Source organism: Salmo salar, chromosome ssa20, assembly GCF_905237065.1.
Source record: "Salmo salar chromosome ssa20, Ssal_v3.1, whole genome shotgun sequence".
NCBI lineage: Eukaryota > Metazoa > Chordata > Actinopteri > Salmoniformes > Salmonidae > Salmo > Salmo salar.
Genome location: NC_059461.1, coordinates 75,920,163 through 75,984,569, shown reverse-complemented (window position 1 = coordinate 75,984,569; position 64,407 = coordinate 75,920,163). Strand labels below are relative to the sequence as shown.

The following is a 64,407-nucleotide window of genomic DNA, read 5'->3' as shown; positions in this document are numbered from 1 at the left end:
AAGCCTATTCCCCCTCTAGAGACTGAAAAGATTTGGCATGTGTCCTCAGATCCTCAAAAGGTTCTACAGCTGCACCATCGAGAGCATCCTGACTGGTTGCATCACTGCATGGTATGGCAACTATTCGGCCTCCGGCCACAAGGCACTACAGAGGGTAGTGCGTACGGCCCAGTACATCACTGGGGCCAAGCTTCCTGCCATCCAGGACCTCTATACCAGGCGGTGTCAGAGAAAGGCCCTAAAAATTGTCAAAGACTCCAGCCACCCTAGTCATAGACTGTTCTCTCTGCTACCGCACGGCAAGCGGTACCGGAGTGCCAAGTCTAGGTCCAAAAGGCTTCTTAACAGCTTCTACCCCCAAGCCATAAGACTCCTGAACAGCTAATCAAAGGGCTACCCAGACCCCTCTTTTATGCTTCTTCTACTCTCTGTTTATAATCTATGCATAGTCACTTTAACTCTACCTGCATGTACATATTACCTCCATTACCTCGACTAACCGGTGCCCCCGCACATTGACTCTGTACCGGTACCCCCTGTATATAGCCTCGCTTGTTATTTTACTGCTGCTGTTTAATTATTTGTTACTTTTATTTTAAATGTTAAATGTTTTACTTATCTATTTTTTACTTAACACTTTTTTCTTATCTTCTTAAAGCATTGGTGGTTAAGGGCTTGTAAGTAAGCATTTCACTCTAAGGTCTACACCTGTTGTGTTTGGCGCATGTGACAGATAAAATTTGATTTGATTTGATCATGACCTGGTGCTGTGGTTAGAGTGTTGGGCCAGTAACCGAAAGGTTGCTGGATCGAATTCCCGAGCTGACAAGGTAACAATCTGTCGCTCTGCCCCTGAGCAAGGCAGTTAACCCACTGTTCCCCGGGCGCCGAAGACGTGGATGTAGATTAAGGCAGCCCCCTGCACCTCTCTGATTCAGAGGGGTTGGGTTAAATGCGGAAGACACATTTAGGATGAAGGCATTCTGTTGTAGAACTGACTAGGTATTCCCTCTTTCCCCCTATGTCCACAGCCTATTAAGGCTGAACGCATCTCATGTATGGTTAAAAACAGCATCCAAAGAAGAGTCAGCAGTATCCCTTTTCTTATACACATTAAAATGAGCATTTAAAATCTCACACCTGCGTTGCTTTATATACTTCATGCAAAGTTACCCCACTATGTACCCTAGCAAATGTCTTCCCCAACAAGTCAGCTTTTTCTTCATCAGTTACGGCCATTTGTTGACCCACAACCAAAACTGGAATTTCAGTGGACTTGCTTCTTCCAGTCATCTTTATCAACATAGAAATACATCCCCCAGCTCAGTACCCCTGCCTATTGAATAGCAGAACTGTCTCCATCATTTCTCTTGACAGACTTAATGACCCTACGTACTAAATCTCTCTTCTCTGGGAAATCAACTAGATTCTCAGGAGTCATATTCCTACGCAAGCACTCTGTAAGCCCTATTTCTTTCTCGAATAGCCGCAGTGCACTCTTCAGTCCACCAAGGAACCACCTTCCTTTTCTCACCCACTTCACTCATTGGTAGATATAAATTCGCAGCACTCAAAATCAGAGAGGTCACAAGATTTCTGAACAGGTCTCGTATCCGTGTCTGGACCAACATAAGCAACATTTCCTACAGTAGGTCCACTTATTCCAGGAGTACTGTAATTTCCGGACTATTAAGCGCACCTGAATATAAGCCGCACCCACTGAATTAAAAAATATATATTCTTTTGAACATAAATATGCCGCACATGTCTATAAGCCGCAGGTGCCTACCGGTACATTGAAACAAATGAACTTTACACAGGCTTTAACGAAACACGGTTTGTAACAAAAATAAATAGGCTTTAACGAAACACAGCTTGTAACAAAAATAAATAGGCTTTAACGAAACACGGCTTGTAACAAAAATAAATAGGCTTTAACGAAACACGGCTTGTAACAAAAATAAATAGGCTTTAACGAAATACAGCTTGTAACAAAAATAAATAGGCTTTAACGAAACACGGCTTGTAACAAAAATAAATAGGCTTTAACGAAACACGGTTTGTAACAAAAATAAATAGGCTTCAACGAAATACGGCTTGTAACAAAAATAAATAGGCTTTAACGAAACACGGCTTGTAACAAAAAATAAAAAATTAGCAGTAAGCTTTAGTTGTCTTTTTGTACTGAGTCAATTCCTCACGCTGCTGTTTCCAACGTCTTATCATCGACTCATTAAGACCAAGCTCCCGTGCAGCAGCTCTATTTCCTTTTCCAACAGCCAGATCAATCGCCTTCAACTTGAAAGCTGCATCATATGCATTTCTCCGTGTCTTTGCCATGATGAGGGTGACAAAATGACTACCGTAATCAGAATGATGGGAAGTTTGAGAGCGCTCGATTTAATCTAAACAGTAAACAAAAATGTTGTTTGACCTTAACCCGTTCGGCAATTTCATTGGTCTAATGAAAGCTTCATGCCGCCAAAAAACTGAGCACGTCACAGAATGTCACAGAAAGCGGGAAAAATCCATATATTAGCCGACTCATTGTTTAAGCAGCGAGGTTCAAAGCCTGGGAAAAAAGTTGCGGCTTATAGTCCGGAATTTACGGTAACCCTGTTATCTCCATCATCCTGCCTAATAGTTCCACCAATCTGCCTTGCAGCCTCTGCATAAGAGACATTATGAGTGATTTTATATCTTTCCAGCCTCTTTCTGCACCTGGCATCCAGCAAATGCGGCGTTGTGTCCCCTCACACAATTACATTTAACCTTGACATTGTTCCCACATTCACCATAATCATGTTCCCCTCCACACTTGGCACATTTTCTTTCCTTTGCACAGAGCCTCATTCTTTGTCATTTAAATCACCTTAATGGAGGTGGGACAAACTCTAACAGTAAAAGCCAGGAAGCTCATCTGTTCTTTCTTAGGTACAACCTTCTCAAACATTAATACTGACAGGCTTTCACTTCTCTGCCCCTCTTTCTTACTGAACAGCCTTTTGGCTTTAACCACTATAAACCCCTCTACATTTTATATCATATATGGACATAGATAGTGGAACCCCAGAAATGACCCCCCTCAGCCTAGCCGAAGCTCCAGGGACATGACTTGTGATTTTCTTCCCATTGACTTTTCATTTTCAGAATCTTCCTATGCTGGACATGGTCAGCACAGAATATAAACAGTCTATCGGGCTAATGTTACTTTCCCTATCTCTTTAACGACATTGGTTAATCAAATAGGGTGTAGATGAGACCTTGTGGTCGCATCAAACATGATAAAATTTTTCATTACTTTTGTTTTCCACTACCTTCACGGTCTCAACACTAGAAGTTCCACTGCTGTCAGCAGCACTTATACCAGGGACATTCTTTTTCACCATAAACCATCCAGGTCCATGACTTTCATCATCCCCACCTGTACCGTCAGAACTATTATCCATGTCGACCACAGTCCAGCACAGCTGTTGCTAAAAACTGCCTACCCCAATATAGAACGATAGATTCCATTTCACTTCCTTGTTTGAAGTCGAACATTGCGCGTCCAAATTCAAGCGGATTCTGATCCCAATCCCCACAAGCACCGATGTCTCAACGCATCATTAACACGTGTTTTATTTTACTCTTCCAGACATTCAGCACAAAGACAGATACAGGAAAGGACAATGAGACTAATAACACTGACCACAGGTTCAATTTATTCCAAATGTTTATCCTTTATTTCTGTTGTTTAGATTGTAGAGCCTTTGACACTTCTGAAAGCACCCATACACAATGTGCTGGGACTGGAGTCAAAGGTTAGGAGGTCAGACAAAGCATGAGATTATTTGGCTATTCTCAAATGTAAAAAAAAAAATTTGGAAGAAAATTCCAGCACAACATTGTATGTAGAGTACCATGCAGCCAGTAGAGGAACATGCAATTTAAATATGCATTGAGGAATACTGGTCTTTAGCGTACTGTTCTCTGTTGGTTTGCACAATGAAATGGCTGATCAGTCGTCTATTGGGATATATGGATGAGCGTTCAGTCAAAAGCACTCGGCTCAACATCACTCTGACCATATCCTTCACTGCAATTAAACATGTCTGTTGAGTGATATATATGCAAGATATTCATATCATCCAATCAACTCCATCCCTCAAATAAATACTGTGCTTCAAATGGCAGATTGTTTACTTTACACTGACTCAGCCAATCTCCAAATAATACACAATGCTCCGGGATTGTACTGGAATTTTAACCCCAATGAAATGGGGGGGAAATCAGAATGTTGCAACACCCCGACACCACCAGAAAGCGGTGAAATTAGAACATAATAATAAACCAGAGTGGATGAGTGGGGGGGAGAATGTTCCGATTCCCTGAAATCCACACAAACACCCAGATCAGATTCCAGTTGGGAGATGAAGGGTGTGTTCCTCTGCCCAAGCGTTGCTGAAGCCTGCCAGATCTTAAACGCCTGGATAGATATTTTACATATCAGCTAACTCCATCATGTTATAGCAATCTGTCAGTCAATGACAGTTGATGACATAGCATGCAACCATTGGTTGATGCATGCAACATGACTATTACCTGGCTGCTCAGCACAAATGTCATGTTTCCGTTAGAACTCTTCCCCTCCCGGGCGGCCTCCCCTCCACCCCTCTGTCCTGGCCCCCGGGCGGGCTCCCCTCCACCCCTCTGTCCTGGCACCCAACACATTTTAACTGAGTTACTTAAATACAGACGGACAATGAGGATTAAGAGATCCAGGCTAATACCATGACATTCCTCAGCTGTACTAATTATTATTAATGGTTAACAATGTAAGAGCTGGCCCTGGCTGAAGTGATGTACAAATAAAAACCATTTCAATTCAGAAGTAAAATGAAACGCATAATGTCTGATTTTACCCGTCACTGTTTTCAAAATGTACTTGATTAGAATTAACAAAAAAAACTTGTTTCAAAGTCAAATATATATATATACACACAGTACAAGTCAAAAGTTGACACCTACTCATTCAAGGGGTTCTTTAGTTTTACTATTATTTTCTACATTGTAGAATAATAGTGAAGACATCAAAACTATGAAATAACACATGGAGTCATGTAGTAACCAAAAGTGTTGCACAAATCAATATATTATATATTTGAGATTCTTCAAAGTAGCCACCATTGGCCCTGACAGCTTTGCACTCTCTCAACCAGCTTCATGAGGTAGTCACCTGGAATGCACTGCAATTAACAGGTGTTCCTTTAAAAAAAAGTATAATATTTTGTGGAATTTCCTTCTTAATGCATTTTAGCCAATCAGTTCTGTTGTGACAAGGTAGGGGTGGTATACAGAATATACAGAACCCTAACCCTATTTGGTAAAAGACCATGTCCATATTATGGCAAGAACAGCTCAAATAAGCAGAGAGAAACGACAGTCCATCATTACTTTAAAGACATTTAGGTCAGACAATACGGAGAATAATATTTAAAAAAGTAGAACGTTTCTTGAAGTTCAGTAGCAAAACCCATCAAGCGCTAATGATGAAACTGGCTCTCACGAGGACCACCACAGGAAAGGAAGACCCAGTTACCTCTAAGATCATTAGAGTTACCAGCCTCAGAAATTTCAGCCCAAATAAATGTGTCAGAGTTCAAGTAACACTGACACAACATCAACTGTTCAGAGGAGACTGCATGAATCTGGTCTTCTTGGTTGAATTGCTGCAAAGAAACCACTAAAGGTCACCAATAAGAAAGAGACTTGCTTGGGCCAAGAAATACAAGCAATGGACATTAAACCGGTGGAAATCTTTCCTTTGGTCTGATGAGTACATATTAAAGATGTTTGGTTCCAATCGCCATGTCTTTGTGAGACGCAGAGTAGGTGAACGGATGATCTCCACGTGTGGTTCCCACTGTGAAGCATGGAGGTGGTGTGATGAGTTGGGGGTGCTTTGCTGGCGACACTGTCAGTGATTTATTTAGAATTCAAGGCACACTTAATCAGCATGGCTACCACAGCATTCTGCAGCGATATGCCTTCCCATCTGGTTCACACTTAGTGGGAGTATCATTTGTTTTTCAACAGGACAATGACCCAACACACCTCCAGGCTGTGTAAGGACTATTTGACCAAGGAGAGTGATGGAGTGCTGCATCAGATGACCTGGCCTCCACAATCACCCAACCTCAACCCAATTGAGATGGGTAGGAAGAGTTGGACCACAGAATGAAGGAAAAGCAGCCAACAACTGCTCAGCATGTGGGAACTCCTTCAAGACCGTTGGAAAAGCAATCCAGATGAAGCTGGTTGAGACAATGCCAAGAGTGTGTAAAGCTGTCAAGGCAAAGGGCGGCTACTTTGAAGAATCTAAAATAAACACTTTTTGGTTACTGCATGATTCCATATGTTATTTCATAATTTGTCTTAACTGTTATTCTACAATGTAGAAAATAGTACAAATAAAAGAAAAACCATTGAATGAGTAGGTGTCAATTTTTGACTAGTACTGTATATCCATGTGTCAATGTTTCAACAAAATCTACAAAGCAAAAAAAAACACTAATGGCATATGTACACGTTCACCCTTTCCCAGAACAAAAAAAGAAACCCAATTCAGGCATGTACCGAAATAATATCTAGCATTTTATCCATACCATCTGCTTTGTGCTGTTTCACAACACCAATAGCTGCATGGTTTAGTGAGGCCATTTGAGCACCCATTTTAAAATGCATCACTGTTGCTGCTGTACACAATGAAGGCATAGATAAGAGTTGTAGCTGGTACGTGCTTTTTGCCATCTGTGGCACTGTAAGTAGACAGGGCAAGACTGGAAATGTAATCTCTCAGCCAGCATTTAGCCCAAAGCACAGCCATGGATCTGTCACATTTGAACAAGGCATGCAACCAACACCCCAATGTTCACTTTGCTAGTACCTTGCCATCTCGAGGTTTATGCTGATATTATAGCATTATATGTGTGTGTGTCAGAAGTCTGCATAGCGCTCAAATGTAGATTTCATTGTTACTATTTGCTTGAATGACCTTTGTTGTGTTGTTGATGTTACCCTTCCACATGTCTTAATGTGCAGCATCTATTATGTTCAGCTCTTCTTTTTAAAGGAGAAAAAGAAATCAGAAGAAAAAAAAAATTGAATGTCCGTTGTGTTGAACAGCAGAATGAGCTGGAGAATTCCTGATGACTTGATGTGGGTGCGTTATTTTTTTGTTTCGTTTCCTCAAATGGTGGAAAAACTAGAACAGCAGCAGCTGCTGACAAGTCTGTTATCCAGATGTTGTCTGGACACCTTTAGCCCCTCCCTCAGGCCTCCTGGGGGGCCGGCCTCTTCAGATCTTTGATCTGTTTGACCAAATACGTCTTTTCATCATTGAACTGTTCGTCCTCCGTCCTGTCGTTCTGGAACTTGGAGAGGAACTCGATGAGTTTGGTCTGGTTCTTCAGAAGAATGTCCAAGATGGGCTGTGTTTTGTTGGGGTTGGCCACAAACACCTACAGGGGAAGGAAGAAGAGAAATTATTCTTACAATCCAACCCAGCTCAGTCAAATTGCACCGCCTACTATAGCCTTGTGCTAGTCTCGGTTTTTAAACATTTTTTACCTTGAAGACGTGGAAGGCCTCAAACTGGATGTTGCGGCTTTTGTCCCGAAGAAGGTTCATCATTAGCTTGAGGTTCTCTGGCTTGCTGATGTATTTCGTCATGATGGTGAAATTGTGTCGATCGAGAAGAAGCTCTCCCAGCAACTAAATTGTTTCAGAGTGACAAAAAACATTAAGTATTAATTGCAATTACAGTCTGGGGTAGGTGAAAAAGTCATGATTTATTTATTGCCATGTTTGAACCATAAGATTCCACTAAAACTATATCAAATAGATTTAATCATTATAGTTGGGTTTACACAAGGCAAAGTGAAGATACTGCTATGCATTGGCAAAAATTGGAGAGGACGTTACCAGGCAGATGAAATCTAAAACCTACTCCATCTACAGGGTGGCGCTACATCGGTCAGCTTGCTGCTATTTTCAGTAACCAAACACCATGTAAGAGACCACCACTATATTTAGCCATTAAAAACATATGCATAGAAATACTACATGAGAGCTGTTTACTACAACAGAAACAGAACCCACGCTCTTACCTTGAGGGACTGCCTTTTAGTCACGTAGTTCTCTGAGTGGAGTAACTTCTCATATTCACTGAAGAACTGGAGGGGAGAAAGACAATCATCTGAGTGAATGTCAAGCCGCTATTTCAGAGTGCATCTGCTTGTTTGAAAACTCGGTGACAAGCCAACTAGTGATCTTCCAGCACTGATAGACGGGGAGCTGCCTTGTATTCAGAACAGCCACATTGTGTCAAATGCTTGGCTTATATGTTAGGAGAAAAACAGTTCCTGAGTACTGTGCTGCCACTTGCAAGTTAATTTCCATATTCCCTGGTATACTTTTCATGGATCTCAGAGATGTCTCTGAAATACTCAGTCAGACTGGGGTTTAGCACAAATAAACTCAGCTTGTCCTGGCGTGACCTCAGACCGTCTTAAAAAGCTCTGTTAACCGTGACAGGTTGCTATTTGAAGAAACGCATCATGGAGATGTGTTCTTACCGGGTTACATTGCAACAATGTGGAGGACTTACCCTGTCGTAATGCTGCTCCAGGAACTCTGCACTCAGAATCTTGTGTCTCGTTAGCAAGTCCTGGAAGAAGAACACGGGTATTTTAACCAATGAGCTCAAAAATACAGGCCATCTATCTAAGTCCCAAGAAACTTACAGTCCTAGAGGGTCTGAGATACAGCTGTTCTAAGAAAAAAATATATATATATTTTTTTTTCTCTCCAAAAACTCACTTTAAAAGTTGCAAATGCGTCTGAAGCGATGTCGAACGTGGACATCTCCACGTATCTGAAGAAGTCGTAGAACTGCTCAGCCCCCAGGGTGATCTTGGCCAGTGGCTCGTGCCTGATACACTCCCTCAGCATGATGCCACAGTTCAGAGCGATCTCTGGAGACTCGTACCTGCCAGGAGGACATTGGAATAGGAAGGAGGTATCCAGTTAATACGATGCAAATAGGGTTGGGCGACGTCAACCTGTTGTATCGTGATTACGTACCCATAAAACATTGTGATATGATGATATCGCCCAAACCCACAAAAATATATATTACATATATAAATAAAAAAACTGCTAAAAACGACAGTTGGGCTACAACATGAAATCGAATGCAACTGGATGATTTATGATGAAAGAACGTTGAAAGCCTGGTTACAGGCCAAGAGCAGGCACATCTTCTCTAATATTCCTTTCTGGTGGAGGAGCTTTAGCATGGAGCAGGTGTGTGTGTGGTGCGCTGTGATGGAGCAGTGACTGATGAGGAACTGTAGTGAGTGGTTTTAGGACTACATCATGGCCTGGATAGCAGTCTACAGTCTTCACAACTGAATAATAATTGCCTCAAAGTAATAGAAAAATGCATAATATTGTTTGTTCTAACATAAAGCTGTGATTGACAATAGCCAATGCCTAGTCTTAGGCTATCGAGAGTTTCATTCATTTTTGAAAGCCACAACTTTAGAACAACACCATCGTAGGCTAGAATATTTGGTGATATAAGCGAACGTTCATAACTAACTTGTTGTAAAGCTTTTATAATATACCTCCTACTGGCCTAAGAAAAGGTTATTGGCCATTTGGTTTTCAACCTCGCTTGGAAGGATTTTCATGGTCCGCATTGATCATTTATTTCTTAATAAGCTTAAACTTGATTAAAACTGGTCATTAGATGTTCTTTAGGCTATTGATACGGTTTATGCTCCCTCATTATTAGTCCTCTGGCTACGTTATGTTTAGGCGCTAAAAATAACAGATTTATTAACTCCTTTACATTGATTGATTGATTGATTGAGAGAAAGCCATGCACAACACAATGAAGCATAGCCTTCAGTCATATTCATATAGCCTATCGAATGGAGAGAGAAGGGAATACAAGCCAAGTTTTAAAATAGCTAAACACAAAATGGTTAAGGAGTGTCGGGTATTTAAAATAAATAATGATCTGCTCTGTCTGGCCTACATTCCTCTCTTGCTTTCTGTACCACACATTTACTGAAATAGGTTATAGCAAACAGGAATAGGCAAATTACTCAGAATGTCACTTGTGTGCTGCCCTGCGAGAGTTTGTTCTTTGTGGCGGGTACCAGTCAAGTTCAAATAAGCTAAACCATTGTCTGTCACATCACGATGCTATGGTAATATCAGGCCAACCCTAGACACAAGACTGCACACTACAACCCACGACACAGTAAATGCCCACAAGGGGATTTTATTTGGGCCCCCAAATTTATTTATTTTTTTGGGGGGGGGGCATAAAACACTGGAAATCAGCTCCAAGTAATTATTTCCACGCATAATACAGGAACACGTGCTTGTATACAAATGTATACGAAGGTTTGAAATGTTTATGTTTCAGTCAAATATCTATTTGCAGTCTACACAGTATTTGTAATTATGTTCCCACCATCCACTCCAGAACAAAATGATCCCTGATAGAAGACACTGTCAATGTCTTCAGGTATTACTATCAATATCTGCTGTTTGTCCATTTCTGCATTATTTATCTTTCCATTTCCATTGATTTAATCCTTCTGTAACGTATATTGAGACAATGTGGTAATTCCCTTCAAATAAAACTTGACTGACTTAAAAGGTATCCACTTTTTACCAAACACAGAAGCACCACACCCCAACATTGTAAATAACAGGTTGTAGTGTAGGTTAGGGCGCCACAGACCTCACCCTTTGAGCAGCATGAAGAGGATGTTCTGCTGAGTGCAGAGGTACTCCACTGTGGGCGTCCGCGTCCCGATCTGACGTCTCAGAATGTTGTTGAAGATCTGAGCCACATCCTTCTTACCCTGATGGTGAACAGAAATGACAGAATGTTGGAAAGGATTTCAAACAGACATGGTTTCCAGCAGTAGTTACTAAACAAAGTTCTCTTATTTTGAACTTCTAATACTGAAGTTTTTCTGAATGCAATGTTCTTATACATGTTATGGTGATAAACAGATTCACCTATTAGCACCATTAGTGAATCGTCACATTTCAAAATAGTATCATTGAGTGGTTTTGCACCTATTATCAAATTCAGCCTCCCCACAGCAAGAATAGCCAAGACAGATGTCTCTTCTGATGGGTGAGAATGACACAGACCAACTGAAGGATGTGGAGGCTGAGTGTGTCAAAGAGGAGAATCACACCACACTGACACGCACAAAACAAAATAAATAAGTGAAAGCCTGTCCATGTGCCAGTAAAAGAGAACAGTCAGTCTTGTCTTTTTCTGTACATTGACATAAATGTCTCTCCGTCCCAAAGAAACCCACCGTTCTAGTCAGCATCTCAAAAGAAATCTCTCATATCCCTGCATTTGTCTCAAAGACAGACAAACAGAAAGAAACAAACAGTGTAAAAGTGTTTCACCTCAAAGTCGATGAGCTGCAGGTCAGCTACGAGGGTGCTGAGCAGGCCGCTGTTGTAGAGCTCCTGGGCCAGCTGGGCCACCGCCTCTGTCTGGGGCTCCTTCTCATTGGTGCCATACAGAATCTCCTTCATCGCCACCAGGCTCTTAGACACCTCCTCTGTGGCCTAGACACACACACACACAGACAGGAGAAATGAGCTCTACATTACATTAGCTAGCTCTCCATCAGTCACCATAGTGTTTCCTATGATCTAGCAAACACCCACCATCCTACGTTGTCCTGAAATGATCCCATCATACACTATTTTCAGTCTAGAGATGGCTTGTTATGAAAGGAAGGAAAGGAAACTAAACCCTCAACAGGTTTGAGACCGACGTCTCTAGTCGTTCTCACTCCAACCTTAATCTAGGGCATCTGATTCTAATAATTGGCTGGTTGATAAACTGAATCAGGTTAGTTACAGCTGGGGTTGGCACGGAAACATACAGAAGGGTGTGTCTCCAGGAACAGGGTTTTCGAGCCCTGCCTTACACTGTAGTCAATTCAAACGCAGAGGGACAGGTTTGAAATTCCCCACTCCATGGCTTCCATAGAATCTCTGAGGTCACTAGTCATGTTAGAGTAGTGGGAGAGGTTTACCTAGGAGGTACTCGTCTGTACCAGTGTGTGTGTGTGTATTGGTTGTTTACCTTCTCAGCCTTCTTGTCAGAGATGTCATGTTTCTCCAACACCGTCATGCTGTCCTTCAGGTTCTTGACGATGTCAGCCGGCGACTTGTGGGACTTGCCAAAGGGGAACGGCATCGTGGTGAGTTACCGTGGTCGACCAAGTAGCGAGTGTACAGTCCTACCTATCCACAGGGGAGAGAGAAAAGATAAACAACTGAAGGGGATAATGAAGGAAAGGGATCCGCAGAGAAAGACTACACCAAACAGAGTGACAGAAGTTGTTCAAACTGCATCGGTACTGACTCAGAGAGCTCAGTGAAGAGGAGCCAATCAGTACAAAGGTACTAATCAGACCTCTCCCATGAACCAACCCAGGGCCAGGAGTTTACCTGGGGACTATAATACCGGGCAGAGTACAACACACAAGGCAGGCAGCACTTATTACATGACTCACTATTCATCATACTGATACCAAGATACAACATAGCCTATTGACTCACAATTCATAAGTCATACTGACACTAAGACTCATATTGCTAAGAAACAACAGGTTGTAGAGGGGCAGGCTAAACAGATTGATCTGAAGACAGAAACAGCTGAAAGCAAAATGATTCTCACCCTCATACTGAGATTTGATATCAAGCATTTGAATCATTACTTTAATTGTGTGCGAGGTTGTTGAAAGGGCAGGCTAACTGCTGGAATTTTGTTTACTTTGTAACTATGGATTTTCTTGATTGGTTTACTGACCAGTTGCATCATAAGGGGAGGTGATGTTGAGACATGACTGATTGTAATCATTGACTAACACTGACCAGAGGTAGAATGTCCTCTGCCCTACCCTACTCCAAAGGGGCCTCTACATGACCTCACATGTTACCGGTACTTCTCCCCTTCTCCAGCCTCTCCCCACTAGTGTAGTTAACACACCACTGTTCAGCCACATATCCTTTCTCTCAACTCACACCCCTCCCCAGACAAACTAAGGTGCTTATAACCTTATGTAGTCAGGGCGTAGAGCAGTGAGAGCCAGGGGAATGCATGTGCCCCTCAGCGGAATGTGTCAGAACTTCTCTCACTGAGCTTTTATCTAGGACGGAGATGGGCAACTGGCAGACCTGGGATGAATTTCCAAATAAAAAAAATATAGAATAGCTAAATAGGGAACTCAGGGTCTCATCTTACTGTTGCGAGTTAGAATAGTAGAATACACAAGGTGACATTTCTGAATTTGGTTGTGCATCAGCAGTTTCTTTTGCTGTGTCAGTCATTGATAGTCAATTTTTAGATTGCCAAGTTAGTTTAGTGGCCTGCTATCTAAACTTGTTATCATGCTCAAATTACCAGCTTGGGGTTAGTTAGTCTCACTCATGTATGCCGTTAATGATATCCTTCTATCCACCCTATGTCAAAATGTTTAGAATTGCTAGAAATTAGCTGTAAAACAGCCAATTTTCCTCTCAGACCAATGGCAAAATGTAGTAGAGTTGCATGAAATTAGTTCAGAAATCTCTAAATCTTCTCTCCACCCCGTGGCAAAATGTGTAGAATTACACAGAGGGAGCAGACCCCTGAGCAACTGCAACCCCTCATGGTTAGTTCAGTTTTTTTTATGGCCTCCACCATCAAAATTGCCACATTCCATGACCTACCCATTCACTTTTTAATAATACAGGCCTTAGCTGGATCTACCTACTGATAATAGGGGACTGGGACATGGGTGGGGTTATATATGCTGTATCACAGCTGTTCAAGGTGTCAATGACATCCCTGGTGATAAATTTGGCTTCCTTGGTCTGGCAGAAGATCAGATAAGGAAGGGTTGAACTCACACCATGAAGGGATGGGTGTGCTGTTTGTATGGAAAGGGTGCAGAAAGGTAATCAACTTAAAATGTCCCCCATTTACAAACAGCCATGACAATACAGGTAGTCCAAAGACAACTGAGGAAGTCTCTGTTCTCATATCGAGGCAGAGTTGAGTATTAATAACTGGTCGTGTGATTTTTTAGCAAAAACATCGAGTCACCATCAGTCGATACTTGTAAAATTGTAATTCTTAAAATACCTAAGTTGGTACCTAACTGCGGTCCTTCCGCGGGGTACTGAAATTCATACTTTTAATAAAAACTTGAATACAACCAACTTTCCTCAATTGTGTCGCTTAACTGGAGACGTAGTGCCCTTGAAATACTACCTAAACTGAGATCCAATTGGCACAATCACATTTGCACTGAGCAACACAAATGAGGAAAGTAGGTGGTTGTAGTTGATAAAAGTATTGATTGATTGTCACTTAATATTGCTGCTAGCAAATCAAGCGACCCGTTATCAATGCGCAACTCTGCCTCGATATAAGAGAGCGGGGTTGAGCGTTCCTCAGCTATCAAAAGACTGCAAGGATTCCAATAGCAATGTTATGTGTACAGTCAAGACCAGTGAAATTACTCCCAGAATGCAGTGGTGAAAAAAGTACCTAATTGTCATACCTGAGTAAAAGTAAAGATATCCTAAGAAAATGACTCAAGTAAAAGTAACCCAGTAAAAGTATAAAAGTATTTGGCTTTAAATATACTTAACTATGAAAAGTAAATGTAATTGCTGAAATATACTTAAGTATTAAAAGTATAAATACTTTCAAATTCCTTATATTAAGCAAACCATATGGCACCATTTTTTTGTTAAAAAAAATAATATATACATTTATGAATAGCCAGGGGCACGCTCCAACACTCAGGCATAATTTACAAATGAAGCATGTGTGTTTAGTGAGCCCGCCTGATCAGAGGCAATAGGGATAATCAGGGAAATTCTCTTGATAAGTGTGTGAATTATACCATTTTCCTGTCCTGCTAAGCATTCAAAATGTAAGAAGTACTTGTGTGTCAGGGAAAATGTATGGAGTAAAAAGTTGATCTTTTCTTCAGAATTGTAGCGAAGTAAAAGTACGGTACAGATACCCAAAAAAACTACTTAAGTACTACTTTCAAGAATTTTTACTCAAGTACTTTACACCACTGCCAAAATGCAGTGGATACTAAATGAGACCGAGGGTGATGTCTTTCTGTCGATCTGCTTTGGCAACCTGTTTCCAGATGGGATCATCACCTGACCTGTGAACCCAAAGTCTGGTGCAGTCTGGCTCAGACTCTGACCTATGTCTTGGCACGGCATCTACATTTAGAATTAGAACCCAGCACTGGAGCCAAAAATATAACCAACCAGCACTAAAGCAAGACCTAGCCTGGTCACATATGTGATGTGTCACATGTTAACAGATTGAAATAGAAAACACTGACAAATACCCCACCCCCGGTTTGAGCTCTGGCTAATTCGATATTAATCTCAGCACACCTTTCAACTTCACAAGGTGGTCAATCCACCTTTCACTCACAGGCTAAAGTTTGTTAATGTAGGCACCATTTCTCTACTCCAGGGTGTCAACCCCTCCAATGGGTAAACGTTTTGTTCCCCCCCCCTCCCTAACACGACACAGCTGATTCAAATAGTCAAAGCTTGGGGAGTTGGCTATTTGAATCAACTGTGTAGTGCTAGGACAAAAAACAAAACGTGCACCCAGGGGAGGCCCCAAAATCAAGTTTGGGCAACTCTGCTCTACGCCAATGTGACCGCCTTTAGCTATTAGCATGACGTAGACCAGCAGATAACACATATATAAGGCTGTTAAGTATTAACTAACTAGATAGGGAATAACTCATTCACAATTGTATCTCTGCAGATTGCATGGTGTTTTTCCATTATGATTTTGGTACTCGTACATGCAACTCGTGTGAGACCGGTAGCCTGGTATTGGTCCCTAATTTAACTAGCACGGGCTAGCATTGGAGAGCTAAATTGGAAAATATAGTGTAGCTAACTAGTTAGAAGACAGTTGGCTAACTACCTATGCAGTTGCGAACTAACTGTGCACTACCACAAAACATTGCATCAACCGCTCATTGCCATGTTAGTTATCATCAGCAAGCGCACAGTGAACCGCACAATACAATAGTGTCTGGTGAAGATGTCAGCCAGCGTCTGCGCACAATATCATTTCGTGATGGCTAGCTAACAAACTACTAGTTCTAAAATGTTTGATAACTCGGTAGTTACCTTGCTAGCCAGTCAATTATTTGGCTAACGTACTATTTTAGTTTCATTATCAGATGATTTCAATCCATCAATAGTCGTGCAACCCCTTCAGCCTGCCTGCCAACCAACGTTAGCTCATATTGTGGTCCATACGGGAGGCCTAAATACACAACAGGCCTTTAAATATGACTAGCTTGCTAACTTAGCTAAGACAACGGCAACGCTTTCTGGCTAGTTAATAACTAGTTAGAAACCTAGTTAGCCAACGTTGTCGCTAGCCAACTAACTAGACACCCGTGCCAACTAGCTACTGTACTAACTCCTTTTGCGATCCTGCTAATTGTTTTGTGTTCAAGGTCTTGCTAACTTCTCGTGTGTAGCAGCTAGCTAGATAATAATATCTAGCTAACTTCATACTGATAAGTTACTGTAGCCAGGCTAACGTTAGCTAACAAATAACGTTATATGCTTGAAAGCTTTTGACAGGCCTCTGCTAACGTCGTTAGCTAGACAGCTATCTTAACTGCCTGGCGTTAGCTAACATTGCCATTAACGTTAGCTATTCAATGTAGGCAGACCAGCTAATTGTCATCGAAAACGACACATAATATCAAACCTTACAAACTCGATCTTTTCACTCTCCGCCGATGTGCTTGAACAGCTAACGGCAATGTAGCTATGTCCCGTTGGATTATAAACTCCTTTGTTTTCCTTATTTGTCGCCTCCCCTTGTTTTAAATGTTTTATAGCTAGCTAGCTAGGTATCCTAGTCCTTGTATGTGTACGAGTGGACTGGTTAGCAATGTGGTTGGGCATCGAGGTCTACCGCCCCCGCTGGTCGTATAACGCTATAGCATCGGCACATGGGGCTCGCGAGTGTCCACAGGGAGGCGCTCGTACACCAGGAAAAGAGTGCATGAATGATTCCACCAATGATGTACATAAACATGTGTATATCACAGGAGGGAGGACGGCTCATAATAATGTCTTGAACGGCGCTAATGGAATGGCATCAAGCACATGGAAACCACGTATTTGATACCATTCCACTCCAGCCATTACCACAAGCCTGTCTACAATTAAGGTGCCACCAACCTCCTGTGGTGTATACAGTACATACATCATTGGAATCCACACACACCTAAAGAGGGTTAAGGTGAATCCACACACCCTAGACAAAAGTATGTTTGGTGAGCAATTCTGCGTGCATGCTTTTTCTCTTTATTCTTGACTTCCCTGTGAGGCACAACCTTATTAAGGCACTCCGGGAGATCAATGTGTACAGGTCTCCCAGAGTAAAGAGGCTAAACCTTATAAAGTTGTAATTAATGAAATAAGACCACTGTATTCTATTAGCTTTAGAACCTTCCCAAAACCAAGACCTGCTAATCTGAGCAAAACAAACATCAGGATGGGATTTTATGCTTATTGAAAAATAGGATGAAAGAAAATGTAAATCCCTGATGTGTATGTCTGTGGCGCACATCTGTGTATATGTGTGTGTGTGTTTTGGGATCTCTGGCTGCGGTGTGATGAATATTTCAGTTCAGCATTTCTGAAGGCAGCCTCCACAGCAGAACATCTTCCTCAACCATCTGATAAACCAGGTGAGGGAGACAGTAACCACTGACATGAATGGAACAATGTGGACACTACTGCAACACTTCAAAATTGTGAGTCACACAGTCCTTTACTATCTCCATGTATGTGTCCATCTGTCTGTTAGCTTCTCCCTCTCCACTATTTCTTTTTCTTCTGTCTACTTTAAACTCACCTCTTCTTGATGGTCTTGTGACATTTCTTGCCCTCCTCTGTCTCATTCTCCTGTTCATTCTTCTCCTTCACTTCTTCCTTCTCTTGCTTTACTTGGAACCTTTCCTCATCAGGCAGTATGATAATCTCCTCTACCTCATCATAATCAATCTCATCAGGCAGGATGATAATCTCCTCTACCTCATAATCAATCTCATCAGACAGTATGATAATCTCCTCTACCTCATCATAATCAATCTCATCAGGCAGGATGATAATCTCCTCTACCTCCTCAAAATCAATCTCATCAGGCAGGATGATAATCTCCTCTACCTCATAATCAATCTCATCAGGCAGGATGATAATCTCCTCTACCTCATCATAATCAATCTCATCAGGCAGTATGATAATCTCCTCTACCTCCTCAAAATCAATCTCATCAGGCAGGATGATAATCTCCTCTACCTCATAATCAATCTCATCAGGCAGTATGATAATCTCCTCTACCTCATAATCAATCTCATCAGGCAGTATGATAATCTCCTCTACCTCATAATCAATCTCATCAGGCAGTATGATAATCTCCTCTACCTCATAATCAATCTCATCAGGCAGTATGACAATCTCCTCTACCTCATAATCAATCTCATCAGGCAGTATGATAATCTCCTCTACCTCCTCAAAATCAATCTCATCAGGCAGTATGACAATCTCCTCTACCTCATAATCAATCTCATCAGACAGTATGATAATCTCCTCTCCCTCCTCAAAATCAATCTCCTCTACCTCATCATAATCAATCTCATCAGGCAGGATGATAATCTCCTCTACCTCATAATCAATCTCATCAGGCAGGATGATAATCTCCTCTACCTCATAATCAATCTCATCAGACAGTATGATAATCTCCTCTACCTCCTCAAAATCAATCTCCTCTACCTCATCATAATCCATCTCATTGGTTTCTCCTGTATGATCTCCATTAGTGTCCAGAGTGAGAAACATAATACATTGAAACATCTTTCCAGCGCAGCTATAGTCTGACAGATCTACACTAGCTTTCCTCTATGTGACACCATGTGTGTGGATCTGACTGACAGAGAGAGAGGGAGGTTCTTATCAGTCTTCTTACCAGTACAGGGTTTCCAGCCCTGTCAGAGTTGCCTGTCTGTCCTCCCTCAGTCTGGGTGGAGATGGGTGGTCTATGGCCATGCCAGGGTCGGCAGTGGAACCTTCAGTGGAGGCAGGCGGCGGGGAAGAGGGAGGGGTGGAGCAGCGGTAGTCTGGAGGTTAGAGGGAGGGATGCGAATGGGGAGGAAGAGGGGGGGAGTGGTAGGGGTCTGGAGGGTAGCGTTCAGTGGAGACGTGGTCAGTGGTCAGAGGTCAAGGAGGTCATAGTCACTGGAGCAGGTGACCTGCAGTTCTGACTCTTGATGGGAAGATTAGCGGTACAAGATTAGTTAACATGATTAATCACAAGATCACAGTCACAAGATACAGCCCACTGGGCACAGACGTCAATTCAACATCTATTCCACATTGGTTCAACGTCATTTCATTTAAATTACATGGAAACAATGTTGATTCAACCCGTGTGCCCAGTGGGAATACGTATATCAAAACCTTACAACTCTCACATGCTGGGAGAATATTGTAACCGCAGTAATGAATCAGTAATTCATATACAGTATGTCTGTATAAATACTGTATGAATCCAGTAAACAATCTACCACTGACTCAAGAGTATCGAAGTCATTCTGCATGAGAGACAGAGGTGCAGGGTTATGGCTAAACCTACCAGCTCTCACAGTCTCACGTCAGAATTAGCCGTTCATCCATTTTTCTCCAACTTCTTCCAAACGTCAAATTTCTAAGTGTTTAAGGTTAAGTTTAGGCATTAACTCTGAATTTTGAAGGTTAGATATTAACTCTGAATGGTTGAGGTAAGGGTTAAGGTTTGGGATAGCCTTAAAACAAAAATATCAAAATCAACTTTCTATCGCTGGATTTGAACTTGCAACCTTTTGAATCAGATGCTTACACCTATCTGCCAATCTGTCCACAACGCTGTAGCAAAACCGAAACCTACTTGACGGTTACAGTGCTCACTGTTGCCCCCTAGTGGCCGGTTTCCACCATCTCCTGACGTCCTTAGACATGGATGACGTCGACCACGCACTTGTACAATGGGTGACCCGGCTGGGCTAAACATTTTTATTTATTTATTTATTTATTTATTTCACCTTTATTTAACCATTTACAACTGCGACCTGGCCAAGATAAAGCAAAGCAGTTCGACACATATAACAACACAGAGTTACACATGGAGTAAAACAAACATACAGTCAATAATACAGTAGAAAAATAAGTCTAGAAACAATGTGAGCAAATGAGGTGAGATAAGGGAGGTAAAGGCAATAAATAGGCCATGGTGGCGAAGTAAATACAAAATAGCAATTAAACACTGGAATGGTAGATTTGACAGTAGATGAGTGTGCAAAGTAGAAATACTGGGGTGCAAAGGAGCAAAATAAATAAATGAATAAATACAGTAGGGGAAGAGGTAGTTGTTTGGGCTATTTATAGATGGGCTATGTACATAACATAACATAACATAACATGCACAATGCATTTATATAAAAACCCAACAGGCCTGAAAAGTGAGTTAACCCAATCCAAAATACCGGGGCAATACTGATGGCTATTATAGTGCACAATGTGAGTTGTATAGAAACCTGAATGCTATTTCTTCACTCCCTGTTTCCACCATTATACCAGCTGATTTACAGCATGCTGTGGTGTTCTTACCTCAACTTCAACAACTACAGCGGCTATTTCCTGCACTCTGCCAAGCATGGGTCCAATGCCCTCCTCCCGCTCTCTCCAGTATTTGCTGAAAGAGCCCACGACTAACTCCTGCTGGAGCTTCCAAGCATCCAACATAATCTGGTCTTGCTTGATCTGCTTTCTGACCATGTGACACATGTCAATGTCTTGGATGTTCTCAAAACCCTCAAACACATTATTGGACTTTTTCCATGAACTTTGCAACGGTTTTCCTTGTCAATTTTCACCAGCTTAGCACTTTGACCTCTTTTACTCTCTTCCTCTTCTGCCACCTTCACTAGTTGGCTGGCTCCCATTCATTACCTTCTTTACTTTCGGGTGTCTTGATCTTTTTCTGTCTATGCTTCCTGCAACTTCTAGCCCTAGCCTCATCAATCTCTCACCCTTCCCTAACCTCCTAACCATCCTTTCAAAATCGATCCTCTCCTCCAGCTTAGCTTCCTCTTCACTCTGGTTCAGCACCAGAGCTCTGTCCAGGGTCTGGCCTAGGTTTTTGATGACCTGCTCATGGTAGTAAGCCAGATCCTCCTTCAAGTATCTCATGGTCCTCTCTCTGGCTTTAACCAACAGGGCCTTCTCTTTCTCATTCTCCTCACACAGGGGGACTGTCTGCATCATTCACACACACAAACACAACCTGTGTTTACCTTTGTCTCCTTCTACGACAGGGGTCGGCAACAGGCTGTTTAGTTTTTGGTTAAAAAAAAAAAGACTAAAATCATCAGGAATTCAGCTAAAAATACGTTTAATTCAGGGAATTTGTTCTCAGGGAACTTGTTCCCAAGTATTCCCACTAATAAAATAAGAGACATATGTGATCGTGTCTCAATGTAATAAATGTATGAAATTACTGTTATTTTCAAATACAATCTCTTTTGGGGTTTAGTTGTAGTCAGCTGTCATCAAGGCAAAGGGTTGCTACTTTTAAGAATCGCTTTTTTGGTTACTACATGATTCCATATGTGTTATTTCAAAGTTTTGATGTCTTCACTATTATTATACAATGTAGAAAATAGTAAAAATAAAGGAAAACTCTGGAATGAGTAGGTGTGTCCAAACTTTTGACTGGTACTGTATAAAAACAACATAAAGTACATTTAGAATGTACATTTAGAATCAAGGCAGATAAAATACCAATAGTGAGCTTAGTGCTAAATACATTTTAGAATGGGACTAGGGCTATGAAAAATACTGTCTGTAGAAGTGGGTTTTGCAGTCAGTTTTAAAAGTTCCGAGTGATGGAGCGGCTTTCAGATGGTCAGGGAGAGCATTCCACATGTGAGGGGCAAGGCAGCAAGCAGAAGGCTCGGTCCCGCTTAGTTCGTAGACATGTCTTGCGGACTTGAAGCAGTAGGGAGTGCGAGGTGGCATGCTGATTGAGATGAGGTCACTGATGTATGTGGGGTTTAATCCATCAAAGTCTTTAAATGCAAGCATGAGGATTCTGAAGTCGATCATGTAGTTAACCTGTAATTTTAGGCCTGTATGCAACGATATATTGCTCTTAATTACAATATAGGGATGACAGGGCCTGCAGTGCCCTTCCTCACTAGCGTCTGTCTGCGTCACTGGAGGGAGAAAGAAGGCCTATTCAATTCATTAGGCCCCAAATTACATTCACGACAGATAGAAGACATTTGGTAATGAAAAAAATAAACAGCCTACTTAAATATTGTGAGATATTAAACTCGATATTTCTCTAAAAACCCTTTGTTAAAATTTGGCAACAAATAATACATTCACGTGCCTCGCTTTAAAATGTACCCTCTCTCCTGCCATCACAAATCAAGAAAGTAACCTAGAATTTAGTGTTCTGGAACTCTTGTAATGGTCTACTCATTATTATGACACGCTAAAATATTTGTTATATTATGCACAGTGTCATCACATGGTTTAGTTTGGACCAATATAGACCCCTCAACACAGAGTGAAAACATTGTAGCAACATGCAACATATCACAGCGGACTCTGATAGGCTAATGGACAAATGACATAAGCCTAAATTCAAGTTTACTGGTTCTGCCCCAGATATTACAACATAAATTAATGTGTAGGCTATTTAGAAGTGTGTATTTATGGAATAAATAAAAATGACACCACATACAATAGGTACAGGAATTAAATATCTTTGGGGGTTCAATGCAGAAAATAGCACAATGAATAACTGTGATGTTATGCAGTCAGGGCGAGCCTTGGGTTGTGCGCTAAGGTGTCAAGAGAGTTCAAGCACCGATTGAAAATGACTAGGCCCTTAAAACATATGGGACCAACAAGAAAATGTCTGTAAAGTAGCTAGCTGTCACGACTCCTACCGAAGGTGGCTCCTCTCCCTGTCTGGGTGGCGCTCGGCGCACGGCGTCACCGGCCTACTAGCTGCCACCGATCCCTTTTTCCTTTTCTGTTTGTTTTGTCTAATCAGTATCACCTGTTTCTTGTTTAGTGTGTTAGTTGGGCTATTTAAGCCGGTAGGCCCGCCTGCTCTTTGTGCGGGCTTAACTTATTTTCCCATTGTTTTTCTGTGTGGGATTCTCCTGTTGTTTTGGGCATTGTATTTTGTGCGCGGCACGCTTGTTCATTGTGCGTAAAAAAGAGCCTACCTGTTCGTTCTGTCTCCTGCGCCTGACTCCGCACCCACTACGCCCAGACCGTTACAGAAGCCCGCACCATGAGCATGGAGTCAGCAGGAGCAGCGGCCACCCCCCTTCCATCGATGGAGGAGCGCATCCTCCATCATACCACCATCCTCCATCGGATCGGGTCTGCGATGGACCAGATGATGGAGAGGATGGACAGATGGGAGAGGAGCGGCTCCAGCGACGAGTCCACCTACTCCTCCCCCCTCCGAGTCCGGCTCCAGCGCACTTCGTCTTGCGCCCCCGAGGGAGTACGATGGAGCGGCGGCTGGGTGCCAGGGATTTCTACTCCAGCTAGAGTTGTACCTGGCTACCGTGAGGCCGACTCCCTCGGGGGAGGAGAGTGTGAGCATCCTCGTCTCCTGCCTGACGGGTCGAGCTCTGGAGTGGGCCAACGCTGTCTGGAATGGCCCAGACTCGGCGAGGGATCACTATCCGGAGTTCACCCGCCGTTTCCGGACCGTATTCAACCACCCTCCGGAGGGCTGGGCGGCGGGTGAACGACTATTCCACCTTAGGCAGGAGACGAGGAGCGCGCAGGACTTTGCGCTGGAGTTCCGGACCTTGGCCGCTGGGGCCGGGTGGAACGACAGGGCCCTAATGGACCACTACAGGTGCAGCCTCCGGGAGGACGTCCGCAGGGAGCTAGCATGGCGGGACGCCACACTCTCACTCGACTAACTTATAGTCATGTCAATCCGACTGGACAATCTGCTAGCTGCCCGCGGGCGTTCAGAAAGGGTCCTGTCAGTTCCACCTCCTAGCCCTCCCGTGCCCATTCCTATGGAGTTAGGGTGGGCCGCTTCGAGGGGAACCGGAGGGCGAGGCTCCTCCTGCACCAGCTGTGGTTGGAGAGGACACACGGCCGACCGGTGCTGGGGGAGCCCGTCTGGCAGTCGAGAGGGCAAGCAGAACACTTCTCGGTCATCTCAGGTGAGTCAGCATCAAACTCACCCCGAACCCCCTGTTGGTCACATGTTTGTATTAATTTTATTCCTTGACTTTTCTCCCTCTTCCCAGCATAAGGCGCTAGTCGATTCAGGCGCAGCTGGGAACTTTATGGATCACGGACTCGCCCTCAAGCTGGGAATTCCGCTGGTGCCGATAGATCCCCCCTTCCCCGTGCACTCCTTAGATAGCCGGCCATTAGGGTCAGGGCTGGTAACGCAGGGGAATCATAGGGAGCGGATTAGTCTCTTCCTTATCGATTCGCCTGCGTTTCCAGTGGTGCTGGGGGTTCCCTGGCTGGCCAGTCACAATCCCAGGATTTCGTGGAGACAGGGGGTTCTCCAGTGGTGGTCAGAGGAGTGTTCAGGTAGGTGTATGGGAGTTTCCATCGGTGCCACGTCGGTGGAGACTCCAGACCAGGTTTCCACTGTGCGCATTCCCCCTGAGTATGCCAATTTAGCTATCGCCTTCTGTAAGAAGAGGGCGACTAAATTACCTCCTCATCGTCAGGGGGATTGTGCGATAAACCTCCAGGTAAACGCTGCGCTTCCCAGGAGTCACGTGTACCCATTGTCACAGGAGGAGACGTTGGCTATGGAAACATATGTCACGGAATCTCTGGGACAGGGGTACATTCGGCCCTCCATTTCACCCGTCTTCACGAGTTTCTTTTTTGTGAAGAAAAAGGAGGGAGGTCTGCGTCTGTGCATTGATTACAGAGGTCTCAATTCCATTACAGTGGGGTTTAGTTACCCGCTACCTCTCATCGCTACGGCGGTGGAATCATTTCACGGAGCGCGGTTCTTCACGAAACTGGACCTCAGGAGCGTGTGGAAAACGCTCCTGAGGGAGACGAGTGAAAAACCGCATTTAGTACCACATCGGGCCACTATGAGTACTTCGTCATGCCGTATGGGTTGAAGAATGCTCCAGCCGTCTTTCAATCCTTTGTAGACGAGATTCTCAGGGACCTACACGGGCAGGGTGTGGTTGTGTATATCGATGATATCCTGATCTATTCCGCCACACGCGCCGCGCATGTGTCTCTGGTGCGCAAGGTGCTTGGTAGACTGCTGGAGCATGACCTATACGTCAAGGCTGAGAAGTGTGTGTTCTCCAAACGAGCCGTCTCCTTCCTGGGTTATCGCATTTCCACCTCGGCGGTGGTGATGGAGTGTGACCGCGTTAAGGCCGTGTGTAATTGGCCGACTCCATCCACGGTGAAGGAGGTGCAGCGGTTTTTAGGGTTTGCCAATTACTACCGGAGATTTATCCGGGGTTTTGGCCAGATAGCGGCGTTTACGGTGGTCGGCAGAGGCGGACAGAGCCTTCAACCATTTGAAGGCGCAGTTCACTGATGCGCCCGTGTTGGCGCACCCGGACCCCTCTTTAGCGTTCATAGTGGAGGTGGATGCATCCGAGGCTGGGGTGGGTGCCGTGCTATCACAGCGCTTGGGTACGCCACCGAAACTCCGCCCCTGCGATTTCTTTTCGAGGAAGCTCGGTCTGGCGGAGCGTAACCATGATGTGGGGGACAGGGAGCTGTTAGCTGTGGTAAAAGCTCTGAAGGTGTGGAGACACTGGCTTGAGGGGGCTAGACACCCTTTTCTCATCTGGACGGACCACCGGAATCTGGAGTATATCCGGGCAGCTAGGAGGCTGAATCTGCGTCAGGCAAGGTGGGCCATGTTCTTCACCCGATTCAGGTTCACCATCACGTATAGACCAGGTTCCCTGAACGCAAAGGCCGACGCGCTGTCCCGTCTCTATGACACGGAGGATCGGCCCATCGTTCCTACTCCCATCATTCCAGCCTCTAGGCTGGTGGCACCAGTGGTATGAGAGGTGAACGCGGACATTGAGCTGGCGTTACGGGTGGAACCTGCGCCTCCAAAATGTCCTACTGGTCGCACATACATGCCGCTTGGTGTCCGTGATCAATTGATTCGGTGGGCTCACACACTACCCTCTTCGGGTCATCCTGGTATGGCGAGGACAGTGCGGGGTCTAAGGGGGAAGTGCTGATGGTCCACCTTGGCTAGGGACGTGAGGTTCTATGTCTCTTCCTGTTCGGTGTGCGCCCAGAGTAAGGCTCCTAGGCACCTCCCTAGAGGGAAGTTACAACCCCTCCCCGTTCCACAACGGCCATGGTCTCACCTGTCGGTGGACTTCCTTACCGATCTTCCCCCGTCTCAGGGGAACACGACGGTCCTGGTTGTTGTGGATCGGTTTTCTAAGTCCTGCCGTCTCCTTCCGTTGCCCGGTCTCCCTACGGCCCTACAGACTGCGGAGGCTCAATTTACCCACGTCTTCCGGCACTACGGGGTGCCAGAGGACATCGTCTCTGATCGGGGTCCCCAGTTCACGTCCCGAGTGTGGAGGGCGTTTATGGAGCGTCTGGGGGTCTCGGTCAGTTTGACCTCCGGGTATCACCCCGAGAGTAATGGGCAGGTGGAGAGAGTGAACCAGGAGGTGGGTAGGTTTCTGTGGTCGTATTGCCAAGACCGACCAGGGGAGTGGTCAAGGTACGTCCCATGGGCAGAGTTGGCACAGAACTCACTCCGCCACTCCTCCACGAACATGTCACCATTTCAATGCGTGTTGGGCTACCAGCCGGTCCTGGCACCGTGGCATCTGAGTCAGACCGAGGCTCCTGCGGTGGAGGAGTGGGTGCAACGCTCCAAGGAGACCTGGAGGGCTGTCCAGGAATCCCTCAAGCAAGTCGGTGGAAGGCAGAAGAGGAGCGCTGACCGCCACCGCAGTGAGGCCCCCGTGTTCGTACCGGGGGACAGGGTCTGGCTCTCGACCCGAAACCTACCCCTCCGCTTTCCCTGCCGGAAGCTGGGGCCGCAGTGTGTGGGGCCCTTCAAAGTCCTGAGGAGGATAAACGAGGTGTGTTACAGATTACAACTCCCTTCCTATTACCGTATTAACCCCTTGTTTCATGTGTCTTTCCTCAGGCCGGTGGTAGCTGGTCCCCTGCAAGAAGGTGAGGTGCCGGAGGTCCCTCCGCCCCCTCTGGACATCGAGGGGTCCCCGGTGAACACAGTACGTGCTGTGCTGGACTCGAGACGTCGGGTGAGGGGCCTGCATTACCTCGTGGACTGGGAGGGGTACGGCCCGGAGGAGAGGTGCTGGGTACCGGTGGGGGACATGTTGGATCCGTCACTGTTGAGGGATTTCCATCGCCTCCATCCGGATCGCCCTGCGCCTCGCCCTCCGGGTCGCCCTCGAGGCTGGTGTCGGCGTGCTGCGGGAGCCGCGTGTCGGGGGGGTACTGTCACGACTCCTACCGAAGGTGGCTCCTCTCCCTGTCTGGGTGGCGCTCGGCGCACGGCGTCACCGGCCTACTAGCTGCCACCGATCCCTTTTTCCTTTTCTGTTTGTTTTGTCTAATCAGTATCACCTGTTTCTTGTTTAGTGTGTTAGTTGGGCTATTTAAGCCGGTAGGCCCGCCTGCTCTTTGTGCGGGCTTAACTTATTTTCCCATTGTTTTTCTGTGTGGGATTCTCCTGTTGTTTTGGGCATTGTATTTTGTGCGCGGCACGCTTGTTCATTGTGCGTAATAAAGCGCCCACCTGTACGTTCTGTCTCCTGCGCCTGTCTCCGCACCCACTACGCCTAGACCGTTACACTAGCCTACATTTGTTACAAATTTAGGCATATATGCCAAGGTTAGGCTAGCCTATCAATTAAGACCAATTATTAGACTAAATTATAACTGGTTTAGCCCATTATTATTCCGTTAAAACAATGGCTGTCTGTAAAACTAATATTTTGCAAAATAGTCTAAAGATTCAACATATAATTTAGGGTACTGAAGCAGGTTTAGGCCTACACACTGACTGCACCAAATCTTCCCGATTGTGCTGGGAATATTGCAACAATTAGGCTAATTCACTTGAAGGTTTCAGTGCAAATGCGATACTGCCCACACAACATTATTTTCATTGTTAGGAAAACAAGTGTAATCGCCAATTGTTGCACATTGGTTAAATAAAATGTGCCTGGATCATGTTGAGGAAAACAAGATCCCAAAACCTCTGCCATCATTCCATTACCCTTCTTAAAAAGTTGAAGAACTACAGGCAGCAACACTGCAAAGGGGTTGTGGTGAATTTGACAGTAACTACAGGCAGCAACACTGTAAAGGGGTTGCGGTGAATTTGACAGTAACTACAGGCAGCAACACTGTAAAGGGGTTGCGGTGAATTTGACAGTAACTACAGGCAGCAACACTGTAAAGGGGTTGCGGTGAATTTGACAGTAACTACAGGCAGCAACACTGTAAAGGGGTTGCGGTGAATTTGACAGTAACTACAGGCAGCAACACTGTAAAGGGGTTGCGGTGAATTTGACAGTAACTACAGGCAACAACACTGTAAAGGGGCTGTGGTGAATTTGGCAGTAACTACAGGCAGCAACACTGTAAAGGGGTTGTGGTGAATTTGGCAGTAACTACATGCAGCAAAGTGGCAAGTAGCTTAAGTTACTGTATTTCATATTGCAGTACACCTGCTGAAATCTAAATGCAGTATCAAAGCGAGTACTGTGTAATGACACACAGTACAATACCGTAGAATTGACTGTATGATACTTGTTTAAAAAAGTACATGCTACCGCTATCTTAATTAATTAATGGATGGCTGGCTGGCTGGCTGGCTGGATGGATGAATGAAATTCATGGAGGGGATTTGGGGTTTCTAAGTCACAGCATTTTACTGTAATTACATGGAATTGGTGCAAACAGGTCATCTGCTAGATAATGTGTTTACACATTACAGCATATATATGAATATTTGGTGTTTCACTTCCAAGAGGCCTTAACAAAGGCTTCCAAACTGGCAGCGACTACAGGTCAAAACAGACTAAAAAAACATAGCAAAATGCTCAATCATTAAAGGTTTAAGGCTTGCTGCTACTCCAATCTGTCCCCTATACATTTTTAAATGATGGGGCACTACTACCAGATACGGGTGAAATTGGTAGGCCTTAAACACTCTCACCAACAGGTGCAAAAAAATGATAGACTTTTACAAGGCATGCATCAAAATATATTAATGAGCCAACCTACCAAGCACCCATCGGAGGGCCAAGGGTTGTTGGCACTCCAAAAATACTGTCCATTCTGTGTGTTGGAATTACAGTAGCCTTCAAAATACAGCAATTATTTCCCAGCCTACAATTTTTTCACACAATGGACCATCATTTACAGTATGATGCAGTAAAACGTTTCACAGTATTCTACTGTTGATTATACCCCAAATTACCTATAAATAAGTGTAATAACAGCATAATAATGCATCACTAAAGTAAAAAAAAATGTCTCATCATGAAGAGGTATATTTACTTTTAGAAGGATATATTGTTTTCGTTTCAATTAATAGATATGCAGGTGTTCGAGAAAATAGTGACAAATAAATATGGAAAAAATATCATTTCATTGGAAGGATGGATGGAGGGATGGAGACCAATTTGGCCAGTATTAAAGGCTAATACAATACGTTAAAAAAAAAGTGGCAAAATGTGGCTGATGTAGCAGACAGTGTCCCTCTACAGTATATGCATTCCCAATGCGCATTCACAAATCTGATGTTGCAAGTGTGAAGCGCCTCAGATACAGTATATGCCTCTAGATCCGGAATAAGTCACCTAAAAAAGCGGATGTAGACCACGGGGACACTGGCCCAACAGGAATGATTGTGTTCGTCATAATTTAGCAGCCAAGACGAGTGGGCCACTGGGCCGCTTAGAGCGTCTGAGCCTGGGAGCTATTGTGGCATTGTCATTCCCACACTAATTCTGATCAAGGGGACGCGGGACCAGATGGTAAGGAAGAGAGGGGGTGAAAGGGCGCAAGCGCCTCTTCACAAGTTGGCCTTTTAATTCGGTCTCTCTGATAGTTTCTCCCCCTTGCTGCCTCAACGATTTTGCCGGATTTATTGATTTTTGGCCGTTCTGTGCCACCCCCCATAACAAGATGGAACTTTCTAGAAGTTCCCATTATAGAGCCTCCACAAAAATGTCACAACTCGAAATTGACACTCCAACAATGAATAGACTAAGTGTAGGTTAGGTTAAGTTATTGGATCAATTAGGTAGACCTATATAAAAAGGTGACCCACTAAAATCGAACTGCCTTGTTAGGCTATATAGTCCTGTGAATGTAGCAAGTTTTTCATTTGGTGAGACGTTGCTGCTCTCTGGAAGAGAACGCATGCTCCGCGACTGCGGGGTCTTTATGTGTGACCCTCTAAAGGACGTTTCCTAGTGATAAGCGACAGGCGGCTGACTGTGGGTCGCGTGGCCAGATGTCCCATTGCGCTTTGTATGGTTATTATCCTCCCCAAAAGTCGCCCAAGTTTTCTGGAGTTTCAAAAGAAACCCCACCACTCACTGTATTCATCAGCCACAGCCTCTTCAGAAGGCCACCCATTGTGACTATATAGGCATGTAGATTTGATTTGTGGTTTGGAAAATGGACTCAAATCCGTACACTCATTCCAAGCTTCGCTGATGCACACTTGTCATTGCCAACTACCGAAGGTTAGTTAATTATTAAGGCTTTGAGTATCACACTCCTTTTAGCCTACAGTAATCCTTCCAATAAAAAACAACAATATAATCCAAAGCCTATGCAAAAATGAGTTAACCTGTTTGGACATCTCTTGTATTGTTAATAGGCTACCATTCAGGGTTTGGGTCAATTCGAATTGATGGCAGTCATTCAGGCAATTGGAAGTAAACTGAAATTCCAATTCAATTATTGAAATTGTCTTATTTATTTTCAATGGCTTCTTAATAAACTGGAAAGTAGAAGCTATTCATTTTCCAACGTTTTTAAATTGTTGTATTATAAATTCAAATTACTTATTGAATTGACTGCCTTCAATTCGAATTGACCACATTAGGCTACACTGTTTCATGTTTGCAAATTCAACAAGTGTTATACTAATACATGTTGCATTCACAAATAAACCCATATGTTAGTCTCATGCATAACAATGTGATATCAATATGTATTGCATGAATAACCAATAAAAGTGGTCAAGGACCACACATAGGCTATTGCTCATACTGACGCTTTATTGTGATGATCACGCACCTGCCCAAAAACTAGGGGTCAGGGCGCACCAGCCTTAACTTCCCATTAGTCACCTGCTCCGGGGCTCACTGAGAGAGAGCCTTCTCCCGGGCTGGACCGTCCACTTCTCCCTCCACAGGGTTATTACTCTCTTCATGGTGATTAGATTCGGCTGAATACCGCCCATTGTTCGGCGGAGTTTCCCACGTTCGAGCATTCGCCTGACAGTCGCGTGGCTCAAGTCAAACACAGAGCCCCCGCCATGAATCCCTTACGCCAAGGGCCAGCGCGCGGGTGTGACATCTGTCTGCGTGGTCACTCTGACATCTGCTCTCCCTGACTCAGTGCGTTAGAAAAAGTTGACAATATATGTTTAGGTTACAGTTTTAAAACGCTTCCTCTGTCTGGCTTAGGCTAACAAAAGTTGTACACAAAAAAGAAGTATATTGATTAATAATAAGCCATGATCAATATCCGAAACGATATTGAAGTAATTTGTCCTTGTCGATATTAGACAACCCAAAGAGCATTGGAATTCATGTGGAATTCGGAAACTACCCCACCCATATCCCCCAAAACCATTAGGTGAAGGGATTTCATTTTATTTCAACGAAATTCAGAACATAAAACAACACTTGCTATCGATGTATTGAATTTTAATCAATTAATTCGAATGAAACCTGACCACCTGTTGAAAATTCGTTGAGTAGTCTAGACCTACTGAATTGCTAAACCAGTGCAGAGTTGAACATAGTTTGAAATAAGCTTCTTTAACTTTGAGTGTAATTGCCAAATAGGTTTTCCAGTCATGAGCATACAGTATATATCCCTTGCCATTGCGCGAACATAATTTAGGCTATATCTCAGTAAAAACATATAGGCTACATTCAATTTAAAATATTAACACTTTTCGTTATACTGTAGGCTTGTGGCTTAAATTCTCAGAGCAATTAGTTTAGTCCTACTCTTCACTCAGGGTTGAATCACCAGTTTTTCAGCATCAACACTTCCCTGAGCACTTGTTAGTATCGACAACGATCCAGACTGAGAACAATGACCACAGGGCCACTAGGCGTTGTGGGTATATTTTCCGTGTGAAACTTCAGGGGATAGGTTTCGCCTTTTCTCGGGTAGGCCTAATGCTTTCCCAGTTCATTGGCATGAATGGCCGAGGGGGTCCCTGGTGTAACCACGGTAATTACACACTCTTGTTCGGCCCTGGGAATGACAATCCTGAGGGGACCCGTGCGCTTTGCTTCACGAGAGAGAGAGAGAGAGAGAGAGAGAGAGAGAGAGAGAGAGAGAATAGAGGGGGGAGCGGAGGGGGGGTGCATGGTTTCAGGCTGGACATCTGTCGCTTGTGGTTTTTTTTGCAGAGCTGGTACCTCGGCTATAGAAAAGAGGCAATGACCTGTCATCCCTGACTGATGGGAGCGACACCGTGTGTGGGAAAATACCTCAGCCAAAGAGCTCGAGCATTCACATGCTAATTCTTCCCTATAAATAAGAGGGGTGCGCCGCGCGGAGGGCCTTACAGACAGATCCTAGACTCAGCCGGGAGAGGAGAGCTATACTCTATATTCAACTATACCGAGCGTAAAGGAGAGATGACAACCAGCGCCATGGCGCACAACGTGGGGAGACACTCGAGTGCCAAGGAGGAGAGAAAGGTATTGCCTTTGTCCCCGTCGATAGATAAACTTAAACATCAACATGTGTCTTTCTTCGGAGATGCTCACGCTTAGTGATTATCTGGTCCAGTTTGTGTCTGTATCTGGTCGCCATTAACCCATCGCTTTCCATCTCTAGTTGCGCAAGCCGCTCATTGAGAGGAAAAGACGGGAGAGGATTAATAACTGCTTGGATCAGCTGAAAGAAACGGTCGTCGGGGCGTTCAGTCTTGACGTGAGTAGGCATATATACACACTGTATTTTAATTGTTATAAATGCTCAATTATATGGAGTGTGAAAAACGCTATGTAAGTTATTTCTTGACACTAACTTTCCATTTTCCCCAACAGCAATCGAAACTTGAAAAGGCGGACATTCTAGAGATGACAGTGAAACACCTACAGAATGTTCAGACACATAAATTCAGTGGTAAGTGTCCAATAAAGTGACTTGACGGAAGAAACATACAAGTGAGTTTTCAAAGTTGTGCCTGCATGCAATACTCTATGTAAGCAGTTGGGGGCCTAGTCGGCACGTTAGAAAGTAGTTACGGAGACTGGTGGGAGTATTTTCATCAGTGATTGAATAACAGTCCTATGTTGCCTAATAAGAATAATACTTTTTGAGTATTAGTACTCATAGTTGTATGATTTAATTGGGGTTTTCTCCATATTTTCTCTTGGTCTCAACATAAAACAATTGATTAGTCAAGTGTTTCTTAATCCTGGTCATGGGGACCCAAAGGGGTGCACATCCCCAGCACTACACACATGATTCCACTAATCAACTCATCATTTAAACATTTGATTAGTGGAATCAGGTGTGTAGTGTTAAGTCAAAAACAAAAATGTGCTCCCCTTTCAGGATTAAGAAATGCATTATGCATTATACAAATGTATTTTGGTGAATAGGCCAGTCTGGGTGCAATACATCCTGCCACCAACAGATGACGCTATGACCCATGTTTGAGCCAGTATCTCCTCCCCTCCACAGCAGACCCCACCTTAGGCCTGGAAGCACAGCAGAAGTACAGCACAGGCTACATTCAGTGCATGCACGAGGTCCACAACATGCTGCTCAGCTGCGAGTGGATGGACAAAACATTGGGCTCCCGCCTGCTCAACCATCTGCTCAAATCCCTGCCCCGCTCCAGTGAAGAGCACCCCTCGCAGGCCAACCCCAACCTCAGGCCTGACACCCCTCCACCCAGCCAGGGGCCAGGAGCCCCAACTACACCCCTCAGAGGGGACCCCAGGTCTGGGAGGCAGGGCCAGATGGAGGGGCCACTGTGCCATGTGGTGGGGCCCCAGGACAAGCCCCTGCTCCTGCCCGGGAGCCCCCACCTGGGCATGCTGGAGATGTGGAGGCCATGGTAAACTATACCGGCCCTCTGGGTGTGTGCTGGATCCCTATGTTAGACCCTCCTCTGTTATGTATCTTATAGATATGCTACTCAGAAGACATTGTGTTGGATTGTGGGGCGGTTGTGTTCCTGATCTCGGTGTGGTATATTAACAGACCTTTCAGTACTTCCTCTCCGAAGTCTACTTTCCGTAGCCTGCATTGTAGAAGGCTCTTATTAATCTTTTTCTTGTATTTATTGTATTAACATCTTTATTTATTGAATAATAAGAAAACATTTAGCTTCATAGCTCTAGTCACAAATAGCTTTTGTACTGCTCCCTTCTTTGTTGTATATTATTAACCAATATTAATAAAAATGTGTATGGAATTTCCGTAGATGTTATCAATTTTCTTTGTACACACCTGTGCTTGCGCACACACACAAAAACACAGACACTTTCTCTCTCTCTCTCTTATATAGAAATATGTTTTGATCCTATCAACATGAGATAAACCCATGTTAAAAGATATGAATGATGCTGAGGCCTACAGCTACTACAATATTATTGTGCATTTATAAACAATTCAAAACGGTCATTTTATTTCATATTATACTCTTGCTTGCAATGTGAATGAATATAAGCAAATGGTTTCAGTAATATTAAAGAAATTACCTAGTCCAGTAGGACAGAACTGCCAAAATAAAGGAAACCCTTGAGTAAAATGAGGGATACAAAGTATATTGAAAGCAGGTGCTTCTTCACAGGTGTGGTTCCTGAGTTAATTACGCAATTAACATCCCTTCATGCTTAGGGTCATGTATAAAAATATCCAGTTGCCTATTATTTTGGCTACCATGGCTAGAAGAGATCTCAGTGACTTTGAAGAAGGGGTCCCAAAGGAGCATAGCAGGTTTAAGGTGTGTGTGTCAGTCACCAGAGCTCAACCCAATTGAACACTTATGGGAGATTCTGGACCAGCACCCTAGACAGTGTTTTCCACCACCATCAACAAAACACAAAATTACAGAATTGATCATTGAATAATGGTGTTGCATCCCTCCAATAGAGTTCCAAACACTTTTATAATCTATGTCAAGTCACATTGAATCTGTTCTGGCGGCTCGTGTTGGCCCAACGCCCTTATAAGACACCATGTTGGTGTTTCCTTTATTTTGGCAGTTACCTGTATGTGACGAGGAAATTAGGTCGGTGGTTTCTAGCCTGTGTTTACACTTGCAGCCCAATTTCGAACTTTTTTCCACTAATTGCTCTTCTGAACAATCACGTCAGATCTTTTTCAGAGGTGATCTGATTGGTCAGAAGACCAATTAGTGAAAAAGATCAGAATTGGCTGTGGTTAGATGACAGGCGATATGACCTTGGTTGATCGCTGGCAATATTTGTGTACAGCCGACTGGACTTGACGTAGAAGGAAACACGTTTATAATTATTTTCAAGTACAGTATAGGCAAACCATTACTTGTTTACAATTAAAAACATGTTTTTATAAATGTAACCTTTATTTAACTAGACAAGTCAGTTAAGAACAAATTATTATTTATATTGACGGAATACCCCGACCAAACCTGGACGAAGCGGTGCCAATTGTGCACCGCCCTATGGGACTCCCAATCACGGCCGGATGTGATGCAGCCTGGATTCGAACCAGGTACTGCAGTGACGCCTCTTGCAGTGAGATACAGTGCCTTAGACCGCTGCGCCACTCATTCAATTGTGAATTTTAAAAAATCCAGAAAAATGAACCTTATCCACAGGCATTTTTTAAAATTTATTATTGAATTCGAAAATTGAAAACGTTGCTGTAGTAAATGGTCCCTCTCCTCCTGACTATAAACCCATAATAATTGGCCACAGAGCTAATGAAGCCGCCGGGTGGTGGCAGAGAAGGGAGGGAAGAGAGAAGATGGAGAGGGGCGCCCGGTCCCTCTGCGGGTTCTCGAACAAAAGCGGGCCGAGACAGCTGCTCTCTCCCCAGTCCAGACCATTAAGAGGAGATCTGGAGCGGAGCGTGGGGTGGCGAGGTGCCAAACCCCTCCACTTCAAAGCCTTTGGACACGGCCTTCATTTAGGTTGTAGATATTTTACTGATGCTTAATTGCTGTAGCGAAAATCTTGTGCATAAAACTCACTCGTAATGGTATCATGTTGTTTACCTGGAGAATTTAGTGACATGACACATTTTGGTGCCGGTTTAGATAGACACAAATGCGCTATTGTGTATTGGGAATTTGCATGACAATGCGCTGTATACATACACAATGCATGCAACGAGACCAGAAGGTTGAACACTTCTATCAGACGTAAACAAATAGACAATTGTGCATAAAAGAATAGTGCACACACCCACAACGAAATTGGGCTAATGGATATAAGTCCATTTCTAGACATAACATGTAAAACAGCCTAATTCTCATCTTTTTACACTCGTACGTCTTTTGGCCAACCAGATCAGCTCTTTTGCCAATAATGGTGCAACAGATGTGAATTGGGCTGCCTCTGTAAACTCAACTATAATAACCCAAATGTTCTTGAACATAATTCTGTAGTTATTTTGTTAACTGTAAGGGATGCGCAAATACAAACGCATGACTTCTAACATGCTTCTAAAGATAAACATTTAAAACTAGGGTGTATTTACTAGTTTTTTTGTACTTATTTCTTCTGTGCGTTTTAAGGGAATGCGGCATCTGAGAGTGCAGTTGCACCCAAACCAGAAGTCACCAAAGAAGTGAGAGAACAAATGAGGGGCAGGCTAACACCTGTCGCTTTCTTTGGGGAAGGGCCTTTAATTCCCAGTCTGATTCAGTTTAGGCCAAGGGGCCTCCGCCAGCAGCTGCCAACTGAAGGCATCGCGTTACATCGGAGAACCCGCACTGGGGAAATCTTCAGAGCCTTGCACAGGGACATACGAAAAATTGTACTGGGTAGGGCAAGAAAATAAAGAGAGAAAAATGACCGAGTCTTGAGATAATCAACAGATTGTCAGGATGTGTAATGAAAAATATATTGCAAATACTCCACGTCCAAAGCTATGTGCCACTAAAATGTCATTATTTATTTTTTTGACACATCTGCGTAATATCTCTGTGTTATGCCATAAATAGTCCTATTGGCCTACCTGGTGAAATACATTGGACACATTGGAGCTTTGATGACCCACTGAATGGGTATATCATTTGTGACAGCAGCCTACGCCCCATCCTATTTCCTTTCACAGAATGTAGCCTATACTGTGCAGTTATGGAGGACACAAACAGATGACAAGATGGAAGATGCCAATAGCTGTCTAATAAACATGTTATAAGTTACATACTTTGTTATTACCATGCAATGCACATGTAGGCTACTTTTTTTTCCAAAATGGTCATTATTTCTTAAACAGTAGCCTAAGTGAATAGCCTACGGTTGATCAACAACAACAAAAAACACTGTCGCCGGATACGCAACCCAAAAGATGACTTGTGACCACTACTGATTCTCACCGCGCAGAAAGGGCTGGCCGAAGACAAAGGAGAGGGCTCTGATTGGCTCTCGCGGTGTGTGCTCTGTTGTCCCATGGCTAGTGCAGACAAACCACACATTCATATGCAAATGAGTCCTTATAAATACCTACAACAGCTCTATAGTGCCAGCAGTACGTCTCGCGAAGATTGTACAATAATCACAGGGCGTCTCGCCTGTCGTGTATAGATTTTCTCTGACCGGTTCCGTTTGCCAGCTGCTCTCTTTCACGGATCGGGAAAATAACAGTGGAATACAAACTGGGATCTCAGACTGACTGCACGGCTCGGGATCAAAACCAACATGGCCCCCTCGGCTCTGCACATCAAGAACGGATTTGGCATGGATGAGGATGACTACTACGGGATTAATAAAGGGGATAGAAAGGTAAGGGGCATCTGTGGTTGTGTCGCTGATCCCATTCTATATAGTAGCCTACCCTAGTAATACAGTTATTACATTGGTACAACGTACTAAATGGCCTATGTGTCATTGTTACAGGCGAGAAAACCTTTGGTGGAGAAGAAGAGGCGTGCTCGTATCAATGAGAGTTTGCAGGAGCTCCGGACCTTGCTCGCTGACACCGACGTGAGTTTGGCGCACCTACCCCGCAATAGACTCACCTGGCGCGGCTGCGCTTATTGGCTTGAGCGTAGCCTCTGCAATAATACCTACCGGTCATACTACAATAGATGCGAATTAAATCTAATATTTTTCACTTCGTCTCCCCTCGGTTTCAGTCAAAGGTGGAGAATGCAGAGGTTCTGGAGATGACGGTGAAAAAAGTGGAGCACATTCTCAAGGATCGTCCCCAAGGTAAGCAGTGAGCAATGGTACAGCCTATTGACACTTTCCTCCACTCATCGAAGTGCATTTAGGCCCATATCAGGTGCGGCTTAACATTTAACGCCCACTGTGGGAGTGCAATTGAATCTAAGTAGGCCTAATTTAATTTCTTCCTCAGAGACTGACATCATGAACCGGGAGGCCAGCGAGAGATTTGCAGCAGGCTACATCCAGTGCATGCATGAGGTCCATATGTTTGTGTCCAACTGTCCCGGGATAGACGCGACGGTGGCGGCCGAGCTACTGAACCACCTGCTGGAGTGTATGCCCTTGAACGAGGACCACTTCCAGGACATGGTTATGGATATAATATCGGACACTTCCAGCAACAACGGCAGCACTTGGCCAGCCGGCGAGGCAGTGAGCGTGGCCCTAGCCTCACCCGGATGCAGAAGTATAGCCAGCGGCTCTTCCTCGGCCCTCTCTCCCGCCGACTCCAACACCTCCAGTGAGGACCTGTGCTCTGACCTGTACGAGACAGACAGCGAGCACAACCAGCGCGCTACCGACGCACTGGAGAACCAAGAAGCCCAGAACATCCCCACTATCACCTACTCCAAATCCATGTGGAGGCCCTGGTAGTGGCCCGTACTGGTCAACTGTCTGCCTTTGGGATTTAATAGAATAGTTTGGAGTCTACCTGACCCCAGGCTGTGATATCGTCTGTTACCTGGAAAGCGCATGTCGCCGGAAATTCACTTCCTGCTATTGCGCAATTGAGAACTGCTCATATTTGTTTTTGTAAATATCTCATTATGTATAGAGGATTTGCATAATAAAAAGCTCTTTTAGAGACCGAAATACTTCGGCAATGCCTTAAATAGGCTATAAATCTTTTTTTCCAGTGAAGAAAAAAGGCCCTTGGGCGTGTAGCCTATAGTTTATTCGCCATTTAACCTTGAAGAGAAACGCTTATATTTCACCCCAACCACTTGACGCTGTAACAATGTGTAGAATGTTTTGTCCTAAAAACTGTCAATGTGATTAATAAAATAATTTAATGAAAATGACTCTTCATGTATAACTTGTGCTTGTTTTTGTTTACACCATCTTACAGAACGACTCAAAGTAAACCAGTTAAAAGGCATTTCAGGCTAGAATGACTTGACGTCTGTTAGCATAACATTTTAAACGATTGGCAGAGTACCTAATATCACATGGCAATTGAATCGCCCAATTGACAAACATTAAAGAAATTAAGAGGAAGTGCAGCCTGAAACATAAACTTACAACACTTACAGGCCTCTTGCTAGTCAGGTTATTATCCAATTGCTAAAAACGCATTGAAACAAAATGATAAGCCTATGAAAAGAGGCCAGTGCCACACCAATAATCAAAATCCTGTGTTTGAGGCATTTTATTCATTCATTCATTCATTCATTCTCATTCATTCATTCATTCATTCATTCATTCATTCATTCATTCTTTTTTAAAGCACCTGGAAACAGTCCATAAAGAATGCAGAAGTCAATCTTGAAAGATACATTTGTGATAGGCCTGTAATTTATAACATGCAATAAAACATGATCGAGCGATTCCATTATCATCTCATTTCAGTCGAATAAATTATAGGTCTGTGTCGCGTCCAGTTCAGCCACGTTCAATTTCTAAATCTCTCCCCCACAGGCGTCCTCTCCTAGAGTACAAAGACGCGCTTCGCGTCCTGTCCGCACATGAAAGGTTCCGCTAGTGCAGTGGAAAGCAACGCCAATACCTGGCTAAAGTCGCACCTCTGACGTCCCTGCCACACCAAGTGTCACTGGTAACACGTCAGGTACAATGGTTTCCATATTCCACAGAGCAACGTTAGATCCTGTCCACGGTCGTATAAAACGGCACCACCACTACAGTTACTTGACATCATTTTAAAAAGGCACATTGCTGTACGATTCTAATCACCATAAACACAAATCTTGACTTGAAATAACGTGTGCCTAAAGTAGCCTACAAAGTGCTGCGCGCTTCCATTTCCAATGTCTCCTATTGAATATTAACCGTAATAATTGCCGTAATAATTGCTCGCAGCTTTCCAAAGCCATTAGCCTACTTGGCCCTTTGACCGTGAAACCGCAATTGGGTTACCTGCATAGAGACTACCGATACGAACATGACAGGCCTGACTATAGGCTAGATAGCCTAGTCTATCATGCATAGCTCAACGTGGAATATGAACACAAGTTCAACATCCTTTGCTCATCGATTTGCTTAGACAGACAAGTTTCAATCACAAGTACAATAAACCGACTGTGCACTAATGAGTGCCACCAATAAAGAAGACACAAGCACTGGAAAAACCATTGATGGGTGGCTGGGTGATTTTGCAACAACGGGCACTTTTGGCATTTCTTAAATAAAATAAATACGTTTACTGAAAAATACATTCATTACGGATGTTAATTGTTATTCAAATCCACATTAATAGATTTACAGACTGTTGTCAGCTTTTGATGAAGGAATGGCTGACAAGTCGGATTAGCGTTGAGCAGCCGCAGGGGGCTTGAAGATGTTCACACCTGTGCCACGACTTTGACGAGGTGTGAACAGCGGGCATGGAAGCAGAGGAGGACACACTGATCAAAGCTTTGGATCGGCAGGCTACCACTTGACAGAATGGCGACAAAGTCGGGGAGTTGAAAGATACTGACACAGACACAGTAGCCTATATCTTTGGTTCGTCTTTGCACCTGTCAAAGGACATTTTTAAAGAAATGTGGGCCTTAAGAATGACAAAACAAATAACTTAGGCTATAACAAAACTATTATATAGATAGTTTATTATAAGACCAATTCATAGACTTTTGTAATGATGATATCTGTATCATGAGCCATTTCCCCCATTAGTTTCCCAAAGCCCGCTGTTGCTTGGTAAAGCCATAGTCCCAAATGTGCATAAAGCATCTGTTGCATCAAAACAGGGACCCCCGGGCCTGTTTCCCATCATTATCCTAATGGCGCACAATCACCATTCATCTAAAATGACATATGACATGTCGACGACATTACAAAATTCGTTTTAGCGATCAGTGAATGACAAGGGCAAAATAACAATTGCACAGCATCCCAAACGCATCAGCTGAGGATTCGTGACGGTGAATTTGAATTCCGGGGTTAAAGGTTAGTGGCCGGTGTCAGTTGGCATGAGGATTTCAAACGTGAATGAGAGCATATGGCTTTGATACGGATCCCCTGGGACTCCCATTCCATCCTTGGATGCGTCTCTCCTATCAACTGTCTGACTCTGAAGAACAATCACTGATCTAACAGAACGCCTCAGCCTAGCCCTTCATCCGCTCTGACAGTTTATTGTGGCTTTCCCTGATCTGTTTGATGCTTTCACACGCACAACACTCATAAACAGATAATCCTCCCATTGAGTACACTGATTTGAGTCAGAGAAGCCAATCGGTCGATATTCGAAATTGCCAGCTGCTTTTGAACAATAGTCACACAATCTCACCATCTGAGTTTTGTTCTTCTTCATCAGGTTCCAGCCTTAAAATGTTATTATAGCCCACATTCAAGTAAAATATAGGGTGAAAACCCCATGGAGCACCATCACAACAAAACAAACCCTTACCTGTCCAGATTAATTAACACTAGGGGGAAAGTGCCTACAAAAAAGCTATGAACTGTGCTAAAATATCAGGTTCTCAAAGTAGCAGTGAGACAAATATACACTGAGTGTCCAAAACATTAAGAACAACTGCTCCTTCCATGACATAGACTGACCAGGTGAATCAAGATGAAAGCTATGATCCCTTATTGATGTTACCTGTTAAATCCACTTCAATCAGTGTAGATAGAGGAGACAGATTAAATAATGATTTTTAAGCCTTGAGTGTGTGTGTGCCATTCAGAGGGTGAATGGGAAAGACAAAATATTTAAGTCCCTTTTAAAGGGGTATGGTAGTTTTAATTTGTTTATTTATTTTATATATTTTTTACCTTTATTTAACTACGCAAATCAGTTAAGAACACATTTTTTATTTACAATGATGGCCTACCCCGGCCAAACCCTAACCAGGACAACGCTGGGCCAATTGTGCACCGCCCTATGGGACTCCCGATCATGGCCAGTTGCCAGGCAAACTGATTTTGCCAGGCACAAAAAAAAACCCCATTTCAATCTATTTTAGAATAAGGCTATAACGTAACGAAATGTGGAAAAAGTCAAGGGGTCTGAATACTTCCTGAATGCACTGTATGTGTCTGAATTTCCCTGTTTTGTTCAAGTCTGACTGCCAGGGGCGGACTGGGACGACAAATCGGCCCTGGCCTTTTCTAACATGCAGACCATTTTTTCCTGTGAGTCCCCCTCCTCTTCCTCCATATCAGGAAGGTCCTCCTTGATAGGGGCTGAGGCCGAGTCTTCACAGTACAAACATTCCTGATAACATAATTTTTTTTAAATTTCACCTTTATTTAACTAGGTAGGCAAGTTGAGAACAAGTTCTCATTTACAACTGCGACCTGGCCAAGATAAAGCAAAGCAGTTCGACACATACAACAATACAGAGTTACACATGGAGCAAAACAAACATACAGTCAATAATACAGTAGAAAAATAAGTCTTTATACAATGTGAGCAAATGAGGTGAGATAAGGGAGGTAAAGGCAAAAAAAGGCCATCGTGGCAAAGTAAATACAATATAGCAAGTAAAACACTGGAATGGTAGCTTTGGTAGATTTGCAGTGGAAGAAAGTGGAAGTAGAAATAATGGGGTGCAAAGGAGCTAAATAAATAAATAAATACAGTAGGGGAAGAGGTAGTAGTTTGGGCAAAATTATAGATGGGCTATGTACAGGTGCAGTAATCTGTGAGCTGCTCTGACAGCTGGTGCTTAAAGCTAGTGAGGGAGATAAGCGTTTCCAGTTTCAGAGATTTTTGTAGTTCATTCCAGTCATTGGCAGCAGAGAACTGGAAGGAGAGGCGGCCATAGGAGGAATTATCTTTGGGGGTGACCAGAGAGATATACCTGCTGGAGCGCGTGCTACAGGTGGGTGCTGCTATGGTGACCAGCGAGCTGAGATAAGGCGGGACTTTACCTAGCAGGGTCTTGTAGATGACCTGGAGCCAGTGGGTTTGGCGACGAGTATGAAGCGAGGGCCAGCCAACGAGAGCATACAGGTTGCAGTGATGGGTAGTATATGGGGCTTTGGTGACAAAACGGATGGCACTGTGATAGACTGCATGCAATTTATTCAGTAGGGTATTGGAGGCTATTTTGTAAATGATATCGCCGAAGTCGAGGATCGGTAGGATGGTCAGTTTTACAAGGGAATGTTTGGCAGCATGAGTGAAGGATGCTTTGTTGCGAAATAGGAAGCCAGTTTTAGATTTAACTTTGGATTGGAGATGTTTGATGTGAGTCTGGAAGGAGAGTTTACAGTCTAACCAGACACCTAGGTATTTGTAGTTGTCCACATATTCTTAGTCAGAACCGTCCAGAGTAGTGATGCTGGACGGGCGGGCAGGTGCAGGCAGCGATTGGTTGAAGAGCATGCATTTAGTTTTACTTGTATTTAAGAGCAGTTGGAGGCCACGGTAGGAGAGTTGTATGGCATTGAAGCTCGTCTGGAGGGTTATTAACACAGTGTCCAAAGAAGGGCCAGAAGTATACAGAATGGTGTCGTCTGCGTAGAGGTGGATCAGAGACTCACCAGCAGCAAGAGCGACATCATTGATGTATACAGAGAAGAGAGTTGGCCCAATAATTGAACCCTGTGGCACCCCATAGAGACTGCCAGAGGTCTGGACAACAGGCTCTCCAATTTGACACACTGAACTCTATCAGAGAAGTAGTTGGTGAACCAGGCGAGGCAATCATTTGAGAAACCAAGGCTATTGAGTCTGCTGATGAGGATGTGGTGATTGACCTGGCCAAGGCTTTCGACTCGGTCAATGAATACGGCTGCACAGTATTGTTTCTTATCGATGGCAGTTAAGATATCGTTTAGGACCTTGAGCGTGGCTAAGGTGCACCCATGACCAGTTCTGAAACCAGATTGCATAGCGGAGAAGGTGCGGTGGGATTCGAAATGGTTGGTAATCTGTTTGTTGACTTGGCTTTCGAAGACCATAGAAAGGCAGGGTAGGATAGATATAGGTCTGTAGCAGTTTAGGTCAAGAGTGTGTCCCCCCTTTGAAGAGAGGGATGACCGCAGCTGCTTTCCAATCTTTGGGAATCTCAGACGACACGAAAGAGAGGTTGAACAGGCTAGTAATAGGGGTTGCAACAATTTCAGCAGATAATTTTAGAAAGAAAGGGTCCAGATTGTCTAGCCCGGCTGATTTGTAGGGGTCCAGATTTTGCAGCTCTTTCAGAACATCAGCTGACTGGATTTGGGAGAAGGAGAAAATGGGGAAGGCTTGGGCGAGTTGCTGTGGGGGGTGCAGTGCTCTTGACCGGGGTAGGGGTACAATACAAGGATACGTGTAGGTTAGTACAGTATTGACCCACATGACGACATAGGCAGATCTGTGTGTGTGTGTGTGTGTGTGTGTGTGTGTGTGTGTGTGTGTGTGTGTGTGTGTGTGTGTTTTGAGTGGGAGGTAAACTTGTTTGTGTGTGAGATGTGTGTGTGAAGCCAGATGTTTGACGTACCTTGACGTCGATGGCCTTGGGCAGAACCCCCATCCTCACCCAGGGCTGTTCCTTCACTAGCTCCCTCCGCTGGACAGAGGAGAAATGTGGCTGGCTCTTCTGCATCAGTCTCAGTCTCTGCTGGTCCTCCCTCAACACCTTCTGGATGTCCCTGTTCACACAGAGAGATAGCTCTGTTAGAAATGATTAACAACTGTGCTTCTCATCTACTTAGCTTCTCTTCATTGTGTTACCAACATGGGTTTTTGAATTAGCTAATAGCCAATTACATATTATTTTTTTAATCATTTAGCAGACACTCTTATCCAGAGCGACCTACAGGAGCATTTAGGGTTAAGTGCCTTGCTCAAGGGCACATCGACAGAGTATTGTCGGCTCATGGATTTTCAGGAAACTCTAAAGATAACATGCACTAGTCTAGGTCAGTAGAAATAATTGTCTGTGTAGTTTGGAGTTATTCTGTTAGTATGGCTTGATAAGAACTGAGGTCCGAGGTCTATATTTGTAAGCGGCCAATATACCATGGCTAAGGGCTGTATCCAGGCACGCCGCGTGGCTGCCCTTAGCTGTGGTATACTGGCCATATACCACACCCCCTCGGGCCTTATTGCTTAAATCTATAACACATCCTCTCCTCTTCTACAACAGGTGTCTCACCTGCTGTAGGTCCTCCTCAGGCTGAGCTGCCAGACACTTCTCTGCTGCTATACTGCTCCCTGGAGCTCCACTAGGGGGTGCCATGCTGTCCTCTAGCTGCAGCAGGTTGAGCTGCAGGGGAGAGCTGCAGTGACACTCAAACAGTGGGGGAGACGCAGCCGGCTCCCAGCCAGTGGAGGAAGGGATGGAGCAGCGGGACACTGCCCCCTCTCTGGTCTCCATGGCCGGGGCTTTGGCCGAAGGGGAAGGCTTCAGTGGGGTAGGAATCCTGGGGGACAAACTGAGCCTGCACTGGGAAGGAGGGCTGGCACAAGAAGGCCTGTTGGGTAGAGTAGGCGGTTTGGAAGGGCTGCTGGGTAGTGTAGGCGGTTTGGAAGGGCTGCTGGGTAGTGTAGGTCGTCTGAGGGGCTTGGAAGGCCTGCTGGGAGTTAAAGGTTGCCTGAGGGGGAATTCCAGGGGATGGGTGCTGGGAGGTGTAGGCAGGTTAGGGCTGGCAGGAGGTCTGCTCAGGAAAGAAGGAAGGTGCTGTGGCTATTTGACCAATCTGGCCTATCTGTCCCATCTGAGGGAATAGGTAGTTGGGCACAATTAAAGCCACCAGGGGGTGACGATAGGGGCAGGGTATGGCGTAGCAGTGGGTGGAGCCTGGCTGCTCTGGCCCTCCCCAAAGCCAGTGGAGACAGTGGGGTCAGGGCGAGTGATCTGGGCAGGGGCGGTAGGGAAAACAGGGTAGCCTGACAGGGGTAGCCTGGCACCATGGCAGGGTAGGGCTAGGAGAAGGCCTGGGACTGGGAGGCTTCAAAAATGGTGACCAAGCTGTCCGTTTCAGGCCCTGCGGGGGATGGAGGGTTTACAGTGGACTCAGGACACTTTACGCGGGGCTTCTTGGATTTCTAATTTCGACTGCCCTTCTTGGTTGCAGCGGGGGAGGCCCCAGCGCCTGGCCGCGCTCTGTTTAGCAACATCTCCGGTACCTGCGGCTTCTGAGGAGAGAAGACACACAACATAGTCAGTGAAGAATATCTATGAGATGGATCTTAACGTCTAGCTCAGATGTTCCCAAAGCCACATTTTCCACAATGCTGTGTGTATGTAACTATGCATTTTGCTTATCCTGGGTGTTGGTCAGACCTCTCGGTCTGTGCAGGTACGTGGAGCAGTCTTTCTGGAAGGTTCTGGCGTTGCGGAGTTCCTTACAGCGGGTAAGAAAGGCTTGCTCCTCCTTGTGTGTGCGCTGACAACACCTGCTTGGTCAGCCTCAGCCTCTTATAGGTCCTTTCCTGGGTGGGTGGGGATACCACAGTGACTGGCAACGCTGGAGGGGTGGGACTCTCAGAATTCTCTGGAGAGGTCAATCACAGGAAAGAGCCAATTAGAATGAAACATAACAGTGTGTGTCTGCTCACTAGATTCTGTCTGGCGTTTCTTGTCTCCTACATGGACGATGGTATTGCTATAGCTACAATGACTGGTGATTGACACCACGCTCTCAGCCTTGCTGGGCAGAGCCAGGGGCCCTCCCACCACCGGGCGGCGCCAGAGGAAAGCTTCATAGGGGCCTTCATAGACAGGCCTGGATCTGAAGGACAAGAGGGTGAAGAAGACACTGCTATTAGTTATGCTCACACATCAAGCTTTAGAGTGATTGTTTCTATGGGACGTTTAGCAGTGTGATGGAGATATTGTATATACCTTGTTAGACCTGCAGACACTGTCCAGACAGCTGATCTGCTGGTAGGAGTAGACAGTCTGGTTGTTATAGGTGACCTCCTCCACACTGGCAGCAGCAGTAGCAGTAATGTCCTTGACCAGCAGAGGGGGCACCGCTGAATCCTTCAGAAACATCACAGGGCTCTTCAGCTGCTAAGCTCCAGCTGGAGACACACATCTGTTAGCAAACACACACTCTCACAGACATGTGCATATACACACGCACGCATTTACAAGCTCAAAACCGTCAATATTTTCTAACACACACACACACACCACTTAATGTCTGTGGTTTTCCTGGATTCAGGTTTGGAGGGAGAGTAGACCTGCTGGTCCTGACTCTTCAACATGTGGACCCCTTTACAGATCTCCTGGAATGTTTTCTGTAAGACACACACACAGATAGAGAGATGGTGTGAGTGGGGAAGAGCAGAGAAAATGATGAGACATTGATTTAGAATACTGAAGACAACCAGGGAAGAACTGCAGAGAATGCCATCAACTCACCAGCTTGGATTTGCTTGGTTCCGCAACCATAATTCTGTTCTCAAGGGCGTTCCCGTTGGTCTCGCTAGGCCACCCCATACTCAGCAGCTGCTCATGGGAACCATTGCTGCCATGGCTACCGTAACCACCGGAGCCCATGTTGTGGACCGGTTGTAGGAGGAAAAGTGTTGTTATAGAAACACACAGAGGATAGTGCCATGTGAGAAAGAATGTGAATTGTAAAGTGTGTGTCTGTGTGCTGACCTGCAGCAGCAGTCTGTGGAACCGCTCAGTTATCTCCTGGATGTCAGAGTCCATTAACTTCCCCTCTGTGACGATAGGAACTGCAAACACGTCTTCATTTACCGGACCCCTGAAACATCATAGACACAATGTCAAATTACATTTCACAAACACTGATGCATAACTGACACTCCAGTGACGTCTCACTGGCCTGATATATTTTTCATGTGTCACTACCGATAATTTGTGTGTGTGTGTGTGTGTGACTCATATGCAGACTTTGTGCCTGCCGATGTCAAAGGAGACCTTGCGGCTCCAGGGGTTGACGAAGCTGGACCACCTGGTATCTATGGTGACACACTTGGATATCCAAGATGGCATAGCAGTTCAGACGTCCTTTACCCTCCTCTTGTCGTGTCCCGTGTGTATATATATATTTAGATATTTTTCTTCGCATTATCTTTTTACATTTTTTCTTCTAAAACTCAACCTCAAAGCACTCTCCTGCAACCCGCCTAACCAATTTAAAAAAGAAAGTATTATTTACCTCAAATCCGAAATCCACAACAGAAGCTAGCCAGATGTTAGCCATTTTCACTGGCTACCGTTGGAGTTCAGCTAGCCACGGTTAGCTATCCATTAGCTCGAAAAGCTATCGCCAGACTTTGTACAGCGCGACTCAGACCAGAGTATACCGGACCTATTCTCTCTCCTTTCCCCGATTTCTACCACAGGCTCTGGACATTTACACCTGGATCTTGCAGCTAACTAGCTGCTACCTGAGTGACTATTGGCAAGGTCGGTCCCGGAATTAACACACATTATCCCGGAGCTAACCAGCTGAAGAGTTCCGTCAGCCACTCGTGGGCTTTTCCTGAGCTAGCCAGCTGAAGTGTCTCCTGGGCTACAGTCACCTATCCTGACCCGCTTTACTGCCGATGCGGAGCCCCATCGGGCCTTCACGACTGGACCACCGACGTTATCTGCCCGAGGGAGTTATCCAACTGGCCCCTCCGTCGCGACGTAACCTGATCGCCCATCTGCAGCCCACTAATCGTTAATCGTTAGCTGTCTTATCGGCTGCGATCTGAATAGGTCTATCGGACACTTTTCTTGGGCCACTATAACTAACTATTTTGCCAACTTGGACTGGTCCCCCCTTCCACACGGAACCCCACTAACCCACAGACGGAAACGCACGAGGTGGCTAAAAACAGACCTCCCTCCATCTTCCACCAGCTTGCTACCTATGGCCCGGCTACCTGTCTGAATCTCACTGGACCCTTTGATCACTCGGCTAAGCATGCATGATGTTTATAGAGACAATATCTCTCTCATCATTACTCAATGCCTAGGTTTACATCCACTGTATTCACATCCTACCATACCTTTGTCTGTACATTATACCTTGAAGCTATTTTATCGCCCCCAGAAACCTGCTCCCTTTTCTCTCTATTCTGGACATCACAGACGACCAATTCTTATAGCTTTTAGCCGTACCCTTATACTCATTCTTCTCTGCTCCTCTGGGGATGTAGAGGTGAATCCAGGCCCTGCAGTGCCTGGCTCCACTCCTACTCCCCAGGCGCTCTCTTTTGATGACTTCTGTAACCGTAATTGCCTTGGTTTCATGCATGTTAACATTAGAAGCCTCCTCCCTAAGTTTGTTTTATTCACTGCTTTAGCACACTCTGCCAACCCAGATGTCCTAGCTGTGTCTGAATCTTGGCTTAGGAAGTCCACCAAAAACTCTGAAATCTTCATCCAACTACAACGTTTTCAGACAAGATAGAACGACCAAAGGGGGCGGTGTTGCAATCTACTGCAGAGATAGCCTGCAGAGCTCTGTCCTGCTATCCAGGTCTGTACCCAAACAATTTGAACTTCTACTTTTAAAAATCCACCTCTGCAAAAACAAGTCTCTCACCATCGCCGCCTGCTATAGACCCCCCTCGGCCCCTAGCTGTGCTCTGGACACCATATGTGAACTGATTGCCCCCCATATATCTTCAGAGCTCGTGCTACTAGGTGACCTAAACTGGGACATGCTTAACACCCCAGCCATCCTACAATCCAAGCTTGATGCCCTCAATCTCACACAAATTATTAATGAACCCACCAGGTACAACCCCAAAGCCGCAAACACTGGCACCCTCATAGATATCATCCTAACCAACGTGCCCTCTAAATACACCTCTGCTGTTTTCAACCAAGATCTCAGCGATCACTGCCTCATTGCCTGCACCCGTAATGGTTCAGAGGTCAAACGCCCTCCACTCATCACTGTCAAACGCTCCCTGAAACATTTCAACGAGCAAGCCTTTCTAATCGACCTGGCCCTGGTATCCTGGAAAGATATTGACCTCATCCCGTCAGTAGAGGATGCCTGGTTATTTTTTTTAAATGCCTTGCTCACCATCTTAAATAAGCATGCCCCTTTCAAGAAATGTAGAACCAGGAACAGATATAGCCCTTGGTTCTCCCCAGACCTGACTGCCCTTAACCAACACAAAAATATCCTGTGGCATTCTGCATTAGCATCGAACTGCCCCCGCGATATGCAACTTTTCAGAGAAGTTAGAAACCAATACACACAGGCAGTTAGAAACGCCAAGGCTAGCTTTTTCAAACAGAAATTTGCTTCCTGCAACTCAAACTCTAAAAAGTTCTGGGACACTGTAAAGTCCATGGAGAATAAGAACACCTCCTCCCAACTGCCCACTGCAATGAGGATAGGAAACTCTGTCACCACCGATAAGTCCACTATAATTGAGAATTTCAATAAGCATTTTTCTACGGCTGGCCATGCTTGCCACCTACCTACCCCTACTGCATTCAACAGCACTGCACCCCCCACAGCTACTCGCCCAAGCTTCCCCCATTTCTCCTTCTCCCAAATCCATTCAGCTGATGTTCTGAAAGAGCTGCAAAATCTGGACCCCTACAAATCAGCTGGGTTTGACAATCTGGACCCTTTCTTTCTAAAATTATCTGCTGAAATTATTGCAACCCCTATTAATAGCCTGTTCAACCTCTCGTGTCGTCTGAGATTCCCATAGATTGGAAAGCAGCTGCTGTCATCCCCCTCTTCAAAGGAGGTGACACTCTTGACCCAAATTGCTACAGACCTATATCCATCCTACCCTGCCTTTCTAAGGTCTTCGAAAGCAAAGTCAACAAACAGATTACCGACCATTTCGAATCCCACCGCACCCTCTCCGCTATGCAATCTGGTTTCAGAGCTGGTCATGGGTGCACCTCAGCCACGCTCAAGGTCCTAAACGACATCGTAACCGCCATCGATAAGAAACAATACTGTGCTGCCGTATTCATTGACCTGGCCAAAACTTTTGACTCTGTTAATCACCACATCCTCATCGGCAGACTCAGTAGCCTTGGTTTCTCAAACGATTGCGTCGCCTGGTTCATCAACTACTTCTCTGATAGATTTCAGTGTGTCAAATCGGAGGGCCTGCTGTCCGGACCTCTGGCAGTCTCTATGGGGGTACCACAGGGTTCAATTCTTGGGCCAACTCTTTTCTCTGTATACATCAATGATGTCGCTCTTGCTGCTGGTGAATCTCTGATCCACCTCTACGCAGACGACACCATTCTGTATACTTCTGGCCCTTCTTTGGACACTGTGTTAACAACCCTCCAGATGAGCTTCAATGCCATACAACTCTCCTTCCGTGGTCTCCAACTGCTCCTAAATACAAGTAAAACTAAATGCATGCTCTTCAACCGATCGCTGCCTGCACCTGCCCGCCTGTCCAGCATCACTTCTCTGGACGGTTCTGACTTAGGTATTTGTAGTTATCCACAAATTCTAGGTGTCTGGTTAGACTGTAAACTCTCCTTCCAGACTCACATCAATCATCTCCAATCCAAAGTTAAATCTAGAATTGGCTTCCTATTTCGCAACAAAGTATCCTTCACTCATGCTGCCAAACATACCCTCGTAAAACTGACCATCCTACCAATCCTCGACTTCGGCGATGTCATTTACAAAATAGCCTCCAATACCCTACTCAACAAGCTGGATGCAGTCTATCACAGTGCCATCCGTTTTGTCACCAAAGCCCCATATACTACCCACCACTGCGACCTGTACGCTCTCGTTGGCTGGCCTTCGCTTCATAATCGTCGCCAAACACATTGGCTCCAGGTCATCTACAAGACCCTGCTAGGTAAAGTCCCCCCTTATCTCCGCTCACTGGTCACCATAGCAGCACCCACTCGTAGCACGCGCTCCAGCAGGTATATCTCACTGGTCACCCCTAAAGCCAACTCCTCCTTTGGTCATCTCTCCTTCCAGTTCTCTGCTGCCAATGACTGGAACGAACTACAAAAATCTCTGAAACTGGAAACACTTATCTCCCTCACTAGCTTTAAGCACCAGCTATCAGAGCAGCTCCCAGATCACTGCACCTGTACATAGCCCATCTATAATTTAGCCCAAACTACTACCTCTTCCCCTACTGTATTTATTTATTTAATTTATTATTTTGCTCCTTGCACCATATTATTTATATTTTAACTTTGAACTTTCTTCAAATTATAATTCTACCATTCCAGTGTTTTACTTGCTATACTTTATTTACATTGCCACCATGGCCTTTTTTTGCCTTTACCTCCCTTATCTCACATCATTTGCTCACATTGTATATAGTCTTATTTTTGTCTACTGTATCATTGATTGTATGTTGTTTTACTCCATGTGTAACTCTGTGTTTTTGTATGTTGTCGAACTGCTTTGCTTTATCTTGGCCAGGTCGCAATTGTAAATGAGAACTTGTTCTCAACTTGCCTACCTGGTTAAATAAAGGTGAGATAAATAAATAATAACTCACCATTCCGCGCACAGAACCGGTTTGAGTGGTCAAAAAGCTGTTCGACAGACAGACAGACAGACAGACAGACAGACAGACAGACAGACAGACAGACAGACAGTGTAGGAGTGTGTAATTGGATGCTTTCTCCCCTGTATGTTTTTGGCTACATAACAGGGTTGGGTCAATTTCTTTTCAACTCTTATTTAAATTCCAAGAGTACTGGCCTCCCGAGTGGCGCAGCAGTCTAAGGCACCGAGAGAAACTCCCCAGATACAGGTGTGCCAAGCTTGTATTGTCATACCCAAGAAGACTCAAGGCTGCTAAAGACGCTTCAACAAAGTACTGAGTAGGACTCCCGAGTGGCACAGCGGTATAAGGCACTGCATCGCAGTGCTAGAGGCGTCACTACAGATGTGGGTTTGATCCCGGGCTGTGTCGCAGCCAGACGCGACCAGGAAACACATGAGGCTGTACGCAATTGGCCCAGCGTTGTCCGGGTTAGGGGAGGGTTTGGCAGGCTGGGATGTCCTTGTCCCATTGCGCTCTAGCAACTCCTGTTGCAGGCTGGGCACGTGCACGCTGACACGGTCGCCAGGTGTACTGAGTTTCCTCCGACACATTTGTGCCGCTGGCTTCCGGTGTTAAGCGAGTAGTGTGTCAAGAAGCAGTACAGCTTGGCACGGTCTTGTTTCGGAGGACGCATGGCTCTCGACCTTTGCCTCTCCCGAGTCTGTAAGGGAGTTGCAGCTATGGGACAAGACTGTAACTTCCTATTGGAGATCACAAAATTGGGGATAAAAAGGGATAAAAAGTACCAACAAAAATACCCCCATTCACACATTGAGTCTAAACTTACTTTAGTTATATAGGGTCTGTTTTGAAAGTAATACTAAATCAACAAATCAGATCGGTCTGAATCAAAGAGAGTGTCGCTCTTGCGGTGGATGGCCAGCATGATTGGCCGGTCACTGGGGTGCAGGTGCAGCAGAACACGGGTTCCAAACAGGTCCTGGGGGAGGTACCCCAATAATGGAACAGCCCTGAGTGACACACCAGAGGTTATGGTTACATGATCACAAACAACACCCCTACACATTATTACAGACAGGGACACTAGAAGTTAAAAATGCACATCAGCCTTGCACTTAAACAGATGAGGTGTTGTGTATGATTGTTTATGACCTCACTTCTCGTCCATGTCCTGGAACACACAGCTGTGTGTGTGTTGTGGTGAAGATGTGCTTGTCAGAAGGGATCCTGGGGGCTGGGGAGGAAAACAGAAATTATGTAAAAAAGAAAGGCTGTGTAGAGAGTGTGTATGTTAGGGTGTGAATGGGCATTAGGATGGAATGTATGTGTATTCTAATATGTGTATGAGACTCACTGCAATACGACAGTGCTGAGAGAGACACATTTTTACATTTTAGTCATTTAGCAGACGCTCTTATCCAGAGCGACTTACAGTAGTGAATGCATACATTTCATTTTTTTTTTATTTCATACATTTGTGTTTTTTCTTCGTACTTGGCCCCCCGTGGGAATCGAACCCACAACCCTGGCGTTGCAAACACCATGCGCTACCAACTGAGCTACAGGGAAGGCCGACACAGAGATCACAGAGAGGGTCTGTATGTGTCTTACCATCATAGCCGGAGTGTACCCTCTCAGCCAGTAGCAGGCCTGTTCCTCAGCCAGAACAATAAATCACACATACATACATACAGTGCCTTCTGAAAGTATTCAAACCCCTTGACTTTTTCCACATTTTGTTAGGTTACAGCCTTATTCTGAAATGGATTTAAAATAAATAAATAAATAAATAAATAAATAAATAAATATATATATATATATGCTCAGAAATATATATATTACTGCTCAAAAAAATAAAGGGAACACTAAAATAACACATCCTAGATCTGAATAAAAGAAATAATCTTATTAAATACATTTTTCTTTACATAGTTGAATGTGCTGACAACAAAATCCCACAAAAATAATCAATGGAAATCCAGTTTATCAACCCATGGAGGTCTGGATTAGGAGTCACACTCAAAATTAAAGTGGAAAACCAAACTACAGGCTGATCCAACTTTGATGTAATGTCCTTAAAACAAGTCAAAATGAGGCTCAGTAGTGTGTGTGGCCTTCACGTGCCTGTATGACCTCCCTACAACGCCTGGGCATGCTCCTGATGAGGTGGCGGATGGTCTCCTGAGGGATCTCCTCCCAGACCTGGACTAAAGCATCCGCCAACTCCTGGACAGTCTGTGGTGCAACGTGGCGTTGGTGGATGGAGCGAGACATGATGTCCCAGATGTGCTCAATTGGATTCAGGTCTGGGGAACGGGCGGGCCAGTCCATAGCATCAATGCCTTCCTCTTGCAGGAACTGCTGACACACTCCAGCCACATGAGGTCAAGCATTGTCTTGCATTAGGAGGAACCCAGGGCCAACCGCGCCAGCATATGGTCTCACAAGGGTCTGAGGATTTAATCTCGGTACCTAATGGCAGTCAGGCTACCTCTGGCGAGCACATGGAGGGCTGTGCGGCTCCTCAAAGAAATGCCACCCCACACCATGACTGACCCACCGCCAAACCGGTCATGCTGGACGATGTTGCAGGCAGCAGAACGTTCTCCACGGCGTCTCCAGACTCTGTCACGTCTGTCACGTGCTCAGTGTGAACCTGCTTTCATCTGTGAAGAGCACAGGGCGCCAGTGGCGAATTTGCCAATCTTGGTGTTCTCTGGCAAATGCCAAACGTCCTGCACGGTGTTGGGCTGTAAGCACAACCCCCACCTGTGGACGTCGGGCCCTCATACCACCCTCATGGAGTCTGTTTCTGACCGTTTGAGCAGACACATGCACATTTGTGGCCTGCTGGAGGTCATTTTGCAGGGCTCTGGCAGTGCTCCTCCTTGCACAAAGGCGGAGGTAGTGGTCCTGCTGCTGGGTTGTTGCCCTCCTACGGCCTCCTCCACGTCTCCTGATGTACTGGCCTGTCTCCTGGTAGCGCCTCCATGCTCTGGACACTACGCTGACAGACACAGCAAACCTTCTTGCCACAGCTCGCATTGATGTGCCATCCTGGATGAGCTGCACTACCTGAGCCACTTGTGTGGGTTGTAGACTCCGTCTCATGCTACCACTAGAGTGAAAGCACCGCCAGCATTCAAAAGTGACCAAAACATCAGCCAGGAAGCATAGGAACTGAGAAGTGGTCTGTGGTCACCACCTGCTGAACCACTCCTTTATTGGGGGTGTCTTGCTTATTGCCTATAATTTCCACCTGTTGTCTATTCCATTTGCACAACAGCATGTGAAATTTATTGTCAATCAGTGTTGCTTCCTAAGTGGACAGTTTGATTTCACAGAAGTGTGATTGACTTGGAGTTACATTGTGTTGTTTAAGTGTTCCCTTTATGTTTTTGAGCAGTGCATATACACACACACTCATCAATCTACACACAATACCGCATAATGATAAGGCAAAAATACATTTTTAGAAATGTTTGCTAATTATATATATATATATTTTGTCGTGACGTTGTATTAGTTAATGTGACGACTGTTGCTCATCGAATGATTAACGGTTTATAATTGCGTGATTAAATGAATTAAGCAATGAATCAAGCAATTATTAACTCATCAACCTGGGGCACCATGGGAACAGTATTTTGATTGAGTTTCTATTTCCCAAATTAACTCAAAGGATATCAGAATATCGATTTTACAACAGTCGCTAAATTAATCAATTTCCTCTACAGTCTCATTCTGAACGTCGCATAATCCGGGAATCTGCACGGACCCGGGCTTCACCAATGAGTTTACCACATCAATCTTAGTTGATTATTTATTTACTAGCAAGCTAAAATGATGATAAAAATACACATACACAAAACACAGTCTAGCTATTGATTAGGACTTAGTATAACGGGCCAACACACTATGGCGCGTTACCCAAAATGGGGATTTAAAAGAGAGAGAAACCAAGAAAGTACACGAGAGAAATATACATTTGGGTTCATTTGTCAGCCATGCTTATTTAAACCTAGCCTTGCCCCGAACTGCCGCTCTTATGGGTCAGAATATAATGATGTAATTACGTGTTGGAGGTCTCAGGTGGGAAGCTCCGCGTGTGTCGTTTAGGCTTCTCAATGACGCACTTCTCTGGCGCAACTCTCTGGTTGTCCTCACGATGTCAGTGTCCTTCTTGGCTAAGTGGTCTGATCCCTCGCCCTTGATCTGAAAGGGGTCTTCTGAGGACAGACAGCTCTGTAGCTCAGAGCTCACAGCTTCGGACTCGAACGGTGTATATACCACGATTCAATGGAGAGTGGAGGCTGGGTGGTTTGGCTTGAATTCACCCGCTTAGACACAGCTACTCGTCCGTAGCTCGTGTAGAAAAAGATTTCTTTGTCTTCAACCTTGTGTTTCGTTTTGGGGTTCGTTGACTTTGTTAGACCTTCGCTGCAGCTTGGGGTCAATTAGTCTCCTATGTTAATTCTTCACTCTCCTGTCTTATACCCTTGGGTCAGAAGTGGGCGTAACCGCCTTTAGGGCAATTCTCTGGGCGGACCAAGTTAAGGGGCAAGGCCTAGATTTGACTAAAATCCTATTTTAGACACTACCTTCACATCTCATCTTTACCAAAACATTCTCTTTGATTTGGATATTTTCCACACAACGTACAATGTATAAACATCAGGCATATACTGGGAAAACTCTTAAAGGTACAATGTTTTCATAATAACGTCATCTCTTAACCTTTAATAACAATTCAAAAGTTACATACATTTTCATATTCCACCTCTCGTCATGACCACCGTTGTGGCTGACGGAAACCATTGTTCCAAAGTCCCTTTATTGCATGTTTAATGTTCTGAGCCCAGAATTCCATTGTGAGGACAAAGGAATTTCTCTGTGGCCTAAGGTTTATTATGGCGTGAGGGGTCATAAAACCCCCACATCTTCAGACCCCTAGATCTCTCCTCATCTGTTGGGGTTTTGGGAGATAATCTGTAGGGTGGTGGTCTCCTGTACCCTGACCTGATCAGGACAGTCATGACAATATATATATAAAAATGAAATATCACATTTACATAAGAATTCAGACCCTTTACTCAGTACTTTGTTGAAGCACCTTTGGCAGTGATTACAGCCTTGAGTCTTCTTGGGTATGATGCTACAAGCTTGGCACACCTGTATTTGGGGAGTTTCTCTTATTCTTCTCTGCAGATCCTCTCAAGCTCTATCAGGTTGGATGGGGAGCATTGCTGCACAGCTATTTTCAGGTGTCTCCAGAGATGTTCAATCGGGTTCAAGTCCGGGCTCTGGCTGGGCCACTCAAGAACATTCAGAGACTTGTCCCAAAGCTACTCCTGCATTGTCTTGGCTGTGTGCTTAGTGTCGTTGTCCTGTTGGAAGGTGAACCATCGCCCCAGTCTGAGGTCCTTAGCGCTCGAGGAGGTGGTTTTCATTAAGGATCTCTCTGTACTTTGCTCCGTTCATCTTTGCCTCGATCCTGACTAGTCTCTCAGTCCCTGCCGCTGAAAAACATCCCCACTCCAGACGGGATGTTTGGCATTCAGGCTAAAGAGTTCCATCTTGGTTTCATCAGACCAGACAATCTTGTTTCTCATGGTCTGAGAGTCTTTAGGTGCCTTTTGGCAAACTCCAAGTGGGCTGTCATGTGCCTTTTACTGAGGAGTGGCTTCCGTCTGGCCACTACCGTAAAGACATGATTGGTGGAGTGCTGCGAAGATGGTTGTCCCTCTGGAAGGTTATCCCATCTCCACAGAGGAACTCTAGAGCTCTGTCAGAGTGACCATCGGGTTCTTGGTCACCTCCCTGACCAAGGCCCTTCTCCCCCGATTGCTCAGTTTGGCCAAGCGGCCAGCTCTAGGAAGAGTCTTGCTGGTTCTAAACTTCTTCCATTTAAGAATGATGAAGGCCAATGTGTTCCTGGGGACCTTCAATGCTGCAGAAATGTTTTGGTACCCTTCCCCAGATCTGTGCCTCGACACAATCCTGTCTTGGAGGTCTACGGACAATTCCTTCGACCTCATGGTGTGGTTTTTGCTCTGACATGCACTGTCAACTGTTGGACCTTAAATAGACAGGTGTGTGCCCTTCCAAATCATGTCCAATAAATATCATTTACCACATTTGGACTCCAAGTTGTAGAAACATCTCAAGGATGATCAATGAAAAGAGGATGCACCTGAGCTCAATTTCCAGTCTCATAGCAAATGGTCTGAATACTTATGTAAATAAGGTATTTCTGTTTTTTATTTTTAAGAAAAGTGCAGAAACCTGTTTTCGCTTGTCATTATGGGGTATTGTGTGTACCCATTTTAGAAGGCTGTAACATAACAAAATGTGGAAAAAGTCAAGGGTTCTGAATACTTTCCAAAGGCACTGTATATATACACATACCAATACTACCTCCCCCTGTACAAGACTAAATTGCTTCTTTACAGCATACAGATCGCCTCAGTCCCTGACCAGTAGGTGGGGATGAAATAACAAAACTGACTCCCTCATCCCCCTTCACATCCGTCCTCTCCCTACCACTCTAAAACCCCCTTCTCCCTCCTGAGTCAGACTGTTAGAACTATGATCAATCGTTTCCTGCTCTATCTCCCATCTCGACCTCGCAGTAGAAGAAGGATTTTGCCTGCATGCACTCTGTGGGAGACGATTCCGAGAGAGAGAGAGAAAGCGAGAGAGAGGATGAATATAGATCCAAGCAGCCAGATGGATCCAGTTGAGTCTATTTCCAACAGCCTACCTGCTGCTCATCAATATCCACAGGATATGAGTGTAGATGTGCTTCCTCATGCGTATGCATGTGTCCATGCCTCAGGACTACCTGGCCTGATGACTCCTTGCTGTCCACCTGGCCGTGCTGCTGCTTCAGTTTCAACTGTTCTGCCTGCAGCTATGGAACCCTGACCTGTTCACCGGACGTGCTACCTGTCACAGACTTGCTGCTTTCATCTCTGTAGAGACAGCGGGAGTGGTAGAGATACTCTGAATGATCGGCTATGAAAAGCCAACTCCTGAGGTGCTGACCTGTTGCACCCTCGGCAACCACTGTGATTATTATTTGACCCTGCTGGTCATCTATGAACATTTGAACATCTTGGCCATGGTCTATTATAATCTCCACCCGGCACAGCCAGAAGAGGACTGTCCACCCCTCATAGCCTGGTTCCCCTCTAGGTTTCTTCCTAGGTTCTGGCCTTTCTAGGGAGTTTGTCCTAGCCACCGTGCTTCTACACCTGCATTGCTTGCTGTTTGGGGTTTTAGGCTGGGTTTCTGTACAGCACTTTGAGATATCAGCTGATGTAAGAAGGGCTTTATAAATAAATTGGATTTGATTTACTGTACAGCTTGTATCGTTGAGTGCGTAGAAGGGAAGACATACGTCTGCATGCCGCTGGCTACGTCCCTTCCGTCTTCAAGAGAGCGAGAGTTGCACCCCTTCTGAAAAAACCTACACTCGATCCCTCCGATGTCAACAACTACAGACCAGTATCCCTTCTTTCCTTTCTCTCCAAAACTCTTGAACGTGCCGTCCTTGGCCAGCTCTCTTGCTATCTCTCTCAGAATGACCTTCTTGATCCTAATTAGTCAGGTTTCAAGACTGGGCATTCAACTGAGACTGCTCTTCTCTGTGTCACGGAGGCTCTCCGCACTGCTAAAGCTAACTCTCTCTCCTCTGCTCTCATCCTTCTAGACCTATCTGCTGCCTTTGATACCGTGAACCATCAGATCCTCCTCTCCACCCTCTCCGAGCTGGGCATCTCCGGCGCCACCCACGCTTGGATTGCGTCCTACCTGACAGGTCGCTCCTACCAGGTGGCGTGGCGAGAATCTGTCTCCGCACCACGTGCTCTCACCACTGGTGTCCCCCAGGGCTCTGTTCTTGGCCCACTCCTATTCTCGCTATACACCAAGTCACTTGGCTCTGTCATATCCTCACATGGTCTCTCATATCATTGCTATGCAGATGACACACAATTAATCTTCTCCTTTCCCCCTTCTGACAACCAGGTGGCGAATCGCATCTCTGCATGTCTGGCAGACATATCAGTGTGGATGACGGATCACCACCTCAAGCTGAACCTCGGCAAGACGGAGCTGCTCTTCCTCCCGGGGAAGGACTGCCCGTTCCATGATCTCGCCATCACGGTTGACAACTCCCTTGTGTCCTCCTCCCAAAGTGCTAAGAGCCTTGGCGTGACCCTGGACAACACCCTGTCGTTCTCCACCAACATCAAGGCGGTGACCCGATCCTGTAGGTTCATGCTCTACAACATTCGCAGAGTACGACCCTGCCTCACACAGGAAGCGGCGCAGGTCCTAATCCAGGCACTTGTCATCTCCCGTCTGGATTAGTGCAACTCGCTGTTGGCTGGGCTCCCTGCCTGTGCCATTAAACCCCTACAACTCATCCAGAACGCCGCAGCCCGTCTGGTGTTCAACCTTCCCAAGTTCTCTCACGTCACCCCGCTCCTCCGCTCTCTCCACTGGCTTCCAGTCGAAGCTCGCATCCGCTACAAGACCATGGTGCTTGCCTACGGAGCTGTGAGGGGAACGGCACCTCCGTACCTTCAGGCTCTGATCAGGCCCTACACCCAAACAAGGGCACTCCGTTCATCCACCTCTGGCCTGCTCGCCTCCCTACCTCTGAGGAAGCACAGTTCCCGCTCAGCCCAGTCAAAACTGTTCGCTGCTCTGGCACCCCAATGGTGGAACAAGCTCCCTCACGACGCCAGGACAGCGGAGTCAATCACCACCTTCCGGAGACACCTGAAACCCCACCTCTTCAAGGAATACCTGGGATAGGATAAAGTAATCCTTCTAACCCCCCCCCTTAAAAGATTTAGATGCACTATTGTAAAGTGGTTGTTCCACTGGATATTATAAGGTGAATGCACCAATTTGTAAGTCGCTCTGGATAAGAGCGTCTGCTAAATGACTTAAATGTAAATGTAAAAATGCATGAGTAGAAGGGTCATAGGTACCTGTTCCAGTGCACATACTCCAGGAGGGCAGGCGGTAGGGTGTGGTGAAGCTGTAGAACACACTGACATCCTGAGGGGTCAGGAACTCTACAAACTTAGCATTGTACACCATCTTCCATGTGATGAGAGAGACAGCGACAGCAAAAATATCCTATTGGACAAAACAAAAACCTATTAAAGGAGAGTCAGTCAGAAAGGTATTAAAGTGGCCCTGATCAGGAAAACCAGAGCTGTCATCAGGAGAGAGTCAGTCAGAAAGGTATTAAAATGGCCCTGATCAGGAAAACCAGAGCTGTCATCAGGAGAGAGTCAGTCAGAAAGGTATTAAAATGGCCCTGATCAGGAAAACCAGAGCTGTCATCAGGAGAGAGTCAGTCAGAAAGGTATTAAAATGGCCCTGATCAGGAAAACCAGAGCTGTCATCAGGAGAGAGTCAGTCAGAAAGGTATTAAAATGGCCCTGATCAGGAAAACCAGAGCTGTCATCAGGAGAGAGTCAGTCAGAAAGGTATTAAAATGGCCCTGATCAGGAAAACCAGAGCTGTCATCAGGAGAGAGTCAGTCAGAAAGGTATTAAAATGGCCCTGATCAGGAAAACCAGAGCTGTCATCAGGAGAGAGTCAGTCAGAAAGGTATTAAAATGGCCCTGATCAGGAAAACCAGAGCTGTCATCAGGAGAGAGTCAGTCAGAAAGGTATTAAAATGGCCCTGATCAGGAAAACCAGAGCTGTCATAAGGAGAGAGTCAGTCAGAAAGGTATTAAAATGGCCCTGATCAGGAAAACCAGAGCTGTCATCAGGAGAGAGTCAGTCAGAAAGGTATTAAAATGGCCCTGATCAGGAAAACTCAAATTCTTTATTTACCTTTATTTAACTAGGCAAGTCAGTTAAGAACAAATTCTTATTTACAATGATGGCCTACCGGGGAACAGTGGGTTAACTGCCTAGTTCAGAGGCAGAATGACAGATTTTAATCTTGCCAGCTCGCGGATTCAACCCAGCAACCTTCCAGTAACTGGCCCAACACTCTAACCACTAGGCTACCTGCCGCCTCAATACACACACAGTCGAAGCCTCAGTCTACCCAAGAAGGCCAGGCCATTGAAGTCTAAGGGCCCTGGTCTTTCCAGTATAGGAAAAGATGACGAACTGTATACTTATTCAATTATTTTACCATTCCCTGCCCTTTCCAACCAGACTAAGTCTCAGACCAGTTCGATCCAGTTCAACCATTTCTAAAGAGAGGTCCTAAAGGTGAGACAACAGCTATCCTGTTACATACACTAACACACACACACTTCATTTGAATATGAAATATGACATAGCTAGCTGCATGTCAGAATGGTCTGACATTCAGTTCATTTACCCCAACCTTACATTACATACATTAACCAGCTAGACATTAGCCTACGTAGATGCCGGTATAACGATAGACCTTTGAAACATTACAAAACAGAAAAACATAAAACACCTTCCAAAACACAATAACACAATCTGCTGGCTTGCCCCACCACCACAGAAAGCACTGAGATAGGCTGAAACATCTACATTTTGGAGCTGCCTTACTCAAGAAAACAAAAAAAAGAGACCATGTTTGTATGCGGCTTAATTAACTCAATGATTTATATATATTTGTTTACATTGTTTGCAAACTAATATGTGACACGTATTAATGCCAAAATAACATGCAAAACAGGAAGCCCCCCCATAAAAATGTGGGGGTCAAAATGACGGGTCGCCACTGCCTGTAACAGCTAACGGAGCATCATATTAGCCCGTTACAATCTGCTAGCTAGAAATGGTCCAAAAAAAGAGATGGTCCAAAAAAACACTCAGTGGTGAAATTACAAATTGAAAAAAAGTGTAAATTGTCACTAAAGTATTGATCAGACTACAATAAGTGATATAACTCAGATTACATTACGCTATAGT

General features: G+C 44.9%; 3 protein-coding genes and 1 pseudogene across 6 annotated transcripts; 2 read left to right on the top strand and 2 right to left on the bottom strand.

The window, feature by feature from the left end:
• Positions 1-3,697: 3,697 nt before the first annotated feature.
• LOC106581356 (calcium-binding protein 39) lies at positions 3,698-17,085 on the bottom strand. Of its 3 annotated transcripts, none has more exons than XM_014163360.2 (9): positions 16,874-17,085; positions 12,188-12,348; positions 11,497-11,661; positions 10,810-10,928; positions 8,863-9,031; positions 8,651-8,710; positions 8,151-8,216; positions 7,612-7,755; positions 3,698-7,502 (listed from the first exon to the last, which is right to left on the bottom strand). In XM_014163360.2, exons 2-9 carry the CDS (start codon positions 12,299-12,301, stop codon positions 7,314-7,316), a joined length of 1,026 nt encoding a protein of 341 aa, XP_014018835.1. In that variant the 5' UTR covers positions 12,302-12,348; positions 16,874-17,085; the 3' UTR covers positions 3,698-7,313. The 3 variants fall into 3 exon arrangements, with proteins under 3 accessions (XP_014018835.1, XP_014018836.1, XP_045559897.1); XM_014163361.2 differs by having other exon boundaries at positions 16,879-17,073; XM_045703941.1 differs by lacking the exon at positions 16,874-17,085 and having other exon boundaries at positions 12,188-14,681.
• A 15,821-nt stretch (positions 17,086-32,906) lies between these two features.
• LOC106581357 (transcription factor HES-1) lies at positions 32,907-34,928 on the top strand. Of its 2 annotated transcripts, none has more exons than XM_014163363.2 (4): positions 32,907-33,191; positions 33,331-33,426; positions 33,543-33,621; positions 34,189-34,928. In XM_014163363.2, the coding sequence occupies exons 1-4, from the start codon at positions 33,129-33,131 to the stop codon at positions 34,566-34,568; spliced, it is 618 nt and encodes a 205-aa protein (XP_014018838.1). In that variant the 5' UTR covers positions 32,907-33,128; the 3' UTR covers positions 34,569-34,928. The 2 variants fall into 2 exon arrangements, with proteins under 2 accessions (XP_014018838.1, XP_014018837.1); XM_014163362.2 differs by having other exon boundaries at positions 34,186-34,928.
• A 3,210-nt stretch (positions 34,929-38,138) lies between these two features.
• Positions 38,139-39,916, top strand: LOC106581358 (transcription cofactor HES-6). Its single transcript, XM_014163365.2, has 4 exons — positions 38,139-38,447; positions 38,562-38,648; positions 38,801-38,876; positions 39,025-39,916. The coding sequence occupies exons 1-4, from the start codon at positions 38,364-38,366 to the stop codon at positions 39,486-39,488; spliced, it is 711 nt and encodes a 236-aa protein (XP_014018840.1). The 5' UTR covers positions 38,139-38,363; the 3' UTR covers positions 39,489-39,916.
• Positions 39,917-43,134: 3,218 nt separating this feature from the next.
• On the bottom strand, positions 43,135-62,589 carry LOC106581343 (period circadian protein homolog 2-like; annotated as a pseudogene).
• Positions 62,590-64,407: the final 1,818 nt, after the last annotated feature.

Excerpts from the sequence above, each read along its gene's own strand:
- LOC106581356 (XM_014163360.2), bottom strand. The coding sequence starts at position 12,301 with ATGCCGTTCCCCTTTGGCAAGTCCCACAAGTCGCCGGCTGACATCGTC. Across the intron at positions 9,032-10,809 it reads CTCTTCATGCTGCTCAAAGG|GTACGAGTCTCCAGAGATCG; the intron begins GTGAGGTCTGTG and ends TCCTCCTGGCAG. Across the intron at positions 7,756-8,150 it reads CTAAAAGGCAGTCCCTCAAG|TTGCTGGGAGAGCTTCTTCT; the intron begins GTAAGAGCGTGG and ends GAAACAATTTAG.
- LOC106581357 (XM_014163362.2), top strand. The coding sequence starts at position 33,129 with ATGACAACCAGCGCCATGGCGCACAACGTGGGGAGACACTCGAGTGCC. Across the intron at positions 33,192-33,330 it reads GTGCCAAGGAGGAGAGAAAG|TTGCGCAAGCCGCTCATTGA; the intron begins GTATTGCCTTTG and ends TTCCATCTCTAG. Across the intron at positions 33,427-33,542 it reads TCGGGGCGTTCAGTCTTGAC|CAATCGAAACTTGAAAAGGC; the intron begins GTGAGTAGGCAT and ends TTTCCCCAACAG.
- LOC106581358 (XM_014163365.2), top strand. The coding sequence starts at position 38,364 with ATGGCCCCCTCGGCTCTGCACATCAAGAACGGATTTGGCATGGATGAG. Across the intron at positions 38,448-38,561 it reads TTAATAAAGGGGATAGAAAG|GCGAGAAAACCTTTGGTGGA; the intron begins GTAAGGGGCATC and ends TCATTGTTACAG. Across the intron at positions 38,649-38,800 it reads CCTTGCTCGCTGACACCGAC|TCAAAGGTGGAGAATGCAGA; the intron begins GTGAGTTTGGCG and ends CCTCGGTTTCAG.